The sequence below is a fragment of the Carettochelys insculpta genome, chromosome 4, assembly GCF_033958435.1.
Source record: "Carettochelys insculpta isolate YL-2023 chromosome 4, ASM3395843v1, whole genome shotgun sequence".
NCBI lineage: Eukaryota > Metazoa > Chordata > Testudines > Carettochelyidae > Carettochelys > Carettochelys insculpta.
In genome coordinates this window covers 51669610-51741698 of record NC_134140.1, presented here as the reverse complement: position 1 = coordinate 51741698, position 72089 = coordinate 51669610, and the positions used below count along the sequence as shown (strand labels likewise).

At 42.5% G+C, this 72089-nt stretch overlaps 1 protein-coding gene across 1 annotated transcript; it reads left to right on the top strand.

The window, feature by feature from the left end:
• The first annotated feature begins 35165 nt into the window (after positions 1–35165).
• On the top strand, positions 35166–70083 carry LONRF1 (LON peptidase N-terminal domain and ring finger 1). The gene is made up of 12 exons (XM_074992826.1): positions 35166–36069; positions 43399–43517; positions 51679–51801; positions 53890–54036; positions 54536–54776; positions 54873–54969; positions 58387–58501; positions 59586–59707; positions 62308–62466; positions 62596–62758; positions 63473–63625; positions 68675–70083. The coding sequence occupies exons 1-12, from the start codon at positions 35478–35480 to the stop codon at positions 68831–68833; spliced, it is 2190 nt and encodes a 729-aa protein (XP_074848927.1). The 5' UTR covers positions 35166–35477; the 3' UTR covers positions 68834–70083.
• The last annotated feature ends 2006 nt before the right edge of the window (positions 70084–72089 follow it).

Genomic DNA, 72089 nt, shown 5'->3' with positions numbered 1-72089 from the left:
GGGTCCAGTGAGGGTAACTAACACGGCTACCTCCCTGTTCCTGTCTGTGGTTGACTATGATGGGAAGGGAGTGACTGATTTTAGTATTGGAACTAATATGAATGTATATGTGAAGATATGCAAATAACCCTATTTAGCATTATGGCAAATTATTTTTCAGATAAAATTGAGACAAAAGCCTAAATCTCCGCAAGAGATACAGTCAGCAATATTTGTATGATTTAATGGCAAAAATTCCCACAATTGTCTTTCAACTGAAGTGAAGGGACTTGGAAAGTTATTGAAGAACTTGTCAATTAGTGTGTAAGCCACAGTCTTAAACTACTGAGTAACATTGCTGATAAATAGCTGCTATGTTCTACCCCAAAATGGATAACATAGCTCCAGTGCCAACATAAGAAATGTACTTACATACGTTTTGGAAGTGTAAGATAAATATATACCCTGAGTGATAGAACAGTAACAAAAGCATCTTTTAGTATTAACTGTTGTTGTTGCATCCAAACCAGGGATTAACAACCTTTCCAATGCTAGTCTGAAGAAGTGGGTCTTTCCCATGAAGCTCACCACCTAATAAATTATTTTGTTAGTCTTTAAAATGCTACTGGACTGCTTTTTTCTTTCCAATGCAGAGTGCCGAATTTTGACCTTTTGACCTCTGTATATGGTCCAGATCCTGGTGATACTTTTTAAAGTCCCTAATAGTCCTACTTTAAACAGCTTCATTAATAAACAAATTAACATGCAGAGCTTTGCCATTTAGGTGATGGTTGGTAGCATTAGCTGGTCTTTTGTTAATCCACAGGTTGCATGGCTTTGAGTAGGCTCCCAACTGCATGGAGGGGTGGCGGTGGGGCTGAAATCCTGCCTCGTGTGCCAATGAAAATTGGCTCATGTGCCACTCTTGGCACCTGCACCAGGGGTTGCTGACCTCTGATCTAAACCATCATCTCAGCCATCTCTTTGCAGAGTGAACTCTTAGTGATTGTGCCAGGAAGTTCTTTTGGGCAATACCTAAGTTACATAACTGATTATTTTCAAAATACCACAATATAGATATATATTAATTATATATATACACTCATACACACAGATACGAGCAGGTGTACCCAGCGCTGCTCAGCTCTTTAACTGGAGTCGTTTTTGGAAAATAAATGACAAATGTATGGGCTGTTATCAGCGATATTATTTTTCAAAAATGAAGAAAAATGAAGAGAGAGGGTTTGGGTGTAAGAAGGAGTAGGGGTGGGTGGTTTGGGGCACAGACTTGGTGGAAGGGTGTCTTTGTATGGGCTAGTGGCTGTCCCATCCTACAACCTGTTTGGTGGGGTGCTCCAAGGGCTGGCCCCCACTCCCAATGCCCCTTGCAGCCTACAGGCTGTCTTTGGGTGGGGACCAGGCTCTGGGCGCTGCCCTTTCCTCCTGCTGACAGCCCCCCATGGTCTGTAGGCTATTGAATGGGGGCAAGACTCTGGGCACTGCCCCCAGGCTCCAGTGGTCCCAATTTGGCCTCTGTGTGGGAAAGGCTTTTGAAGCTGCCCCCAGCCTTTCATGGACTCCCCCTTCCCTGCAACCTGCAGGCTGTCTGGAGGAAAACCAGGCTCCATGGAGCTGTGGCCCTCCAGCAGCCTCCTGAGGTGTGCAGGCTGTCTGAGGTGGTCTAGGCTCTGGGAGCAGGGCCTGTGGTCTGGAGGCTGTCTTGGAAGGACCAGACTCTGGGGACTGTCCCCACTCCACCAGTCCCTCCCTCCAGCAGCCCCCTCTCCCTGAAGCCTTCTGAGTGGGGCAAGGTTCCAGGGGCTGCCCCCTGGCCTGCAATATCCCCTCCCATGGCTTGTAAGCCATCTGGAGGCTGACCCCCCTCAGCAGCCCCCTCTATGGCCTGTCAACTCTCCAGAAAGGGCAGGCTCTGGATTTGGGGCAGGGGATTTACTTACCCGGTGTCTGCTGCTCTCTCTTGGTGCTGCAGCTGCCCCAGTGGCCATTCTCAGTATCACGTTCCTCCTATCTGTGCCCCTCAGTTTTTCCTCCCTCCTGCTACTGCCCCCTTCCCTTTCCATTTTTTGAGGCATCCTGACATTTCAGGCATTTCACACTTTCAAGGCACAACCAAACTCTGGCCTTGGTTTAAGTTAGAATAAGAGATATTTTGTGTTCATAGCTGTTATAGTTTGAGACGAGTTCTTGGAACAAACATACCACAGACAGACACATTATAAAATACATAAGACAGTGTAACCCTTCTGCCGGAAGGAGTTGGCAGCAACTGGGGCCGGGTTCAACGTCCGGGGGTTCCTTTTCATCCATCTCACGTAGAATAGGCTCAAGCCCCGACCCAGTAGCCTGAGAAATTCACACACCCCTGGACACCTCGGGGAGGCAATGCTTCAGCACTCGCAAGCACAGAGTCTGAGTGCAGAAAAGAAACTTTTAATGAAAGAGGCAGAGAAGTCATATGGCATAAGCTTGGGAAAATACCACACCCAGAGTTCATAACCAACCCTCAAGTAACTATCCCAGCTCAAATGGCTTGAGCAGTGTCCTTTGCCTCTCAGTCTCACCTGTTCAATACTGTAAGGATCTCATCCACACACCCAAACTTTCTCCATACCCTGCTTCAAATGCCCCATTTACAACTCTGTCCAATCCGTGCAGGTCCTGACACATCACCATAAGAGCTACGAACACAAAATTTCTCTTATTCCCTCACTGAGCCTGAGGCAATGTCATCTTTGTGCTGGTTCGGGTTTCCGTTTGCCCCTGCCAGCTGCCCCATCGCTGCTTGCCGGTCACTCCTGCCAGCCACCCTGCTGGCCACCCACTGCTTCTCCTACCAGCCGTCCACTGGTCGCTCCTGCCAGCCGCTTGCTGCTTCTCTCACCAGATGCCTGCCGCTCACTCCTGCCAACCGCCTGTCTGCTGTGCTCTGCCGGCCATTTGCCTGCTGTCTTGTGGGTCTTGCTGTTAGCCAAACCCTGTGATTCCAACTCTCTGCGGCTTCACCTACCAGTGATTTCAGCTCATAGTGGCATTCAGCTCTGGGCCTAGCCACAGCATCTCAGTATCCACCAAGGTGAACTCTCACAAAATAACTATAGACCCAGCTTTAGATTTATCTGGGGCAGTGGGGGAAAAACTAATCAAACCAGTCTTACAGCTAAATGGCCAAAAGGGTCCCAGCCAGCTGGTTCAACCACTATCCCTCCTACCTTCAAACTCATAATGCTTAGATGGAGGGAGCCCTGTATGATCCATATCTTACACAGCAGCGATGACTGCCATGTATCCCCACAACAATTTCAAGCACTGGTGAGACTCCACAATTTTACACTGGGTGATAACATAAATTGTGACTTTACAACAACATGTTGTTTCCAACAGACGAAAGCTTGTTGTTTCACCTGCTACCCATCAGGCTTTGTTTACCAGGTATTACATATGCACATATTTGCATTTTCATGCAAATGATCTCTAAAGGACACACTCCCCGAATCCTTCAGCAGTATTGAGCTCCTGCTGGCACATTCCTTACAATAGACAGATAGATATTAGTATCATGCATCTATTTCACTAATAAAGTTTTGAAACCAGAGTATGCCCAACAGTCTTTATATCAAATCCTATTTGTATTCCTTTCCTGCCAATAACTGCTGGCTTAGACAATGAATTAAAATTAGACATAACATTTGCGGGAAGAAGGGGGCCTCTGGAAGAAGGACTTCCTTCCGGAAGACCCACTGGGGGCCACGCTCCTAAACGCTATTTTGGAGTCTGGAAGACCATCTTCCGGACTCCAGATCATGTGACCATATGCTAATGAGCTGTCAGGAATTTACATATGTGACTAATCAGCATAGTTTGGGCTGTCAAAAGTGGCATGTGTAGAAACAGCCTACATGTGTCTAGAGTATCATGGCAGTAGTAAGGGCCTTACAGGGCTGTTTCCAGATTCTTTGCAAGATTATACTAATATCTGTATGTATTTACATCAACCCATCTTTCTATCTGAGCTGTGGACAAGTAAGGCTCCTGCCTTCCTACCCAAAAGATGAAAGGTGTTTTATCTTAAGTATATATGTGGTTTTTGTGACAAGGCTGACAAGCTAAAGATGCATGAGCAACTTCTGGAATCAAAACAGAAAGCACATTTATAAAATGTACTTAAACCTAATAAAATAAAAGCTCGATATTACCTTTAATTTATTCTTCTGCAGGATGCATGGTTTCTTGAAATAACTAGAGCTATAGACCCAAATATACACTCTTCCCTAAGATCTGTGGATTGAGGATTCTCTCAGATTCTCTCCACCATGACTCTGCTGCAGCATCAGCCTTCTGAAGATTGGATCCCATGGAAGACTGCTGGTGGATCCACAGATCAGAGGGAGAGGCGGACTGTGAGTGGACAGTCCAAGCAATGAATGGGAGAACTGAAATGAATGTACATTATCTCCCCTGTGTCGGGATGAGCACGTCAACCCTGAAAAAATAAAAGAAGCTGAGACAGGCCCATTTAGTCTGATAAGCCATACAAGAGGCTGAGGCTGCAGAAACAACTCCAAATTGGAAGATGAAGCTCAGCTGAGCTGGTGTGGGGGTGGACTAGTAAGAAGCCAGGAAGCAGGCAACGAAGACGGTGGCAGGGAGGAAGTCAGCAGCCACCTTCTGTGCATTAGAGAGGAAAGGGGAGAATCCAGGGAGCTGGACCCTCAGGGAAAGGCATAACCCAGAAAAAGAAAGAAGAGAGCCTGTGGAAAACAGAGCAGGAAGCATCCCAAGGGGAGAGCAGCAAGGTTGGGGATTGTGCAGGCTTTGGCTGCATTTTGTAAGGTCCCTGATCTGGAATGCAGACTCGTGGATGGGCCCATGTGTGCAGCAGCCCTTAAAGCTGCACAGACCCAGAAATCCTGTTTCAGGCCCATGTTCCCCTACCAGTCATTGGTAGAGTGGCTTTGTCCCAAGAGTAGGTCCAGGCTGACTCTGTCTTAGAAGGGGAAACCACACAGTGAGGACAGCAGGGCAACCACGCCACTGGCAATGGCCAAAAGCAGCCCAAGCTGTTGCAGCTGGTCAACGTTGCTTCATCTGCACTGGCGTCTGCTGGGCTCATGGCAGCTCCACAGGCCTCATGCTGTGCAGGGTGAGGCAGTTGGGGAGTGGTCCTTTAAGGGGGTGACTGGCTGCAACACTGGAAGAGCTTGTCCACCATGCAACCCCTTCTGCAGTGTTTCCTGGCCCTTTCTTTTGAAAAGGCTCTCGAGACAGTGTAGACACTGTCTTTCAAAAGAACGGGCCACCCTTTTGAAATGGCGGATCACAAGCGCCAGTCTCTGCTTGTATGTGGACACTGTATTTCCAAAGGGCATCTTTCGAGTCATCATTTTTGAAAGGGAAGCTTTCGAAATCATGCTCTCGTGTAGACATAGCTTCAGTGGGGCCAGTGGACAATCAAGATGCTAAAGGAGCAGTCAAGGACGACAAGGCCATTGCAGGAAAACTAAAGGAATTCTTTGCATCAGTCATTATGGTTGAGGATATGATGAAGATTCCCAAACTGGAATCATTCTTTTCACTGACAAATTTGAGGAATTGTAACATATTGAGATGTCTTTAGAGGAGCTTTTAAAATGATAAACTAAACACTAATAAGTCACCAGTACCAGGTGGCATTCACCCAAGAATTCTGGAGGAACTCAAGTGCAAAACTGCAAAATTACTAACTGTGGTTTGTAACCTACCCTTTAAATCATATTCTCTACCATAGGAGAAGAGTTAATGTGATGCCAATTTTTAAAAAGGGCTTCAGAGGTGATTGTTATAATTACAGGCTGGTAAGTCTAACTTTAGCACCAGGCAGACCGATTGAAAGTATAGTAAAGAATGAAATTGTCAAACACATAGATGAACATAATTTGTTGGAGAAGTGTCAACGTGGCTTTTGTAAAGGAAAATCATGGCTCACTAATCCACTAGAATTCTTTGAGGGGGATTAACAATAATGTAGACATGGGGGACCCTGTAGATATAGTGTACTTGGATTTCCACAAAGTCTGTGACGTGGTCCCCAAAGGCTCTTAAGTAAGATGTCATGGGATAAGAGGGAAGGTCCTCATGTGGCCTCGCAACTTGTTAAAGGATAGGAAACAAAGAGTAAGATAAAACGATCAATTTTCAGAATAGAGAGAGGTAATTAGTGGTATCTCCCACAGGTCTGTACTGGCACCAATCTGATTCAACATATTTGTAAATGATCTGGAGAAAGCGATAGTGAGGTGGAAAGATTGTAGATATATAAAATTGTACATGATAGTTAAGTCCATAGCAGACCATGAAGAGCTTCAAAAGGGTCTCAAAAATTGGGTAAGTGGACAACAAAAAGGCAGATGAAATTCAGTGTTGATAAATGCGAAGTAATGCATATGGAAAACATAATCTCAATTATATATACAAAATGAAATCTAAATTAGTTGTTACCACTCAAGAGAAAGATCTTCTAGTCAGCCGGGATAGTTCTCTGAAAACATTCTCTTGATATACAGGGACAGTCAAAAAAGCAAACAGAATGGTGAGATCGTTCAGACAGAGACATGTAAGATCGAAAGTATCTCATTGCCTCTGTATAGATACATAACATATCCAAATCTTGAATATTGTGTGAAGACGTGGTTGCCTCATTGCAAAACGAAAAAAAAAATGGGGATTGAAAAGGTTCAGAAAAGAGCAACAACTGATTAGGGGTATTGAATGGCTGCCTTATGAGGAGAGATTAATAAGACTGGGAATTTTCAGCTTGGAAAAGAGATGAATAAGGAGGAATCTGACAAAGGTCTATGAAGTCATGACTGGTGTAGCAAAAGTAAAGATGGAAGTGCTATATACTCCATGTCATAACACAGGAACTAGGGGGTCACACCATGAACTCAATAGGCAGGAGACTGAAAACAAACACAAGGAAATATTTCTTCACACAATGCATAGTCAACCTGTGGAACTCCCTACCAGAGGATATTGTGAAGATCAAGTCTAGAAGAAGATTAAAAAAAACACCTCGCTAAATTCATGGATAGGCCAATCAATGGCTTTTAGCCAGGATCAGCACAGACTGTCCCTAGCTGTTATTTGTCAGGGCTGGGAATGGGCGACAGGGAATGGGTTATTTGATGACTACCTATTCTTTTCTTCCCAGGGCACCTGGCACTGTCCACTGTCAGAAGATAGGACACTGAGCTAGATGTACCTTTGTTATAACCTGGTATAGCCATTCTTCTGTTCCTATGTGAGCATCAAATAAACATAATACACTTTCCCTTATAACACCCGGTGAGGTGGGCATTATCCCAAGTTTACATATGTAAAACTGAAGAACAAAGATTAAGCGATCTTCTCTAGGACATATGGGAAGTCTGTGACAAAGGCAGGAATAAAACTCAGAGCTCTCAAGTCCCTGTCCAGAAATTGTCTTGAGAATAAGACTAACAAAATGATTTATTCGGTGATGAGCTCTTGTCGGACACACCCACTTCAACAGATCAATCTCATTTCCACTACAGACTGACATTTGTAAGAACAGAGGACCAAAAAAAAATTGCAATAAAAACTGACAAATGAAGTACATAGGACTGAAGTAGATAGCAGAGGGATGGGGGATGTTAAGTGTCCTGCCCGAGATAATTAGGAGCATCAAAGGAAGGGAAGCAGTCCTTGTAACATGTGAGGTAATTGGTGTCTCTGTTCATACCACGTGTTAATATGGTGCAACCTGTGATTGCACCACACTAACACTAATCCTGGAACTTTTCCTTGCAACAAACCTTGCTGCCAACTTTCTTCACATATTTATTCTGGGGATACCATCACTGGACCTAACCGTGTTAGTTACAACATCAAGGGCACATTCTTGTGCACTTCGAGCAATATTATATATGCCAGTATGTGCCAACAATGCCCTGACACTATGTACATTGGACAGACTGGGCAAAACGTTCACCAAAGAATAAATGGACAGAGAATGGACATCAGGAATCTCAATACACATAAGCCGGTCGGTGAACACTTCAATGGAGTGGGCCATTCTGTTAAAGACCTGAGAATTTGTGTCCTAGAACAAAGAGAATTTAAAAACAGATTGCAACTACGGATTTGTGAATTGGAATTCATATTCAAATTCAACACATTAACATGTAGTATGAACAGACACACCAATTACCTCATACATTACAAGGACTGCCTCCCTTCCTTTGATGCTAGTAATTATCTCAGGCAGGACACTTAACATCCCCCATGCCTCTGCCACCTACTTCCGTCCTATGTACTTGATTTGTCAGTTTTTATTGCAATTTTTTTTGGTCTTCTGTACTTATAAATGTCAGTCTGTATTGGAAATGAGATTGATCTGATGAAATGGGTCTGTCCCACAAAAGCTCATCACTGAATAAATCATTTAGTTAGTCTTTAAAGTACTACATTTCTGCTCTTTTGTTTTGTTCAAGTACAGACTAAGATGGCTACCTCTCTGTTACTATTGAATGTAAGAGGCATTTTAAAAAAGTTAAAATAATAGGAAGAAATTCTGCTCTCTGATTTCACTAAAGTTTCTCCAGATTTATGCTGGCTTAGTTGAGAGAAGAATTTGTCCCATAATTCTAGAAATAATTGGCTACACCCCAAAAACAATACTTATATAACACTGCATAATCACCTGGCACTTTGTAGCTGATTTTCCAAGAATGCTAATCCACTTTTCCTGAAACTATCCCTTTACTGAGCAAAAATCTGCAGGCTGTTTTGTGTGTGTTTCAGAGCTAGCCAAATATGCTGTCATGGAGTAGACAAGACAATAGTATTTTATACCCTTAAACGTCAAAGATTAGGACAGAATTCTTAAAGAAAAACAGACTGACTTGTCATATAAAAGAGATACTTAGCATCACCATTTCTTGCTTGACAGCCTAGTCATACTGTAATAAAGGTGCTTCTATTTGTTAGAAAAAAATTTCAATAAGAACAGTGAGGGTTAATTCTTCTATTCTTTCCCACCAACTCATCATTTTAGAAAGAAATGTTTGGGGATGATGCAAAGCAATTATTTGGCTGTCCTGAGGAAAAGCAGAGCACAGCTCAATACCAGGTTGAAGCTAGAAATAACTTGAACTTCTTATTCCCTGTAATTTTATGTTTTGGGATTCTTTTGCTGTCGACTATTGATAAAAAGTTTTTTATTGCATGTAAAAATATATATTCAGTAGCAGTTCCAAGATGTACTGTATATGAATGGATCCATTCTCATCCCATTGGAGTCAGTGCCATAGGCATCAGTGGGACCAGAATTTGGCCCAGCATTATGCTAACTATTTATCACTTAGGGCTGCAATATTGGGGTTAATTTTTATTAAGGATTTTGTGCTTGTGATTTATTTTTGTCTTTTGTAATCCTTAAGGGTCCTGCTCACATTGCATTGTCCCTAAAATAATAATGAAATCAAAAGGCACTACTGGGCACAAGAGGAGGCATAGGGTACAAGGAGCCATTGTCTATTTGCTTGATACAATGGCAGTCCCCATTCTTTCACCTTGAGTAGACTACTGCAGGTCTCTTGATAGGGCCATTGCCAGCAGCTCTATCATGCTAGCCAGAGGTGCTTGTTCTACACCAACATTCTCAGGGAAGTCTCCCACTGTTGTTTTGTCATAGAATCATAGGGCTAGAAGGGACCTCTGGAGGTCATCTAGTCCAGCCCCCTGCTTCAAGCAGGATCAACCCCCATGCAATTCCACTTGTGCTATCAATAACAAGTGCCTTAGGTAAAGTGACCAACCATCCTGTATTAGGCGGGACGGTCCTGTATTTGGGATACCAAAAAGGTGTCCCTACTTATTTTTCAAAGGGGACAAATTTAGGCCCTCGGGAGGCTGGGGCTGGGGGTGGGAGCCCCCATGGCTGCCACTTTCCAAGGGCTCCAGGCAGGGAGCACCTGCAGCAGCTGCTTTCCCAGGGCTCTGGGCCAGGAGTGCCCACAGCTGCCGTTTTCCCAGGGTTCCAGGCAGGGAGAACCTGCAGCTGCCACTTCCCCAGGGCTCTGGGCTGGGAGCACCCATAGCTGCCACCTTCCTGGGGCTGGGCAGGGGAAGCCAGCTCCCCAGGACTTGGTGCAGCTGGGAGGAGCCTCCCCCAATATCTCTCTGTCCCATATTTGGGACAGGAAGATATGGTCGCCCCAATCTTAGTCTTCCAGAGCAGATATAGACACGGAGGTGGTAAAACCACCAGTGACCATACACAGCATACTTTGCTGTTTGGACCGGTGGTGTCGCTATGCTTGACGCTGAATATGCAGCTGCAGAGAGCACCACTGCTGTGCCCCAAATTTAGTGGTGCCCTGTACTGCGTATAGTGCCGGCTGTGGCCAGTGCTGTTTCTAGCAGCCCCAATCTCTCAGCCCCAGCTCTGCCCCTGGCCCCAGAGGCTCCAATCACTTCACCCCTGTTCTGCCTCCTGGCACCCATGGCCCCAAAACCCTGGTCACCTGCTTTACCTACGAGCACCTGTGACCCCCGCCCCTCCTGCAGATATTCCCAAAAAACTGTAACTTCCATTGTGTAACCTTCTGCAGTAGGTTCTCTTTTGGCTGTCTCTTCCTGTATAATTCCTCACTGGTGACCTTCTGCATCCATTCTAGTCTCAGGATCTTTCTATAACAACTCCTCTCAAATGCCAATATCCTTCCCTTTGAATCTTTCGTTATCACCCACGTCTCACATCCATACAACATGGTGCTGAATACACGTTTTCAAGACGCTAAGCTTTGTTCCTAAGCTAATCACTTTGCTTTTCCAGATTTTATCCCTTGCCTTCAAACTTGCTCTTGCTTTCGCTATTCTAGTCACTATTTCCTTCTTATGTTCTATATATGTCATGTTGCTCCCCAGCTATGTGAACTTCTCGAATTTGTCTATTTTGATCCTGTCTACACTGATCTTCCTTATTATTTCCTCATCTCTATAAACCATTGTTTTTGTTTTATTGATGTTCATAATCAGTCCATATGGCTTCCCGTCCTCATTTTGCTCTGCACCATTTTTGCTAGCTTCTCTTCATCTTCCTCAAGGATCATTATACCATCTGCGAACCTCAAGTTTTTAATTCCCATCCCATGCACCAATATCTCTTCTACCTCTTCTTTGATCTTGTCCATTGCTCTGTCTAGGTGCATGATGAAGGTACTTGGTGATACTGGATCTCCTTGTCTTGTACCTCTACTTGTTCTAAACCAATTAACTCACAATTATAGAATAATGCCCTGACACTTCCACTTACTCAACTAATTATATAAATCCTAACTTTACAGCTGAAAACTAAATCAAAGTCTAATCAGTAAAACATTTAGGGCATTTATTAAAGCTGTGCAGGCACAGCTGATCTGATAATTTGACCTAATTATTTGAAAGACTGAAAGCATATTTAATTTTTGACCCATCCTCCAGAAAGCACAGATATTTAGATTTGCATGTTCTCTGATTCTTTGATGACAGATCCTTGAAGGAAAGCAAGCAGCAAACTGCTTAAAATTTTGGCTACCACCTGATAAAGGCCAGGGTTAGCCCATCAACTGCCTAGATCCATGCATGCAGTAGAGCTGAACAGGAATCTTCTGTCATAAGGCTATTCTAACAGAGAATCCAGTTTCAGCAAAATTAGAACTTTCCATGGGGAAAATCTTGGGTTCTATCAACAAAATTCAATTTTCCATCAGGAAAATTAAATAAAATATTTTGTTTTGGGTAGTTCAGAACAAATCAGAGTATTTCTTTTAGTTCAATTGACCCAACACATTTTATTCCTAATAAGTTCAATAAAATAGTAAACTGTATTTCCCTACAGGTACATTGCCTTATGGGAGCTGTATATTGAGGCCCCTTTTCCCTTCTATGGGACAGCTTCCCTGGGGGACTATAACTCCCATAATACCCAACAGATTTCCCCAGGACCAAGCCATGTGGAGGCTCATGGGAATTATATCACTCTAGGTCAGTGGTGTGAAACCTACAAGTGGTCCATCAAGATAATCTGATTGTGGGTCACAAGAAATTTTGCTGACCTTGGCCATCTGCATCTACAGCCTCCTACAGCTCCCAGGGGCCATGGTTCTCTGTTCCCAGCCAATGGGAACTGTGAGAAGCAGCATTTGCAAGTGAAGAGGCCACATGGATGTGCGGAAGTATTAACATGAAATATGTCAGTAATATTAGTATTGAAATTTTACTTAGAATGGAGAGCTAATGAATGCATTGCATGGGCTGTATGTAGCCATCTTAATTGAGTGATGATTCATAAATCATTGCTCCTGTGAAAGAGGATTATGCAGTCCATAATGCAGCTCAAGCATTTATCACACATCTTCACCAGATCTTTCTAGGAGCGTGAATGATGAAGTTAAATGTTTGACAGCTATTATTAATTCTTTTTCTTTCCACTTTTATATCGTACTTGCTCCTAAAAGCCTAATTAGTTTAAGAAAATGAAGCGTAATTACTATCTTTGATTAATTTGGGAACAAGATACTTGATGCTTTTTCAGAGGATGTTTCCTTTGCTTCAACATGAAGCAAACATTGTGTCTGAGAGCCTGAATGCTGGTCATGCAAGAAGAGATGGCAACTGCTGCTCACAGGAGTATCAAAGTAGATTGTTTAAACATATAATTTATTTAAAATAAAAACTTCAATAGGTTAAGCATAAACCTGTTTTATAGCTCATTCCTAAAGCCACATGTACACCAATATAGTTTATAATTTAGTTATATATATTTAATGAAGGATGAACAAAACAAATGCAGCAAATAATGTTCAAATATTTGTCAGAAGCAATCAATTTGAGTATACGTTTCCCCCATATGTTTTGGAATTGAGTAGAAGAGAGGGTCTGCAGCTGATGTAAAGCATGTTGGCATGGACCCGAACAAAGGCCTTTACAAAAATGAACACATCAAATTAGATTTTCAAATACTCCATAACTACAGACAAAGAAACATTGCTTTACTGTGAAAAAATGCATACTCCCAAGGACTGGATGAAAGTTATGGGATCTGCTTTGAAATGTGCATAAATGAATAAGAAAAACTCAGTGTCTGATCCAGCCAATCCTTAATCATCCACCCAAGTAGTATTTACTTGCTTATGTAGTTGAATTGACTTTACTGGGTTAGTAAAGCCTACTTTGGTTAGCTAATGTTTTCTGGACTGGACTCTAACACTTCAGAGGCAGAAAGAAGAGTAAAAGAGTTTTCTGCCTAGTTTTTCCCTTATTAAACAGAGGGTGAATATTTGGTTGGTTTTCCTGTGTTTCAAACAGATTCAGTACTAACTTGAAAGGGTCAAAAAAGAACCTTGCAGAACTGAAAAGCACTAATGTTACACCGAGTGTGGGAAGGGCAAATCACATACAAAATAGTTCTGCACAAGAGCACCTCACCCAGTAAAGGCTGGAGAGCTTGGGGCTACCCACCCTGTCAGATGTTCTCTCTTTAAAGGGCAGCAGGAAGCTATAGGGAAGAGAATGAAACTGAAAGAAATAAAAGTTTTCTCCAGGGAAGACCCTGATACCAGCAGAGTTTGGGCCCAGAGCCCAGAGGATTTCTCGGGGAGACCACAATTAGGTTTGGGCCTGGAAGCCTTAGACAGAAGGCTGCATTCCATTTAGGACTAGCTGTGACGACTAGTTATGAGAACAGTCTAGGACAGAAAATGAGCTGTGGAAAGCCGTGTCTACACGTGCACGCTACTTCGAAGTAGCAGCACTGACTTCGAAATAGCGCCCGTCACGGCTACACGTGTTGGGCGCTATTTCGATGTTAACATCGACGTTAGGCGGTGAGACGTCGAAGCCGCTAACCCCATGAGGGGATGGGAATAGCGCCCTACTTCGAAGTTGAACGTCGAAGTAGGGCACGTGTAGACGATCCGCATCCCGCAACGTCGAAATAGTGGGGTCCGCCATGGTGGCCATCAGCTGAGGGGTTGAGAGACGCTCTCTCTCCAGCCCCTGCAGGGCTCTATGGTCACCGTGTGCAGCAGCCCTTAGCCCAGGGTTTCTGGCTGCTGCTGCGGCAGCTGGGGATCCATGCTGCATGCACAGGGTCTGCAACCAGTTGTCGGCTCTGTGGATCTTGTGTTGTTTAGCGCAACTGTGTCTGGGAGGGGCCCTTTAAGGGAGCGGCTTGCTGTTGAGTCCGCCCTGTGACCCTGTCTGCAGCTGTGCCTGGCACCCTTATTTCAATGTGTGCTACTTTGGTGTATAGACGTTCCCTCGCAGCGCCTATTTCGATGTGGTGCTGCGCAACGTCGATGTTGAACGTCGACGTTGCCAGCCCTGGAGGACGTGTAGACGTTATTCATCGAAATAGCCTATTTCGATGTCGCTACATCGAAATAAGCTACTTCGATGTAGGCTTCACGTGTAGACGTAGCTGAAGTGAGTGAAGCCACTAGATCTAAGTATGAACTTTGTGTGGGGATGGATTTTATTTTGGGATCCTGAGCATTATAAACAATTTGTCATTAAACCAGCCACAGAAATAGATGGTCTTAACTGAGAAACAAGCGTCTAGTTTTCAAAGGCCATGTCTACACTAGCAAGGTTTTTGGAAAATCAGACCCTTCCTTAAAAGAATACACGGTGCGTCCATACGCAAAACGCGCTCTTTCGATCCAAAATTGAAAGAATGCAGCTCTTCTTCCAGAATCCCTCTTCCACTCCTGGATCCAGAAAAGCACCTCCTTTAGACAGTTTCCTTTGAAAAAGGCTTGTGCAGATGCTCTGTGGGCCCTTTTTTTGACAGAGCCATCCTCACGGCACCAAATTTTTTGATCCCTGGCCTGTTCTTTCAAAAGAGCAGGGGCTGTGTGGACACTATTGAAAGAGCAGCTCAATCTTTCAATCCACTTTTTTGTGTGTGGACATGCTCTTTCAAAAGAATATTTTCCAAAGGGTTTTTTGCAGTGTAGACACAGCCAAAGGGTGCTGAAATAGACGAGAAACAGAGGCTGAGTGACCTGGGGTTCCAAGGAGTTGCTCTGTAAATGGCAACCCTGTGAAAGTCCAGTTTACATTTGAGCTTTGCCAAGCTTTTTATAGTGTTGTTGCTCTTGTGGTGGAATAAATAATGCATTCTTTACATATTGCATTGCAAAAGTAAGACAAGAAGCTTATCCGCCTTATTTGGCAATTGTTGCTCAACACTGACTCAATACATACTGAGTTACATAAGCAGTAATAGGCAATGGAAATAATTTTTTTCCAGTGAAAAGAATGTATTTTCCTACGTGATAAAACAAGTTATTTTTAAAATCATATTATATACCGGTGTCATTGTAGCAAATGTTGTAGCAATGCTGCAGTTAAAATGTGGGATATTTGTTTATGTAGGCCGTTAAACAAGTGTTCCATGTTTAGGCCTAGATTTTTCCCTGCCCAGAAAAAAGCAAAATATTTTAGACTAAAGACTCTGAGGTGCACTTTGCAAGATCTACTTATAGATTAGTTTACTGTGGTCAGAATTTGTCTCTCTCTGATGTCCAGGATGTGGCTCAAGTTTGTACAGTATTCTAATCACAATAGAATTCCAATCCTGACATAACTTCTGGGTACTACCACAATATAAATATTCATGTTATTGATTCATGAGAAGTAGCAATTCTCTTTTGCAATAATATAAATACATGTTAAACCTTTCTAGTCTGGCACCTTCAGGACCTGACTGTTGTTGGACCAGAGAATTTGCTGGACCCCACAAGGTCAATGTTCTCTGGCAGCATTACCAACACTTCTAGTGCTTACTGGGTTTTTAGAAGACATTTAGGGGTAAATTAGAGGTAAATAGCAGCACAGAACTCAGAGCCAGGACTGGGCTGTAAAACTTTATGGGACCACGGGAAACTTGGCCACACTCATGGTAAGTGGACATCCAGCTAACTAAAATCATGCCAGACCACAGGTGTTGGTGGACAAGAGAGTGCTGGACTAGAGAGGTTCAACCTGTATATTACGTTGAGGTTCAGTTTCCTTTTGTAGGACATTAACTGCATGGACTAATAAATCTGAAGTTTTTGGATTATATCATTATAAAACTCAATCTTAGCGATGATGTACGATAATAAAAGCTGCACTGTGCTGTGACACCACCCAGAACAACCCCTGCCCTGTTAATCCATCCCACGCTTATAATGTGCCTGAACCAGAAAGCTTCTCAGGAGGGAAAGCTGCAGCACACATCCCCCTGGCAGCCCTGTAAGGCTTGGACTGGAGCCAGCAGGCCCCAGTGGTCAATGTGGACAGGAGCCACAGCAGCAGCACAGCTTGGAGCGGTGTTTCTTTAATGCTGGCAGAGAAGCAGTCAGCCATTTTCCCCATTCTTCTCCCTTCTCAAACTTTTCTGTAGACATTTACAGCATGACAAAACCAGATATGGTGACATTTACGTCACTATGAAACATCACAATATCATGATTCAAAAAGCTACATAACGTGGCAAATTCAAACCCACCAAGTTTGAGCAAGTTGGTTTTTATTGTTATACAACAGGGGTGACCAATCAGTTAGGGACAAAAAGATATGGATAGAGTGCAAAGAGCCATGTATGTTATATTTATATTCATCTATCTAGATATAGTATATATAGCTTATATATATCTAGAAAGATAAAAAATACATATATATATTTGACTCAATGTGTCACTCCCTCTCCCCCAGAGCCAGGCACCCCCATCGACTCTAACCCAATCTTCCACCCCTTCTTTAGAGCCAGGCACCCCCAATGCCCCCTCTAACCCAATCCTGTTCCCCCCGAGCCAGGCACCCCCCCAGCCCCTCCCCACTCTAACTTGATGCCAGAGACTCACCGAGTGGTAGATGACATTCCTGGCACGTGGCTCTGAGAAGCCATATTTAATAGCTTCAAGAGCCACACGTTGGCCACCCCATTACACAAGCTTCTGTTTTAGTGCTAAAAGAGACAGTCTGCCCCATTCTATCCACAATATTATATAACTGAAAACCTTGAGAGTGTCCCAGTCTTCTTAATGAAAATTACAGTTTTAAATATTTCTTACAAAACTCAACTGTGTGAAGCTCAACCAAACTACTGCAATGTACTGAGTAAACAATGCATATTTGCATATGCATATTTGCATCTGATGAAGTGAGTCTGTGCTCACGAAAGCTCATGCTCAAAATGTTTCTGTTAGTCTATAAGGTGCCACAGGACCGTTCGTTGCTAATGCATATTTTGAACACTTTGTTATACATATTTATACAATAGCATTCATTGACTCCAAAGTGGCTCCTGCAATTTATCAGCCCCCAGAAAATGCAGGTTGCATATTCTTGGTCTGGCATGGTTGGCACCTGATTGGTCTCGAATGAGAGAATTTGCTGGATCAGGGGAATGCCCCTGCCACTGGCCCCCAAGCTGCCACCCAGTTTCCCTGCCCCACTGCACTGCTTGTCTGCCCATCTGCCACTGGGCAGGCACCCTGGCCTGCACTTCTGCTGGGTCTCCTGCCCATACTGCCCCACTTGGGGCTGCCATGGATGCTGGCCCTGGCCCCAGCCCTGCGGAGCTGCGGAGCGGGGACAGACGTGGGCTGCAGATTGCCCTCCTAGCAGACGAGGAATGTTGCTGAACCAGAGAGTACTAGTTTAGCAGGTGCCACCTGTACTTCAAAATTCTCATAATACATATTTCTTCCTCTACTTCATCAGAATGAGACATTTAAAAATTACTGTCCCAAAAGGAAGTTTAAGATGTGGCACAAAACAAGAAAAACAAAATGGGACAAAGTTAACACTGACACCCCATACACTTCTGAATTCATCCCTCTACTTTGTTCTCATGAGTCTGTTATAGCAACATACCTGTATATCAAGCAGTACTTCCTTGCTTTCATCTCTTTGCATAACACTCTTAGCCTGACTTTTCTATAATTTGTATGAGTTATTATATTTAGGGTGTAAATATGCTTACATAAGGGAATTAGAATCAAACCAGTCACTCCATGTCTGTGCTAGCTGATAATAAATACCCATGATTGCGTTATGCAACACACTGCCTCCCAGGAAAACAATTCACGTTACATAAGTCAGTGAAAACTTTCAGTAAAACAAGTTTCTGTTTAATATTTCTCTAGCTTTATTATCATGATGGTGTGTCATTTAATACAGAGTGAATAGATCACAGAAGTTGTGGGCATTATGCAGATGTTCAGAAATAGAGTAGGGATGTTTTGAAATACCTACTGATGTACAGTATGTTCAAATGTGCTAATATTTGCTATTTTACCACAAAGATGTTGCAAATATTTACCCATATACAAGAACTAAGATGTTTAATGAATTATTCTTTCTATCTTAGCACCTATGAGTAGTGAACCCTCTATTTTTTCCATTCATGTGTGGAATAAATTTTGTTATGTGCACTGAGACATGTGCAGTTGTGTACCACCAATAGAAACACATGTTGGCGGATGAGAGTGTGGTGGGCTCTCTGCTAATCAGCTGGGCAGCATCTGAAACTCTCTTAGGTGATCACCCAAGCTCACATCTTACAGGGAACACTGCCTATGAGTGACCATCACAAAGCAAAAGGTCATTGCTAGGTGCTATACAAGCACAGAACAAATATAGCTGCTGTCCCAAAAAGTTTCCAATCTGCCTATAAGCCATGAGACAACAGCCAGAGACAGACTGACAAAGGAGTACAAGAAAACAATAACGATCAACATTATCCACTGTGGTTTCCACATATTAGCAGTCTAACTTGTCAAGTTTTTAGTAGTCATCACAACAATAACAATCAACAATAACAAAACTCACTGCACGTCCACACGCAAATGAATTTTGCCAACAGTGTGTTGACAAAACCTGGTATTTCCACCAACAGCCTTCTGCCTCTCCCAGATGAGGAAGAGTACCTTTGTTGACAGATTCTGTCAACAAAAAAGCTATGTGGATGCTCTGGGGGGGGGGCTTCTGTGGATAGACAGGGCTTACAGGACACTGGGTAGCCCTGTCTGTTGTGCTTCTGGATGGCTGTTTTGTCGAGAGAGGGCCGAACAATCCAGCCATTCTGTTGACAAAGCAGATTGCTCTTTCAATCCATTTTAGTATATGGTTGCACTCTGCCGACAGATGTTTTGTCAGAAAATCTCTTCCAACAGAAACATCTGTTAACAGATGCTTCTATAGTAGCTGTAACCGACAACCAGTGAGAACCACAGGAATCAACCAAACCTTGTGTGATATCCTAAGTGAGTACAGACACTGTATAACCCCAAAATCAGGAAAGCCGGGCTGTTTCAGATCTGGAGCAAACTTATTCTAGAGATAAAGGCCCCTCTGGAAAAAAACAGACCGTCTCTTTTAAAATGGAGAGGAGTCAACTTGATTGCCTTTGCTGATGGAAATTTGACAGTACAGCATGAAGAAAGAGCTGATAAAACATCACCCTACATTTAAGAGATTTCATCATTTTCTGGTTAGAGAGGCTCTTAAATTTATCATGCTCTCAGGAGAAATAGCTTAGATTCATGCCTCCTGGCTTTCTTTCCCTTGGAAAGCTGTGAAGCAAGAGAAACTTAACAGGAACTGCTACTTGTATACACAGAGAAAATGGTAACAATCCTTGGGCATCGCTCTTTCTTTCTCACTGCAACATTCTAACAAGATGTGATTAAGGACTCAGAAATGTTGGAAATCACAGTAATGTTTGCAGGTATTCATTGCTGTCCCAGGCAGCAACCATCCTGAAGGGACAGATGAGCAGTCACCTTCATAATGAAGACTTAAACTGCCAACTTGTGTCTACACTTTCATTCCTCTTGTGAAAGAGGCATGCAAATGAGGGAAATCGAAAATGCAAATGAGGTACAGATTTACATATCTGGCACCTCATTTGCATATTCTTCTTTTGAAAGAGCTTCTTTCAAAAGAAGAAAAGCAGTGTAGACGTGGCTCTTTCTAAAGTAACCCAATCTTCAAAAGAACCCTTTTTCACATAAAAAAGGGAAGAAGGGTTCTTTCAAAAATGGGGTTTACTTTCGAAAGAGCTGCATCTACACTGCTTTTCTTCTTTCCAAAGAAGCTCTTTTGAAAAAAAGAATATGCAAATGAGGTGCCAGATATGTAAATCTACACCTCATTTGTATTTTCGATTTCCCTCATTTGCATGCCTCTTTCAAAAGAGGAATGCAAGTGTAGACACAGCCCTAGAGACTAGAAGAGTTTACTTGGACCACCCTTGTTTGGGAGCCTTTACCAATTCTAAAAGTTACCATAACTAGATAGGCCTCCTGAAGTGGCTTTACCACACTTGGGGACTTTTTCTTTATGGTCCTGACCTCCTACTATAGGATTTTATTCTTCTGGATTGCTATTGACACAGGTAGGTTTGTACCATGCATTATTACACTATTCTGTAATGCACTGTCCTGCGGAGAATTACTAACATGCACAACAGGATTGCATCTGGGCTAGATCTCTTGGGCAGACATTATGGAGCAGCCTGGACGATGAGAAATTCAGGATTGCTTTTTCCTGAACATTCAAACTAGTTGGATGGTCTGTCAGCTCATATGGGCAGATAGCAGACTCCTGAGGAAAGGCATGAAAACTGTGCTTATGGCTAACAGGGCTAGGCCATGCTGGGACTGAGGAGTATAAACTAAACTCACACAAAGTTGAGGATGCCTTCAAAAGAAAACCCCAATTCATCTAAATTTTCCAGAATTCAGAGAGAGAAATTTCTTACTGTAAAGTTCTTGCCGAATGCCAATGAACTTATAGTTGTTTTCTCAAAAGGAGAGACAAGGTAGCTGAGGTAATATCGCCTACTGGACCAACTTTTATTGATGAGAAAAATAACCTTTAAAGTTCAAAAAGAGATTTTCTTCAGATGGAACAGAGTAAACTAAGGGTCAAATTGCTGTTCCTGCTAAGAGACCCTTCATTCAGAGGAAGAGAGATGTTGGGCAGTGTTCCCCATAAGCTGTAGCCACCCAGGAGAGATTCAGGTGATGCCCAGCTGATGAGTAGAGTGTTCACAATGGTGCAGAGCCACCGGGGGTGCTTCTTGTGTACATCTGCACATGCCTTGGTGCACATAACAAAATGTATGCCACCCACTGATGGAAAAATATGCAAGTGTGAGGTTGAGAGAAGTCTTGAACATAGTGGAATACTCATATTTTACCTGAGCAACGTCTAGATCCATGGGTACTCTTATATGAGAATTATTTTTAGGTAATGTGTTTCAGTTTTTCTCCTTTGCTGAACCCTTTACAAATTTGGCTTTACAAGGAGAGGGATACAAAGAATTAATTAAAAAGCTTTCTCTAAATCATTCATAAAATAGTTTGTAACATATGGCATATGCAGAATAAAGATGAGATATAAAGATTAACAGCATTAATTCAGCATGCCTGGTGTAATTCATCGAGCCAGGCATGAGTAATATTCCAGCCCTAAACTGGTGCTGATAAAACCCCTGTACATGTGTGCATATACGTATGTACTTAAACACAGGTGGTAGAGTCCACTTTTATTGTTTTTCTCCTCATAAGAATGGTATCTAACCTGGAAAACAGACATGTCTCTGTCCTTGCACATTACCTAATCCCATCCAACAGGCAGCAAAGACCAGAAATTCATTCATTGTTTAAATATATTGCAGGAGAAGAAAGATGTAAACAATGCAGAATAGAAAGCCAAGTGGCTCTTATCCAGTCATGCTCAAAGTATAAACTCCTGTTTGGGTCAACCTGTTGTTGATTTGGAGTCCACAGGCTTTATTATGCCATCTGCTATATTATGTACAAGTGACAGAAGGTTCAAGTAGATCTGTGTATGAAGTGGAGAAATAAAGACTATGCAATCTGTATTGTATAGACAGACCTGGGAGTTATGCAGGTCCAGCCTAAAGAGCAGCTTATGCAACATAGTGCTAGTAACATTCAAGAATCACAGTAGTAATACTAAACAATAATGAGGTGGCAAAAAAGAGGATGCATCACTAGACACCAAGCCCTGTATATTCCTTGTTAATCAGGATATCAGAAGGAACCAACTAAAGCTGTTCCAAGATGCCAAAAATACATACATCTTCCTCTGCTGTGGGCAGCTGGACAGGGAGGAAACAGCACTGTATTGAATCATTCATTTCTGTGTAATATTTCTGATATGCTTGTTGCCATAGTAGGTGGGTGCAGTATACAAGTTGGGACAGAAGTCCTGCCACTAACATTGTCAATTAAGCCACTTTATTCTGTTCAGAAAGCTTCCCTCTTACCTAGACTAAGTTTTTAAAAAGCCACTTTTAATTCCATTTTCCTTCTCACAATAGCACATTTGGCAAATTGCACTGTCAATATCCTCTTAGAAATATTAGAGTTGCGTGTGCTCACTAATGGCAGAGCAACCTATCACATCTCCCAGTCTCCTGCAAAGTTAGTAAATAATCTACCAGTAAATAAAAGAGCATGTCCTATTGGATTCTTTGAGAGGACTTTGGGATGAGGATCAGGCTACTTAATTGGTGACTTGCTTGAAATAATACATCTAATGGCATTCACAGCAAGGTCCAGTTTCAGGTTATAGCAATGAAATTTCCCATTATCATGAGCAACAATATTTCCATGTCCTATGCATATCTTAAATGCAGTAACCTGTAATACATAGCGTTCTGAGTACCCTTTTCACTAAACAAGGTGGCGTTGTTGTAGAGAGGGACTTGCAAAGGTATTCTGTGAATTTTGGAGGCATTGGTTATGATAAAACTGAGTGTTGTCCGAAGTTCTGAAATTAATGAGAAACTGCAGTGCTTTTTATTGCTACCGCAGGAAGTTTGGTCTTTTTTGTTAAGATACATACTCATAAAGTAACAAGCTTTTCTCAATTTATTCTCAGTTTTCATTCTAGAAGTAGACTTTGTAATTTCATGAGCTACAGTGCACTCTTTTCACTCAATTGTATAAGAATGAAGTTTGATTGGAAGAGTTTCCCTTCCTGTTCAAGACATGTAGGTTGGTGGCTAAATGTAACTCATAAGTGTCAGAGAGTGAACATCGACAGATGCTAAATACAGTCAACCTGATAGCAAGAAATACATTTGCTAACATACCACAGTAAAGTGCACGTGTATCAGCTCAAAATGGCAGATTACAATGCAGAGCTGTCTGTGTCTCTTTTCTCCCCATCCCCAGCTTAGAGTTTTGGTCTACTCTTCTCTGGAAGAAATAATGAAAAGTGGTTGGAGCAGCAAGACTGGACCCAGCATCCACCACCTCCCACTTGGGCACCTTAAGTACTGGACAACAGAGTCATTTGCCACAGGACCAAAGAGACAGCTAGACTGAAAAATGACTCTCCAGTCCAGTTCTCAAAGCCTTGGGAGGTCCCTTACTCCCAACATATTTTCACATTTACACGTGATGTAGAAGCTTCCTCGGGAGAGACTGAAGGAGCCCTACACCAGAATATCCCATAGCTCAGTGGATGGAGAACACTCCTGAGAGTGAGGCAGACCCCTCTCCAAATCCTTTCTGCTCCTCCCTCAGAGAGGAGGAATTGAACCTGAGGCTCCCATTGCTCAGTCAAGTGTACCAACCATTAGGTTAAAAGGTATGTTGTAAGCAATGACCATTCATTGTCCTTCAGCCATTTTGTGTGGAACGAGGCATGTGCCTAACATTGCATCAAGAAATGGCTTAGGTACCTAAGCTTGCTGACTCCTGCCAACTGGTTGCCACTCAGAGATTGTGAACTAGAGCTAGGCGTATCTCTCGGAGAGGAGATGGAGTTTAACTGGAACCTCTTTATTAGATCATCAGCCCTACCTGCTCTAAACACCCAACTGCAGACTCTCTCCTTCCTTACCTTTTGATGACTTTTGCATTTCAGTGTTATTGCTTGGGAGTTCTATGAAGCGCATCAGTTTTACTTAACAGAGTCCTTACTGACACATTACTTGGGATGGCAGGGAGCCTGTGGCATGTAGAGAGGGATGCCAAGTTGCCAATAGTATGCAAGTATTAATTTTTACCCTACTGGTTGTTATAACGTAGCTCCCCCTTTTTTAAACCATTCCAGGGTTTATTATGCCAAGTACTGGACCATGGTCAGTGTAGAGTTATTATTTATATAACTATAATACCTAGGAGTGCTATTCACGAACCAGGATCCTGTTGTGCCAAGTGCTGTACAAACACAGGGGAAAAAAAGAGAATGCCTCTAACCCAAGCGACACAGAATATGTTACAGGGAAAGTGACAGAAGATGGTTACAGAAAAATGGGGAGTACAAAGAGCTAGCATGATAGGCAGTGGTGTTGGCACAACTACTGAGCTTACCTACACCATCAATCTATGTCAGCAATGCAAATAGTACAGCTGAAATCAACATACCTACAGCAGTACCTTGCATGCTGTAAGGTTGATGGGGGCTGCTCTCCACTTGACCCTGGCTAGTCTTCTCAACTACAGTAGGAAAAAAGTTACCTAATCATATAACTTAAGCTGTAAAAATCATACTTTTTCTCTTATTGCCACCAGTGAAGAGATGTGACTTTGAAGATTGATATTTTCAATTGGAGAGTGACATGGCTTTTGTAAACCACAGTCAAATACCTGAGAGGAAGGCTCAAAAGCACCACCTGCCTTTTTTCAGAATTGCTAAGAATTACCCTTTTATAGAGCATAACTGTGACTTGTTGTGGCCATTCATCTGACCTCCATACAGAAAATTACCATTTTTGTGCTTGTGTGAGGACTTTAGTAACTATGAAATATATATGTATCCCTTCTCTCTTAGATAGTGATCCCGTCACGTAACACACAGAAAGACTGGAAAATCATGCCTCTTTCTTTAGAATAAAGGCATGAAAATGTAGACTGGAAGGCCAGCCACATAGTCATTCATATTGCAAAGCTGTCTAAAGTTCATAGGATTTCATCAGCTCTTTGGTCCAGCACCGATACATATTAGCAATATGAGAAAAAAAATAAAATATCCCTGTTGAACACAATGGAACGTTTCAGTCTTTCTGCAACTCCATGGACTAAACGTAGAGAGAAGTTTTGTTTTGTTCTTCTTTTTAAAAAGAAAACATAGATGAAAGTGACTTTTTGGTTGTGTTTTTTAAGCACTGAACTTCAGAGAGGAGCCCAGGGAATGATCAAAGGGCTGACAGCCAGAGGCCCATAGCACAAGGGGTTGGCAGCTCAAGCCCCACAGACCAGGGCTGAGAGCCAGAACTGCCAGTGTAGACCAAGCCTAAGATTTCTGCTATAACAAACAACCACCTTCTAAAGTCCCTGGTGTTCTTGTGTCAATTCTTTTCCACAACCACTACACAGGCAGCTGCACAAAATATGAAAGGGGTCTTTGAAACAATGATAGTCCAAGACAAGAGCAGTGACTAGAGCATTTTTCAGCCCTGAAAATGCTACACCACACTCTTCTGACCACTAAAGTGGTTTCACTTTCTCACTCATCTGTGCAATATTTTTGTAGTATCAGCAAACCCACAAATGCACCTTATGTCATAGAAGTAGAGCCCTGCAGGACTTTGCACATCTAGGGTGTTGATATGCTCTGTACAGCCTCAGTTTTCTTGTTTTCAGTCAAAACTCCCTCCTCACTAATTGTATTCCTAAAACACATTCTCTTATTTTTTTGAACAATTCACATTTCTTTGGGTTCAGTTTCAAATCCGCCACCTTCAGCTTATCACAGATCACTTACAAAATTTTAAGTTCCTGCTTAAATGGTTTAGCATGCACCAGAATGAATGCACGATACCCTCACCATTAGCCTGTCACTGTGTCTACAGCTTGAACCTCTTTAGTCTGGTGCTGTCTTGTCTGGCAAGATTTCAATTAGCAAGATGACCACTTCGCATGGGTGTGGCTAAGTTTCCCCATGGTCCCATAAAGTTGTTTACAGCCACCAATCCTGGCCCTCAGTGTTCTGTGCTTTTATTTAGCTGCAATTTAACCCTAAATGTCTTCTGAGAGCCCAGTAAGCAGTGGAAGTGTTGATAATGTGTTACATAACATTGACCTCCCAGGGTCTGGCAAATTCTCTGGTTCAGCACCCGTCAGATCCAGAGGATGCCGGACTAGAGAGGTTCAACCTGTTTTGCACTGCACCAATACAGTACAACCTTTAAGCTTTATTAGATCTGGAAGATTTTTCCTGATTCTTAACCAGAAAGTATCAGACTGTTTTGCTTTTCTCCATTTAAGCCTACAACATTGCACTGGAACAGGGCCAATAGGAGCTCTGCACATTCACCTTCCCCATTATAGTTTACTTCATCAGCTTTTACCGAACCCAACGGCCCACATTTTGCAATTGCAGTTCCCTTTTTCATTATTTGTTGTTTCTCAGAAACATTCAGCAAACGAAGACAGATCAGTTCTTGTTTTAGATCCTGAGAACTTTGGTGGATAAGATTCCCTCAAGAGCCTGGGTCTCAAAATAGATTACAGCCATTCCCTGTTTTTCCCTTTGCTGGAGAGCTACCACAGCCTATAGCTGTTATAATGATTCCTGCCCCTGGGAGCAGCACAACGTGCTCATTGCAAACCAATTGCCTACAAATCAGTTGTCTGATCTGGGCCTTTGTGATGGTCAGCGCTAAAAAGGTTGCCATTTTTACAAGATTATGGTAAATGTTGTACAAAATACGTCTTCTGAGATATTATTTTTGAACTCAATTTGCTGAACTTTGTGTCCTGGTAAAATGTGTGCATCAACACTGTAGGAGAAATTATTAGATAAACAAGAAAATTACACCTCATTTCACAGACCATTCAGCCCTCACATGAGAAGAGACAGTCTACACTCCAATACTGGGGCCTCCACCTCACCTCTTCTTCTCTCATAACTCTGCTCAGAACATCAACAAACATCTGTAAAACTCCAAACTGGGGAAGAGGCGGGTCCCTGGCTGAAAGGAAACCCAGTCCATGAACTATTACAATTTGTGGTCAGGGAAAGATACTTGCTTGAAAACCTTATCTTGTTAAAATTTAGGAACTATCTTGTATTATATTTTTATTTGCTTTGAGACCAGTCCTGACTTTTATGTATTATCACTTGAAATCATTTAAAATTTGTGGTTAATAAACATATCATTATTTTATCTTAATTAGTGTGTGTTTTGGTAAAAGAATATAGGAAACTCCTTTGGGACACCATCATTTCTTTTGTTGAAATGACTTTGAGCTTGTACCTTTCATGAGCGTACTGTGCATTACAATATGCATATTTCTGGTGTCAAGACTAGTGCTATTGCCCTGTACGGAATGTCTTCTACACTGCGCAGCTTTTAGTGACAGGACTGTGTCAATACAGCATCAGTGTGTGTGAACACTTTTTGTTGGCATGTTTATTGACAAAGTACTTCCACCCCACCAATGAGGAGGGTTTGCTTTGCTGGCAGCAGAGTGCTCCTGCTGACAAAGCAGCGTTCACACTTTCACCTACCATGGGAAAACTTTGATCTTCATGGAGGTTTTCTTAAGCACCCATGTGTCAGGATTTTTAACACCTAAGGACATAATCGTCCCCGTGGGCCAGGGAAAACATGCCTTTGGCTGTGTAACATCAGTGCAGACACATGAAATTCTAGTGTCACAGGCTGCCATTTAGCAGCATTACCAATGGTCATTTTTTGTCAGTTAGCTCCCCTGGCAACCTGAACTCATGAATTATTAATGAGCAGGTGTTTAAAATCATGGCCTCTGACTGGGCGGAGCTCCAGGTTTCTGGAACCTTCCAAGCCCAGGAGGACCTGGTTGAAAACCATGACAGTATGCTAATAGAATCATACATATGTAAACGGAACTTTGAATTATTCATGAGGCACCTGCATAAAAGCAGGAGTCTCCGCCAGTTGGCGGCCCCTGGGATCCCAGAACATTCTGTGTCCCTGCACAGGGAGGTATGGCTGCATAAGCAGCGTCCACCAGTCCCTCAGGCCAGCCTTAGAGGCGAAGATCCATCAGAGCTGATCTCACCTGAGCTGAGTTGAATCACACAGCGCCGCCTTGTCACCGCGGCGCCAGCACCCCCAGCAACACCCTCTCAGCGCTCTCTAACCGCCACCACCCAGCGCCACAAGCAGCCTCAAAGGGGAAGTGACCGGGTGGCAAACTGGCCCACCTCACGGTGGGTACTGCGTACCCAGTCACTGAACCCTGAGGCCACCATCTTATCTGCACCATCGCTATTTTGACAATCTACCTGACTTGACTACCACCGGACTTGACTACTTACCTGAATTGCGTCATATCTACTGGACACGTAAATTACCTTTTGAACCCCCACATTTCTATACCACCAACTTGGGGCGACGGGACCCCATTGGGGGAGTAGGGGTCGCACCCCTGCTGTGTGCCTCCCCAATGGGGGAGGCACAGTACCTGAGGGCTTGACCCTCAGGGCCGGGCCTTAAAGCCCTGGGTCGGACTTTAGGAAGAACACTTAAATTAAGACAATTTCTACAAGTTTACTAGTTTAATGTTATAACTGTTAAGAATAGAGCTTTCTGTTATAATAAGATTTCAGTTGTTTTAAAACATATTAATTATATTAATTATTACATATTAGGGTGAAGGCAAGGCCTCCCTTACCCTTTCTTTACCCTTTATCTCCTTAATAATATAGTAAGGCAGGGACACAAATAGTCCTGCTTTACCTCCCCAGCTTCCCCGGCCTGGTAAAAGGCAAACACCTCCAGGACTGGATTTTACAGCTGAGCCTACGGAAGGTCGCGGCGGCCTCAAAGAAAAGGTATAGCCTAAGGGCCTCCGAGGCTCCAGCACCTTTTGGGTCAGGTTAGCACCCCAGCCCCGGGAAAAGGTGCAGAGTAGCACCCTCACCCTTCCCCCTAAGGAAGCCTCACAGGGATTTTAAACCTTCCCTTTAAACTTACTTTCATATAACTCACACTCTTGCCTTCCGGTCTCATAAAAACTTCGAGATGAGACACCACATGGATACAAGGTTAATTGTAAGTCTTTAAATACTGTCAAAGTGTGTAATAATACTTGTTGTTTAAATCTGATTTGTTCCTGTCAATAAAGTTAATTGTTAATTTGTTTCAACCAGCAATCCTTGTTCTAGTCTCACTATCCCGGCCAGCCACTTCCCTACAGGTGGCTTAGCGGGGTCCAAAGCGTACCGGGGTGACACTCTTCCATAGCGGGGGTTGTAGCAGGGTTTGAGTTCAGGTCCTGGGATCTGTGGATCAGGAGGTTCACATCCTCCTCGTGAGGGTCTCATTTAAATATCATTAGTATCCTGTTCACGAGAGACCCTGACACCATGAACAACAAAAGTTTTGTCGATTCAGTGCAAGTGTTCCTCATGTAATTTATAGTAACAGAGAGGTAGCTGTGTTAGTCTGTTTTCTAACAAAACAAAACAGCAGAAATGTAGCACTTTAAAGACTAACAAAATGATTACAATCGACTAGCTAGTAGCCCTCAATATTGTGTGGCTGGGAGTAAGCTACATACGAGACCGTGCAAGCAGAACCTGGAGAGGTGGTTGTTCACTAGCAAAGCAGTGTAAGAGTTATCCCAGACCAGAGAAGTTAGGAGGCATAGCTGTTCAAGACTCCTAATTGAACCCTGGGGAATGTCACAACCATGTTTGTAAAGGGACAGACTAAGTTTGTATGACATATTTCCTAGACCTGATCACACAGTTAATAGCCATAATGAAATCCAAGACAATTATTAGCCCATGCACTCTTTCAACAACACAATTTTTTGCTCAAATTTTAGAGGTCCAATCTTCTGAAACAATTTTCCCAGTTTTTGAAACGGTACCATGGCCCCAGTCAATTTCCACTTGAGATAACTTAACATGTTGAATAGTAACAGAGAGGTAGCCATATTAGTCTGTACTCCAACAAAACAAAACAGCAGAAATGTAATGCTAATCCTGGAACTTTTCCTTGCAACAAACCACTGCAACACATCATTAGAAACCTACGACCTATTCTAGATCATGATACTACACTCCAGAAGGCCCTAGGTGACAGGCTTGTCCTTTCCTATAGACAACCTCCTAACCTAAGAAAGCTTCTCACCAGCAACCACAGGCTACACCACAGTAATACTAATCCTGGAACTTTTTCTTGCAACAACCCTGCTGCCAACTTTGTTCACGTATTTATTCTGGGGATCCCATCACTGGACCTAACCACGTTAGTTACAAGATCAAAGGCCCATTCTCATGCACTTCCAGCAACATTATATATGCTATTATGTGCCAACAATGCTCTGACACTATGTACATTGGACAGACTGGGCAAAACCTTCACCAAAGAATAAATGAACACAGAGAAGACATCAAAAAACTCAACACACATAAGCTTGTCAATGAACACTTCAATGGAGTGGAAGATTCTGTTAAAGACCCGAGAATTTGTGTCCTAGAGCACAGAGAATTTAAAAACAGATTACAGCAAGAAATTTGTGAATTGGAATTCATATTCAAATTTGATACATTAACATGTGGTATGAAAAGAGACAACAATGACCTCACGCATTACAAGGACTGATTCCTTTCCTTTGATGCTTGTAATTATCTCCGGCAGGACACTTAACATCCCCGCTCCTCTCAATTCCCTCCTTCAGTCCTATGTACTTGGTTTGTCAGTTTTTATTGCAATTTTTTTTGGCCATCTATACTTACAAATGTCATCCTGTATTGGAAATGAGATTGAACTGATGAAGGAGGTCTGTCCCATGAAAGCTCATTACTGAATAAATTATTTTGTTAGTATTTAAAGTGCTACATTTCTGCTGCTTTGTTTGTTGAGAAAACCTAGGCATCCCAATTTTGGGTCTCCTATTCAATAGCCTTTTTAGCAAGTCTGGTCTAATAACTTATGTTTGAGTCTGTGTCAACTATCCCCATACACATCACATATCCTATTACATAAACAACAGCCACACTCTGATTATTGTTATTTAACTGCCCAGACCTAAACATTGGGTCTGCTCCTTGTATCTCCATCAAAGCTTTGCCCCATCACCATGGCAATCTCCATTTTCCTGAATTGGGACAGAAACTTTTGCTAGACATCTTGAACTCTGTTGGTCTGCCTTAAATTTATGACAATCTGTCTTTGTGGCCACTCTTCTCATAGTACCAGAATGCAACTGAAGTGTTCGGCAATAATGCAAAAATGCCAATTTCCCCTTTTTAAAAAAAAAACAAATATATCTTTTTTCAATTGTTCAGTAAGATTATGAATCAGATCAGAACTCACTCTTAATCATACATATTAGACACAGAATTGTACTTCTAGGGTTAATGCTGACCAGCTTCCATCCTTCACCATACTGGTGGCTTCCTCTTCTGGCAAAAATTCAAGTTCTGTGGCAAATCCTTGTTGCTGGTCTCCTTTCACTGATCTTGATCTGCAAGTCCAACTTCAGTTGTGTGTACAGTCCATTGCCAAATGCCTAAGCTGTTAGCTGTGCTAAGCTAGGTCAAAATTGCATGTCAAGGACTTGTTCCAGGCCTGAAAAGCAGTCTCTTTTCTGGAAGTAAGGTCTGAAAGATGGAAATAACTGGTCCTCTAAAGTAGCTGCTAGAAACCTACCTTTCTGCCCCACTTATTACCCATTCATTTTAGTAATAACGTTGACTTGAGTGAATAAGCCTCCCAGGGATTTTTTCCCTTGTAGATATGGAGCTTTTGCATCATTTAAACAAGGATTCTTCCAGATGCTGCTTTTGTTTTCTAATTTATTATTATTATTGTTGTTGTTGTTATTATTATTATTGGGAATGAAACTTCTGGTGTTAACTTAATTTTACATCCTTTTGCTCATTTTTGATTCCTGCAAGCACCTCCATTATTTGTTGCAGTCTAACTCAACAGCTCACAATCTCTCTTCTTCAAAACTAGATTACACGTCTAACACAACTGTTGCCCATCTTTGATCTGAGCAGCAACTCAAAGTTGAGAATCCCAATGATGCTTCATTTGGAAACAGACATTGATGGAGTCTAGCATTTTTTTGATTCACTTGGATTTATTTACAAAGAATGTACAGAAACTTGCTTTCCCCAGTGCAAGAGGAACAAATGGAACAATTCTTTAGCTTATAGACCCAAGCCTCTTTAGTTAACAGACTTAAACACACTCACTTTAGCTTTTTCTACGGTCATATCATGCTCTTATAGCCTCACCAAAGGCTCTTAAGTAAAGTAAACTGTCATGGATTGGTAACTGGTTAAAAGATAGGAAACAAAAGGTCAGTTTTTAGACTGGAGAGAGGTAACTAGTGGTGTCTGCAAACTATCTGTATTGGGACCAATCCTGTTCATCATATTCACTGATGATCTGAAGAATGGGAAAATCAGTGAGGTGGAAAAATCTGAGATGATGAAAATTTGCACAAGATCGTTATGTCCACAGCAGACTGCAAAGAATTTAAAAAAGATCTCACAAAATTGGGTGAGCTGGCAACAAAATGGCAGATGAAGTTCAATATTATTACATACAATGAATATTGAAAACAATCACAACTGTACATATAAAATTATGAAGTCTGAATTAGCTGTTACCACTCAAGAGAAAGATCTGCTAGTAATTAGGAATAGTTCTCTGAAAACGTCCACTTGATGTGCAGTGGCAGACAAAAAAAAGCAAACAATGTTGGGAATCATAAACAAAGGGACAGGTAAGACAGAAAATATCTTATTGTCTCTTTAGAAAACCACGGTGTGCCCGCTTCTTGAAGACTGTGTGCAGATGTGGTCACCTCATCTCAAAAAAGTTATATTGGAATTGGAAAAGTTCAGAAAAGGGGAACAAAAATGCTTAGGGATATGGGAGAGGTGCCTTAAGAGGAGAGATTAATTAGCCTGGGACTTTTCAGTTTGGAAGAAAAGAATAACTGAGATAGCATAGGTCTATAAAAGCATGACTGATGTGGAGAAAGTAAATAAGTAAACATTACTTAATCCCTCCTATAACACAAGAATTAGGAATCACCAAATAAAAATTAATAAGCAGTACGTTTTAAACAAACAAAAGTAAGTATTGCTCATATTACTCAAAATATTTAAGTCTAAAGCTAACTGCAAAGAGTTACAAAGCGATCTCACAAAATTGTATGATTCGGCAACACAAGGGCAGATGGAATTCAGTGTTGATAAATACAAAGTAATGCACATGGAAAAATATAATCCCCTTACTATACAAACAAAGATGATGGGGTCTAAAATAGCTGTTACCACTCAAGAAAAAGATCTTGGAATCATTGTGGATAGTTCTCTGAAAGCAACTGCTCAGTGTGCACTGGCAACCTAAAAAACTAACAGAATATTGGGAATATTTAAGAAAGGAAAAGATAATGAAACAGGAAACATCATATTTCTTCTACATAAAGTCATGGCATGCCCACATTATGAAAACTGGTGCATATCTGGTTGCCTCATCTAAAAAAGGCATATTGGATTTGGAAAAGGCACAGAACAGGCAACAGAAATGATCGGGGTAAGAAACAGCTCCCATATGAGGAGAGATACAGAAGAATTGGATTTTTCTACTTGGAAAGAAAATGAATGAAGGATGGGGGATATATTAGAGATCTAGAAAATCATGAGTGGTGTGGAAAAATTGAATAAAGGAATGTCATTTACTTCAGTACTAACTTAATACCAAAAACTCTACCCAATGAAATTTATGGGCAGCAGTTTTAAAACAAACAAAAACTGCTTTGCTATGTTCAACCTGTGGAATTCTTTGCTAGGAGATGGTGAAAAGACACAAACTGTAACAGGGGTCCAGTTAAGAACAAAATCAGTTCAAGGAGGATAGGTCTTTCAATGGCTACTAGTCAGAATGGGCAATGATAATGTCCTTAGCTTGTGTTTCCCAAAAGCTGAGAATGGGCAACAGCGCACAGATTATTTAATGTTTGCCTCTTCTGTTCATACTTTCTGAAGCACCCGGCATTAGCCAGTGTTGGAAGAGAGGATATTGGGCTAGATGGACCCTTGAGCCAATGACTCAATGACGGACCAAAAATGGACCAATGATCCATTATGGTCATTCTGATCTTCTTACATAGACCCCAATTGTCTGTGCCTACTGCTGTAACCCACTAGACCCTACTTCCCTTTAAGGGCTGAGCTAAAGCCCAGGAGTCTTGTCAGTCTCGCTCTCCACAGTGTTAGTAACAAAGAATACAAATTTAAATGTTAGGACTAACGAGCGTCTCTTAAGTGACTTGCCACAAGATGTCAGAATATATTATAATTAAAGCTCAGTGGGTCTAATATTTGTTTTCCTTTCTTTTATATAGGAATTAAATACAGTGCTACTGTCAGCTAATTGCTAAGATATCTGCCAAATATAAAAGAGTTTAGTGCCTTCTGAAAAGAAGTGAGCTATGTGGGGAGAGTGGGTGGGATTGGTTCACGTCCCAACCAGTGTTCCCTGTAAGCTGAGTGCTTAGGCAGCCCAGCAGGACTTTCAAGTGCCACCCAGCTCATTAGCAGGGCGTCCAACGCCACCCACAGTGGCAACATGTATTTCTATTGGTGGTGCACATCCACACCTGCCTTCATGCATACAACAAAATTTATTCCACACATCCATGGAAAAAATGAAAAGGCACACTGCCCCCTCCCCCACCAGTATGCTGCTTGTACGGAGCAGGCTGAAGCCACGACCCTCGGTCCTCCCTCGCTCCTGAACAAGTCACCCCCTCTGAAAAGGTGCCCTGGCTGCCGAGCAGGCGGTGCAGGCTCAGAGACCCATCGCGCTGTCCTCAGAGCCAGAGACCGGCGCCACTTAAAGCGATTGGAGAACAGGGCCCGTGTTTGGCGTGGAGGGAGGGGCGACAGGCTCTGTCCTAACGCGGCAGCGAGCGCCCGCAGAGAAGAGGCGCTACCCGCTGCCCACCGGCCGGCTAACACACGTCGCCCCGCTCAGCCCCGCCGGCACACCGGGAACCCGACCCCGACCCCGCCTCCACCCCCACCACGCGGCAGGCTCCTCCCTCGGCTCGCGCACGCCTCCAGGCCCCGCCCCTTCCTCGCGGAGCTGCGGCACGCGGGGAGCAGCGAGCTGTGTTTTGTAATCTCCGCCGCCCCCCTCCCCCGCGCGGCCCGTCTCCGCCAATGGCGAGTGCGCGTGGCGGTCAGGTGACGCAGCTTTTTATGTAAGCCAACGGCGGAGCGTCAGCCGCGGGTCCGTGGCGGGGTTTGAACGTGGGGAAGGGGGCTAACGGGCGCGCCGCGAGGCTGGCGGTCTAGGCCGGGCCCATCTACCGGGCGGGAGCTCCCGCGCCGCCGCCTTCCCCCCTCCTCCCCGCCGCGCGCAGCGCAGCGCAGCGCAACGCCCGAGCTCCGGGGAGTGCCACACCCCCCTCGGGGAGCCGCGCGGCAGGATGGCGTCGTCGGTGGCTGTGAGCTCGCAGGGGCCCCGGGAGCCCGAGGGGGAGCAGGAGCGGCTGCTGCGGCGCGGGGAGCGGCTGGCCCTGGGGAACCGTCTGAAGGAAGCGCTGGAGATGTACTCGGCGGCGCTGCGGCTCGGGCCGCCCGAGGGTCCCCGCCGCCTCGAGACCCTGGTGGACTGTCTGGTGGTGAACTACCGCCTGCGCCAGGGGCTGGCCGGGAGCCGCGGCCAGGGCGCCCCGGAGGAAGGAGGCGGCGGCTCGGCCGAGGGGCCGCTGACCTGCTGCGGCTGCCGGGGCTTCCTGGGCGAGCCTGTGACCGCCCGGTGCGGGCACAGCTACTGCCGCCGCTGCCTGCGCAGGGAGCTGCGCGCCCGCTGCCGCGTCTGCGGGGACCTGTTGCTGCCGGGCGGGGGCGGCACCGGGGCCGCCCCCCTGCGCACCACCGTCGTGCTGAGCCACTTGGCGGAGAAGTGGTTCCCGGCCGAGTGCGAGAGGGCGAGGACCGGCAACCGGCTGGGGGAGCTGCTGAGCCAGGGACGCTTCCGGGAGAGCCTGAGCGCCGCTAGCCAGGCCCTGCGAGCAGGTAACGGACGGCGGGCTTGGCCTGTCTCCACGGCCCCCACCTGCACTCGGGCCGGCTGGGGTGCGCGTGGGTTTGGTGCTAGCTGGCGCCCCAGACAGAGACTTGGCTCCCCGGCTGTGTCGCAGAGCTGAGTGTATTTGTCACTCTTCTAGTACTTCGTCTGTATCCTGCCCTCCACCTCTGGTCCAGCCGGCCGTGGAGTAGGCTGGCGGCGATAGGCCTTTTCGAAACCAGTCAAAAGTTGCAGAACTCCAGAAGATGACTTTTCTAACGCTGCTCAGTGACTGCGGGAATAGGCAGCGAGAGAGCGTCGATTGTGGGGCTGGGCTGAAACCGAGGGCTGCATGAGGGCTGGTGGGGGAGCGTAAACACGGGAGGGCTGGTTGTGGAGTGGGGGACACTGCTGCCTTCTCACCTCTTACCTTTTCCCAGGACAGCTTTGTCCGTGCCTCTGACATAAGCATTGTTGGTTTGCGATAGGGGCTCTTAGGTTCAGGCCTGTTGTATTTGCCTTACTTCCAAGGAAAGACCTGTTTCCTGAGCCTCTGAAGTGTGTCAGGGAGACAATTCCCAGCAGGCCAGGCCTAGTTGCATAAGCAGACGGGGCATGGAGGGGGACAGGTTGTGTAATGCTAGTGACATCACAGATGGGTGTGGCAGGAGTTTTATAATTCACTGTGAGAGCAGGGTGGGAGGTGAAAGGGTGTACTTGGGTTATGATTTATTAAGCAGTGATAACATGCTTTGTTCTCCACTGTATCTAGCCAGTGGTTCAGTGAGGTTAGTTAGGTCATCCAGGCATTTTGACAGTATAGTGATGTACAAGATATAAATATCTAGCAAGACAGAAGCAAGATGCTTCTTAATGGTGCCTTCTATTATGGAAAGAAGAATTTGTTTTTGAGCTGAAGTCTTTACTTTCATTCTGATCAGAAATTCAGTATGGCATGCTTAGAAACGATATTTAACATTTGGCTTTTAATACTTGGGCACTGCATGCATGGAATTGCCAGCTGCAAGGGGGAAAAGTTTTTTTTAGATATAAAGCTAAACGGATTCGTTTGATAAGAGTCTTTGTCATGGCTCCTTCCCCACTCTGGCAAGATAAATGCAGAAGTGGGGGCCAGCAAAAGTACCTCCAAAACCTTATCTACCAGGTTTTGGTATAAACTTTCCCTGAAAAATCCTAAAAGCCTTAGATTTGAGGGATAAAATTTGCTGCCACCACCCAAGTAATAATAAGGAAACCAGGGAGAGACTACTTGGGAAATCTCAGCCCCAAAAGTAAAAACCAGGACATACACACTAACCAATACCAAGTTAATAAAAAGAGAGAACTCTTATTATTACAACAATATTTGTGTTGCAAGCCTCATGACTAGATGGAAGAGTCACAAAGTAAAACACATGGGGAATCTCCACCATGGGCCTAGAACTTAGTTACAAGGAGAGGAAAAGAACATTTCTAAAAAGTGCACAGACATCAGGTCCCACTGCCTAAACCATCAAACAATAAAGCCTAACAGACTTATGTAAACTTTACCCTACTTACAGAAGATTGGAGGGCCTGTTTTTGGAAGGAGATATTCTGCATCTCTCTCTCATGGCTGGAAAGAAGAAGACTGACCAGAGGACAGAAAAAGGGAGGAGCCAAAAAATTCAATTCTTACCTAAATTCCTATAGGCCAACCCCACCTGGCTAAGGAGGTTAACCCTTTTACTCCCAGGCTTCTGGCTAACCCTTATGATCATGACAGACTTATATTAGGGGGAAATTTTAGATGCAGTTTCAGAATAAACTTGTCAGAAATAAATCTTAAACAGGAGTGTTGAATATCTGTTCTTTTTGGAAGCATTCTATGCATGGATGTAAACTGTCCTAAATAACAGTAAACTCTTTGATATCTGGGACCAGGTAGTTGCCAGATAATCAAATGTTCTGGGTAAGAGAGAGTTCAGTACTCATGTTGTGTAGGAGTGCAGAGGAACCTGTCAGCTGCACTCCCAGGACAGTGCTAAGTGGGATGCGCCGCCCCCCCCCCCCCCTCATGGGAGGGACAGTACACAAGCCTCAGTCTCCTGCGCTCTTTACTTTTCTGCCTGGCTCTGTGCTGTGTTGTAGGACAGCCATAGGCCTGGGCAGGAGGAGGCAGGTTTGTAGCTGCCATCTCCCAACTCGGGGCTCTGCAAAGCCCTCCAAGGTGGAGCCCCACAGAAGGTGGGAAAGTGGGTGGCACAGCGAGGGGGTGCTGCAGCTAGCTCTGGAACGAGCTGTGTGTCTTCCTCACCCCCAGCTTTCCCCTGAAGAGCAGGCAGCTCTCTGGGGAGTTTGCACTGGCTTGGGCTCAGAGGAGGGAGATGGTGCTTGTTACCTAGTTAAATAAATAGCTAACTACGTGGTTAATGGAGCTAGATTAAGCATGTCTTTTTAGTTTCTTTAGGGAACAGGCTGCTGAGACATGAGGTTTGTCAGTTACCATCTAAATGTCCCTCTTGGAGAGCTGCTTCCAACTAAACCAATGCAATTTTATTTCTGCCAGTTTATTACAATGTATCTTGTAGCAGCTGCCAGGGGACAGGGAGTTGTGCCCCTTATTCAAGTACCGGTTAAACAAGAGTTTACCCTAGTTCTTTAGCACAGTTGTAGCATCCTGTGTCAGTGGGGCCATAGAAGCATGGAATGTTGAGTGATTTAGTTTAAGAACTGTAACTTAAGAATTAAAATAGTTTGATACATTCAAGTTATTTAAAACATTGTGGTGCACACAGAAGGGAATAAACCAAAAGAAGTGAAATCTAAATGGCTTCTTGGTTGCAAATGGGTCTCTGTGATGATAAACATTTATATGAAAGACCACACCGCTTTGTGGTGTAGGATTTTTGATTTAGATAGAAAATGTTTTTCGGCTAGACCATAAATGAAGGCCACCTCTGCCCCCCTTCTTGGTAAGTTGATAGCACTGCTTTTGGGTCTGACATAATACTATGAATGAAGAGGGTTTTTCTTCCTCATTACATTGTTTGTTTTACTAAGTTTTAGGTTGGGTTTAACCAATGGCTGGTAAAACATGAAAATATAACTTTAAATCTTAATAGTCAGCTGTAGTTTTTAATGAAGATTATTCAAGCAAATATTATGTTGCAGAGCTTGTCAGACTATGATCCTTTGTACATTGGTGCTCTCTTCCTTTTTGTCATCCTAAAACCATTGGTGTTCCAAGTACTGACTGTAATAAAAGTTGTTACTCCATATCGTAGTTCTAATGTCCTACAAGCATTTAAGACAGCTGAATAAATCTGTAAAGCAGGGTTTCCCAAACTTTATGTAGTTGGAACCTGGGGTTTTTTTTCAGTACCTGTTTTTGGCCAGCAAAAATTTTTGGGCTGTCCAAAAACAGGTGCTGGGGGGAGAAAAGAAAAATTCCGACCATATAAAGTTTGGGAAACCCTGCTTTACAGATTTATTCAGCTGTCCTTAATGCTTGTAGGGCATTAGAACTACCATATGGAGTAACAACTTTTATTATATAAACATATGAAAAATGAATACATTTTACTGTTTTGTTATTTAGTCACAATAATACATAATATAAATCTTGATATAAAATACTTAAGTGCCTTATTGTGTGGAAAAAGTGAAAAGTACCAAATTAATAGGATTGTGTGTGATAATCTGTATTTTCTAAGGGCCAGTATACTTTTTCCAAGGACCAGTACTGGGCCATGGACCACACTTTGGGAAACACTGCTGTACAGGATGTCATACATCTTTAGGGATCTTTATATTCATTGATCTGACTGTGTACTTACAAGACATCCCTGTAAAAACAGACAGCTACATGATCATTAGCATATATTGTGAACTATTGGCTTGGTATACTTTTTTGTTACTCAGTAAAGTAGAGAAATTCTTATGATTCAGAGAGGGAAAAGATTATCAGCTTACCTTTTTTTAAAAATTCCTTTAATTTAGATATGTATTAAAGAAGCTTCTCTCTTGTTGGCCTCTTAGTTCTGCTTTACCCAGACACGGTTCACAATCTGCTTGACATAAATTTGTTGCCCTGAAATTGAATTTAGTGACACACACTCTCTCAAGTTTAGTTAGGTTAAAAGATAAAAGTTGTAAAGGAACAAACCCTTATTTAGGTAAGAGGAAGTTTATTAAAAGTGGTTTATTTGGGAGCTGAATTATAATGCTGGAGACTTCCACATTTATAAAAGTAACTCTTCACAAATGGGAGGATGGATGGTCCTTCCACTCAAGGTGAAATAAAGTAGAAATTGTTAAAGGGATGCTGTCAGGTCAAAGTCAGAGGCTGTGTCTACAGGGGCACAAATCTTCGAAATAGCCATGCTAATGACCATTTCAAAGATTACTAATGAGGCACTGAATTGAATATTCAGCGCCTCGTTAGCATTAGGACACTACTAGCTGTGGCTCTTCGAAAGCCCCGCTCACAAAAACGCGCGGCTACACGGGGGGTCCTTTTCGAAAGGACCCCACCCCTTTTGAAGTCCCCTTATCCCGATTGCTGATCGGAATAAGGTGACTTTGAAAGCGGCAGGTTCTTCTGAAAAGGTCACCTGTGTAGCTGTGCACTTTTGAAAGTGGGGCTTTCGAAGCGCTGCAGCTAGTAGTGTCCTAATGCTAATGAGGCGCTGAATATTCAATTCAGCGCCTCATTAGTAATCTTCGAAATATGGCTATTTTGAAGATTTGTGCCTGTGTAGACATAGCCAGATTGAAGGCTTTTTAAGTCTTTTTATCTTCGCATCTAACTCTTGCTATACCCACAACTGTTGGTGCATTTCCACAATTTATTAAACTATACCATAATCAAAAACAGTTTGATTTGAATTTTCTAGCTTTATTTTTCCTTGTGTAATTTCATGAATCTTCATGATATTTTAGGTACGTTAAAAATAGCTATTCCCTGAATAACACTTTTGGTTTCACCAAATTAAAGTTTGAGTACAAGTATATATATTTTTACACTTGTATTCTCATTTCCACAGTTTGTAATAGAACAGTGGTTGGATGTTTGTAATCCAGGTGTTGTAGGGGTATAGTTTTAACTTTTATGAAAGCATATACTTAACCTGAACTTGGGGCCAAAGCTCACTCACACTCTTTTAAAGTATTGCAGTGCTGGAATATATGCATTTAAAAACAACCTACAGTTCAAGTACAGTCTCTCCCATTTGCAGATATAAACCTTATGTGAAAAACCATACTAGGTAGGTAGTGGCTGATGCCACATTAACGGTCCCTTGAAATACCTGCTTACTTTTGCTAACTCTGTTTTTGTCTGTAGCTGTGACATTGTTTCCCAAAACTGAAGGCTCTGTAAGCATGAATTCTATCACCAGTAGAAGTTGGACCAATAGAATACATATATTATCCACCTTGTCTTTTTAATATCCAGGGCCCAACACGGCTCGGACAACTTTGCTAGTTGCCTAGGTAACTAGGTAACATAGCTTAAAAATTGCATATGCAAAATACCCTGGAAAAGAGGGTCTAGCCTGCAAAAGCTCATCACCTAATCAATTATTAGTCTTTAAAGTGCTACAGGACTCTTTTTTAAGTAATTTCAGGTCCAATATTTCATGCCAAGTACCCAGTCAGAGCTCTTCCCACCCCCCAGTCTTAAAGGGGTAGCTGAGTCGGTCTGTATCTTCACAAATAGGAAGTCTAGTGGCACCTCATAGACTAACAGATATTTTGGAGGCACAAACTTTCGTGGGCAAAGACCCGCTTTGTCAGACTCGTGCATCTGACAAAATGGGTCTTTGCCCATGAAAACTTATGCTCCAAAATATCTGTTAGTCTATAACAGCGGTTCCCAAACTTTTCGGTATCATGTCCCGCTTTTGAGATACGCTTATGCCTCCTACCTCTTCTTTACCATCATCCATCCTCCTTTTAACAAAAAAAATCAGTTCATAACTTAATATAAACACAAACTTGATATAAAAATGTTGTTTTAAAAAAAAAGTACAAATAGTTTTTCTTGGCCCCTTGCAGGTGCCTAATGCAGCCCCAGCTGCCTGGACCCCATGCCAGCTGCATGCCCCCCTGAGCCCTGCACTGCCAGAGCTGCCCAACTGAGACCCATGCGGCTAGAGCCAGCCACCTGCCCAACAGTCCCCAGGACCCCACGCTGCTGGGTCAGCCACCCACCCACTTGAGCCCCACGCTGCTCTGGCCAGCCACCCGCATGCCAGCCTGAGCTGCCCAAGCCCCACGCTGCTCTGGCCAGCCACCCGCATGCCAGCCTGAGCTGCCCAAGCCCCATGCTGCTGGGGCCAGCTGCCCAACCGCCAACCTGAGCTACTCAAGCCCCGTGATGCCTGGGCCAGCTACCATAGCCCCATGAGCCCACCACCCAAGCTTCTTCCCTCCCCCAAAGCCAGGCACCACCAGCCCCCCACTCTCCTCCCCCTCCCTAACCCACTCTTACTCACCTTTGTAGGAGGCAGCTAGCTCCATGTGTCTTCACTGTCTGCCTGTTTTTTATAGTGGCTGTGCTGCGTTGCCCATGTAAAATATTGGGAGGTGAGAGCTGGAAGCAAATGCCACCTTTTTTCTTTTGTGGGGGGAGTGATGGAGGTGGAGGGAGGCTGGGTTATCTTTTTCTGATTTGTCCTCCTTGCTTTAAATAGGGAGTCTGTTCTGGTCTGGCTATGGTCTGAAGAAGTGGCTCTGTCCCATGAAAGCTCACCTAATAAACTATTTTGCTAGTCTTTAAAGTGCTACTTGACTGCTTTTTGTTTTTCTAGTCTTATGTTCCTTGAGACCTTTTTGCTGTTAATACTTGGAATCCTAATACACAGTAGTGCTTGACAATTGCAGTGAAGATGACCAGTCTAACTTTGTGGCCTAGGCAGAGTGAAATGGTAACTAATGTTTAAAGCTGAAAATAAATTAGACTTTTTATAGCAATGCTTTGTACTAAGATTTCACTTTCTGTGTAGTTTTTCTCTGTAAAGGTGAGATTAAAACAAGTATAAACAAAATAATGTACATATGAGTGCAAAACTGAATTGTGACTTCTTTGACTGTCGATTTTATATTCCAAAATGTATTTGGGATTCCTGAGTAGGTTTCATGTTTTACTTTTAGGTTCAAATTTATATTAATAAGGAGTTGTATCTGGTTATCTTAAAACCTAAGATTGCATAAGTACATCGGACTGTGCTATTTTTAGGATTTAAGGGGTGCCAAATATTTTGCAAAGCATTTTGATAGCTTTTTAAAACTGTCCAGTTTTAGAGAAGCAGTCAAAATATATGTATTGTTAACTAAAGATGTCTTGTCTTTAGATCCTGGTGACTTAATGTTAAGAATTTACAGAGCTGAATCATATGCTGGTCTCCAAGAGTTTAAAACAGCCATAGAAGATCTAAATTTTATCATCTCTAAAATGCCAAATTGGCCAGAGGTAAGTTGGCTTACAGGCTGTGCTGCCTTTTTTTTTAATCTGCGTTTGTGTCCGATATAACTAATGGTGAATTGTTGTTCAGATGACATCAAAATAATTTGGCTGACCCAGTTACTTTCAGGCAAACTTTTAAATCATTGTTTACATGCTTGATGGGAGAGGTAGGGAAGGATCAAAAAACTGTTAAATTTGGGAGTCAGTGAGATAAGAGAGACTGCTTTTCTGCATTCGTGTTTGTACACTCAGATGTCCATCTTGATGTTGGTACTCTGGGAACATCCATAGGTTGTACTCCTGCATGGCTGCAATGCCACAATAATAGAAACAAATGTTTAAGTACAGCTTAACAAATAAATATGCATATGTGTGTGTACATACTATACTGTATCACAAATTTAAACTAAACATGAAGAATGGCAGAACACTACTGTACAATTAATGAGCTTCTGCCTCATTGCTTATATATAATAACTAGCAGATGTACATGGTGTTACTTAGGTCTTTAACTGAAGTAATATTTTGAAAATAAATGAAAAATGTACATGTGTTTTTCACTGATAGTATTTTTTGAAAATGAAGGTTGGAGAGAGGGTTTGGGGTAAGGAAGGACAAGGGGTGGTTGACTTAGGGCAGAGGGTTGTAAGGTGGGGGTGGGGTGCAGAAATCAAGGCAGGTTGGAGCGCAGAAGTTAGGGCGGGGGAGATACCGGGGCCATCTGTGGTGGCAAGGGTAGTGCTGCTGGGACACAACATTCCCTGCCCAGTAGCTCCTCTTGGGAGTGGGGTATTTGGGGCTATGTGCTTGTTGGATGGGGGCTTGAGCTCTGTGGGCTGGGGGCAGCACTTGGCCTGATGCTGCTCCCCCCCTTTCCCCCGCAGTTGCTCCAGAGGGACTTTGTTTGGGGGCACTGGTCTTCCTGTCCTACAGCCTGTTGAGGGCAGAGGAGTGGCACCCTGTGGGCTGACCCTGGCCAGCAACAGCTGCCTGCAGCCTGTCTGGAGGGGGTGCAGGCGGTCTCCAGCACTCGGCTTTAGTTTCCTAGTGGCCACCAGGTTGTCTGGGGATGGGGAGCCAGGCTGTGGGGGGCTGTCCCCTCTACAGCTGCTCCCTGCTATCTGCATCCTTTTTTGGGAGGGGGACAGAGCCAGGTTCTGGGTGGCTGCCCCCTCTATTTGGCTCCTATGGCCTGCAGGCTTCTAGGGTCTGCCCTGGCCTAAAGCTTCACTTCTTGTGGCTTACAGGTTGTCTGGGGTTGGCTCCTGTCCAGCAGTGGCCTGGAGGCCATGGGGGAAGGTAGCAGGTTCTGAGTTTGGAGTAGGGGAGCTACTTACCAGGCCTTTGTGAGAGGCAAGATGCAGCGCTGCCGGGCCCTCTCTTGGTGCTGCAGATGCCCCCAGTGGCCATTCTCCATATTGCCTGTCTGTGCCCCTCCTTTTTACCTCCCTGCTTCTTCCATTCCTAGCAGTTCCCATTTTCCCAGGCACAACAAAACCCTGACCTTGGCTTAAGTCTGGATAAGAAGTAGTTGGGTAACAAATTTGGTGGTCCTAGCTGTTGCAGTTTAGGAGAAATCTTGAACAAATGGACTTACAGAAGCATAGACAGACAAATATATGCACTCTAAAATGCGTGCACGCGCATGCACACACAGAGAGGCAAAAGTTTGAATATACTGCATTAAAGATTTGACATGTACAGTACTATATAGTGGTTTGTATATACAAAAGCTTTAGTAATAGACTTTGTTCAACTGTCATTTGTGGTGAACATCTGTAGTCTGAAAACTTCCATAATTTGGCATGGCCTGTTTCCCAATTTGCTGGATTAAAGAGATTCAAGTGTATTTTTATCAATTTTTGGTTTTAAATTGTTCAGGATACATGTACTTTTGTCTGTGACGTGTCTTGATGCTACACAAATGTTAAAGAATGTTTTGCTCTTGTATGACACAGGCCAGTCTTGCCCCCAACTTCCCAAAAAGCTCATCCCAATCCACCAGTGGCTCTCAGGAAGGTTCTGCATATGTTACCATATCATGAGCTATTTTAACTGATCACTAAGACCTGGCCTAGGCAAACCTAAGTTTTTTGTCTGTCTTGGAGTGAAGGAGAGGTGTCTGTGGAGCAGGATGGTGTTGGAAGACCATCTCACTGACCCAACAATGGTAGCTTCCCAGCCCTCAGGGTTGGGCCTGGCTCCTTACTTGAGTATTGTGTCCTGATGCATGGCATCTCAGTGGCACTTAAGCTTACCCTAGCCACTCTTCTGTCTGTACAGGGATGAACAGGCGAAATCTTAATGGTGCTGCAAAATCAGTCGCTCAGAGTTGGCCCAGCTGTTTTGTGGTGGACATGAGCTAGCGCAATTGTTGAGATGAGTTCCCAGCTCTCTGCCACTCTGGGAGCCAGGAAACTGACCAGTTTTGCTGGGCTGGTCAGTTTCCCAGCTCCTGCAACCCCGGGGAACCTGGGAACCAGACTACAATTTGGTTCCCATCTCCCCTCAACTTTCATGGAAGTTTGAGTTACGTGGGGGTTGCAGAAACACAACCCCTGCGTAACTTGGGGGTTTACTGTGTTAAATTGACAACATGATTTTATTAGTTCAGGTTGAGCCTCTTTAATCCAGAACTCTCATCTGGTGACATCCACATGATTTTTAGTTAGCAGGATGACCACTTATCATGGGTGTGGCCAAGCTTCCTGTTGTCCCATAGTTTGTTTAAAACCACCAGTCCTGGCTCTGAGTTCTGTCCTATTTATTTGTAATTTACCCCAAATGTCTTCTAAGAACCCAGTAAGCAATAAAAGTGTTAGCAACATGCTAGATAATAGTCCTCCCATAGTGTAGCAAATTCTCTCATCCAGCACCATCAGATCCCCCCACCTCTCCATGTGGGAAGGGAGGGTAGTAAAGAGGCTTTGCATGCTGCTGCCACCTCCAGCTTAATTATTTCAGCTCCCATTGGCTGGTTTCAGGCCACCCCCACCCGCCCCCTAGAGGTACATGTTGCAGAGAGGCACATGAAGGAAAGCCCCCTTTTGAGCAGCCTGGGTTGCAGCAGGCAGGGAGCTTGCTTTGGGGTCCTGCTGGGCTGCTGGCCAGAAGAGGCCTGGGTAAGTGCCATCTGGCCACAGCCTGCTTCTGGCACCCCCGCCTCTCCCATCCTCCAGCTCCGTACCCCAGGTCACCACTTGCTGCTGCCCAAGATCAGCAGTTGAACAGTTAGCTTCCCCTGTTTTCCTTCCGTCCCAGTAACAACTCCCAGACTCTGAACCCCTTCCTACCCTCCTCCCCAAGGCCAGAATCCTCTCCTGCACCTATACTTCCTCCTCAACCCTACCCCGGATTACAACCCCCTCCTTCACCCAGACTGCCTCTGGCCTCATGCCCTCTCCTGCACTCCAGTCCTCTATGCTGAGCTCCTTTTTGCACCCAATCTCAGTACCAGACCCAACCTCTTCACAGAAAAGCTTGACCACTTACCAAAGTCTTGTAGTGGCCCACATCAATAATAGTTCCCCTGCTCTGTAGCTTTTTCCAGCAAAGTCTGACCACCTTTTGAGTCTCCATTCTTAAAAATGTGGACATTCAAGAGGAAAGCCATATTACTTATCTGCTCCAAGAAATCTGCCCCAGATGAGTAGAGGTAGACATTTCCTTAGGAGGAAACTTTCATCATACTTTCATTGAACAGCTGTCATGGGGAAACTCAGCCATTTGTTACGGACTTATGGCTGTCACTTCACAGGTAAAGCTGCCCTGAATTTCCTTTTTATAAACTTGGGTTTCGCTTGTTGATCTCAAGTCATTGTAAAAGTCATCTTGGACTTAATATTAGCAAAACTTGTGAATTAGATGACGTGTTTCAGAACTGATCACCCAAAACAAGGTACATCAGGATTCAAAAAGTTCTATATATTCATCTTTTTGCAGGAAGGAAAAAAAATCTCTCCTGTCAAGTTTTATCTTGCTGAATCATAGCCGAGATCTAGCTGTCCTAATGCTCAGGGACAAAATTAGCTGATTAAAGTCAAATGTGAAAGTTGTTAATTTTAGTATTTTTGGAGAATACATGATTACTGGAGACATGAGTTTTCATTTTTAAAAAAAATGGCAATTTTTTCTCAGCAGAGAGCTTTGTCAGGGGAAGAATTGTCAATGGAAAGGATTGCTGATATGGGAAGATTAGGGACCATTTTTTAATTTAAAGCCTAGCCCATGCCATGCAGAGTCCCTCTTTACTCTGTTCGAGTATCGCCACCCTCTCTATCCTATATTGGTAACTTTGTCTGTGTGTGGGTGTGTTGCTGTTTTTGGATCAGGGCTGAGTGTTTTCTTCATACAAGAGCCAAATTGGCCAAGGCTTTGTAGTGCATTTGACTAGGAGTAGGACTGAGTCACTAATGAAAGTTACTTGACAAGGAAATCAGTTTGTCACAGGTTGGCAGTTAGTTTTCACCGGGTAAAAGGAATGGTCCACAGGATTGAAAGACCTGGGATTTTATTGATAGGCCTTGTGACTGTGGGGTAAAGGGAGAACTTCATAGGCTGAAGTTTCCCCTTGAATACTTGGTGTCTGCTTTGGGTGAGGGATTGGGGTCATAGGACTCAGAAGAGCTGAGTTCTAACGATCTACAGAGGCTGGCACAGGTCAAGCTGCAATGGCCAATACAGAGACAACCAAACGGCCGATGAGGCTGCCTAAGACTTTCCACCAGCCACCAAGCACCAGCCCAGGTTTTACCCTGCTACCTGGATCGAAGTCAACAGTGTCTGATCCAAGGGGGTTTTCAGGGTGTGTGACAGAGCCTATTTGTTCCCCAGAAAAGATGACAGACGAGGGGTCAACTGTCCACAAACTAACTTTCTCTTATTTTAATAAGAGCTGGGTTATTACAATGGAACACTTTTTCTTTCCTATTTATTTATCACCTATTTATATTTTATCTTACTATGTATCTTTTAAATGCTTCTAGAAACTACAACTATGTATCTCTCCCTGTTCCCTGAGTCTCAGCACAGGATTTGGGACTAACTAACTAATAGCCATTAGTTGTATTTTGTTATAGATACAGTGTCTAGGCTAAACCCTTTTTTAACTTACTGGTGACTCCGCGGAGATACACAACTCGGTGCTCTTCCTTGCGTGTACTGTAAGGGAAAAGAAACAAACCAGAACCGATAATGATAATATTTCTATATTAATGTGTAACTATTTAGGTATATGTGTTTATATTATATGTTAATATGTATGTGTTTATATAATTATGCCAGGTTATTTTATCTGGTAACGGGCTTCCAGAATGTATACCTATATTATTATTATTATTGTGCCTGGGTGTTTACCCTGGTAACAGGCTTCCAGCTAATGGGTTGATTTGGGCCTAAAAGGACTATAGTACGAGGCCTCCCAGGAACTGCCTATGTCGAACCCTCTGGTAAGAGAGCCCCTTTACTGCCTTGTCCTGGGAGGAACTAAACAATACTATTTTCCTCTTACTCGGGGCACCCGCCCCCTTCAGAGCACTTTTCTCACTTATGAGAATGGCCGGTGATGTTCTACCCTAGGTCCCCCAGCAACCCAGAGGAACAGATGGATTTATTAAGTGCCTAAGTGAGGTTACCCCTGCTGGCCAGGCAGATGGGACCTCCAGAAGTAGCTCGTAGGCTACTACCTTAGGACTTTTAAGGTAAATGTATACGATTAATAAGTATAGGTACAGACTCCTCAGACTTTAATAGGATACTTGCCTCCTAAGGCCGCCTCAGGACTTATTGACAACGCCTGAGGTGTTATGTAACCCTGCAGGGATTTAAATGATAGGGTTTTCCCTTTAATGGGTTGTCCCTTTAAATTATTATATTGTTATATGTAGAATCCTAGTTGGGGTTTTCCCTTTAATGGGTTATCCCCCTGTGCATCAACCCCCGCTTGGGTGAGCTCTACCCAGCGGAGGGAGCAATCAGTTCTGGATCCCTTTAAAATAGAACCTCTATCTAATCTTCTGTTTTGTATGCAAAAGTAAAGCGGCTAGGTCAGTAGACCGCCTCCTGTGCTTTACAAATAAAAACCCTGGGAACAAGGTTACACAATTTAAGGCGCTTTAAACAATATTACTCTCTGATCTACCTTGTGTGTAATAACAGCAACAAGGGATCAGTACCACTAATGCTACCACTAGCAATATTACTGACAGAATAAAAAAATATAAACCCTAACTCCATTTAGATTAATTAGCTAATAACCCTAATGTTTGTGGGGATCAGATGGTAAATACCTATCCTCCCGATCTGTCTATCCGGTCGCCGGGCCTGAGGGTCTCCACAGCAACCTAGGAAGGAAGGCCTTCACGGCGCGCTTTTTACTGGCAGCTGCGGCAGGCAGACAGGACAGATAGGAGAGAAAAGAGGAGGCCAGGGGAAAAGGCCAGTGTGGTTAACAAAAAACCCCTGGCTAAAAAGTGGCAGCGGCTCCGCCACCAGCCAGCAGAGGCCGCCGCTTATGCAGCTCCCCAGGCAGGGCACCTGCCGGCGCGGTCTGCCTGGCGAGCCTGCCTCAGGTAAAAACTGAGGACTTTAGTGAGTTCAGTTCAGTTCTTCTTGTCGTCTTAGCCGGAGCTCTTCGAAAAGGCTTCTTAGCCGGAGCTCTTCGAAAAGGCTTCTGCGTCCCGCGGTGGCTGGGGTGCGTAGATTGACGCGCAGGTCTGCTTCAGCGCTCTTCGTCGAATCTTCAGCTAAGGCTGAGTCCAGCTCTAAACTCCGTCCCTTTTTGCTCTTCAGTCCGCTGTCCTCTCTTCTGCTGCTCCCTGACAGACTGAGAAAGCCGGGGCTGGGCTCCAGAATTTATAGAGCCAGGGCGGACCTGGTTGAACACTTGCAGGTGTCAGGTCTGCACCTGCGTTGCCCCAGCAACCAGGATGCACATTCCGTTTACATATTCATGAGCATCATAAATGGTCCAATCCGTGCATCTGAATTCAAACCGATGCTCATGAATAGGCAGTTAGCTTATGAATATGCATAGGCAACGGGCAACCCTAACGGTCACTCCCTATACCTTGCATTTACCTGTATTATGTAGTCACTTAAACGCTGTTTTTTATAATAAAGCCTTTTACATTTTAATTTTATTCCTATGTGGATTAGTGGGGAGCACTGTTAAATCAATAAAAATCCAAGTTTTAATTTAAAAATGCTTGACATCTCGAGGCTGTCTGGTAAAGGGTAGTGGAAGGCACACAGAAACCTCACAGCCCATGGCCAGGGACATGTTCTCTAAAGAGGAATTTACAACAAGTTCCTTGAATAGTCTGCTCCAAGTTGTGTTGTATAGTAGGACCACTGTAGTGCCCAGGCTGGATCCAATTAAAATGCCTAGTATGTATCAGTTTAGGTGACAGGGCGGGTAGTGCCTCTCTATTTTTAAGCTATAGCTTTATTAAGTGATCACTTAATCCACCTCTGTGTTTGTGGTGTATTGCTCCCATATGCAGATAAGGAATTTTCCGACTTGTAGCATGGCCAGGAGGATACATGGAAACCTGTGCATCAAGGATTAGTATAGGATTTTTACCCTTTCTCACAGTGCAGATGTGCAAGAGTGTTCCTCACAATGCCGCCATCTCACCCAATCTCTCAGTTACAAACTGACCGGTCAGCCACACACCACACCCAAAAGCAGGCAGTCAGGTAGCATCAAAGACCAAAAAACTATTAAGACTATAGAGGGAACTTTTTAAAAAAATTTGACAAGATAAAGAAACTCTGCATGTTCCATTTAAATTAAGATGGTTAATACTAGTATTTTTTTCTTCTAAAGTAAAATTTCAAAGGTATATTAAGTCAGTGTTCAATTGTAAACTTTGGAAATAACTACTGCTTTGTTCAAAGTTTATGAACACTTCAGCATAATGGACAAGCTATTTTCCTAAGCTCTAATTCTGAGATTCTATTGTAGCTTTGGGGAAGAAGGAGACTAGAGAGAATGGTATGTCCTGCCTTTCTGTGGACCCTCTAAGCTTTGTAGAAGAGTCATACTGCCTTCTCTCATCTAAATTCTCACCTGCATGTGAGAGAGAAAACACATGTAACGTTCTAGTGTGTCCAAATACTGATATTTCTTTAATGAAAATACAAAATGTTACTTCTATATTTTCAGATTTACTTCAGGAAAGCAAAAGTGCTGCATGATGCTGGATTTGTAGATGATGCCTTACAACTGTTCCTACAGTGCTTGTCCCTTGATGAAGATTTTGTTCCAGCAAAGCTAGAAGTGGAAAAGGTAACTTGATACTGATAAATTGTACTGCTCTTTCTCTTAGGTGGCCCACTTACATTAGACTCCCATCTTTCATGTATTTATGCTCATAACCTCTGTAATTATAAGATGTTTAGATGTCTTTATAGTCACACTTTTCTGTGCAGAGTAGAGACACAGGGTACTTGGATGATAAGAGTTTGAGTGCCAATGTGTTTTCTGAAGCCAGGGTTCCCTTTTCCCCAGCTGCCCCTTTGCCCTTACCCCTGTAAATAAAAAATGTATTTGTGAAAACCACAATGTCATTTATTGGTTTACATGGGGTGGGATGAAGTTGGACATGGTTTCAGAAAGGTAAAGCCCACAACCTTGTGGAAGTTGGGGTGGTGTCATAATAGTTAAATACAGCAGATTCACGTGGCTGTCTGCTAATTCATAAAGCTGTTTTTCAAAGCCTCCCTGATTGCTGCTGTTTCTTCATGTGCATTGTTGAATGCCCTGTGTTCAGCTTTCCATAAACCCTGCTTATGGCATCTGCCTCTGCTACCAAGTCTGGCATGAAATTTTCCCACCTTTGAATCGCAAATGTAGCAGAGAATACAACACTGTGCAACTGCGGTGGGGATGTTTGTTTGGGAAAGGTCCAAACAGGTCAAAAGGCACCTGAACCTGGCATTTAAATGGCCAAATACACATTCCATCACCATTCTTCATGTGCTCACTCTGTAGTTAAAGCACTCATGGGTGCAGTCTTGGGTGCCTGTGTATGGCTTCATGAGCCAAGGGAGCAGATAGTGACCAGAGTTGCCTGGTATCACTCTAGGCATTTCCACATTGCCAATCCTGATTATCTGCCCAGGGAAGAAAGTCCCATCCTGGAGTTTTCTGTACAGAGGAGAATTATTAAAGATGCATATGTTGTACACCTTTCCCAACCATCCTGCATAGATAGTGGATCACAAAGATCGTTTCACTGACAATGCCTGCAACATCGTGGAGGAATACGCCTTGCTGTTTATGTGCATTCCATCTTTTGCTCTCTTCCCTCCTCCTCTTTCTCCAGTTTCCCTACAGTTAGGAAACCCCATGGCATCAAAGTCACCCCCTATGTGCTGAACATTTCCCCAAGTCATGGTCTTATGTATCAGATGGTTACCGGTTATGTGTTGGCTACCTGGATCGCTGCAGCTCCGACTGAAGATCTGCCAACCCTGAATTAATTTCCCACTGACCGGTAGTTGACTCATTTTGATATTGCTACAGTACACGGTGGAGGGACAACAAATCACAAAGTACTATGAAAGTGGCCTTTCGCATGCAGGTGTTCTCTAATCACTTCTGGTTGTCCCAGACCTCCGAAACGATGTGGTCCTACCAGCATGTGCTGGTTTCATGTCTCCAGAACTGGCACTTCACTGTGAGCAATGCGTCTAGAGCAGCTTTGCATTCCTCTTATCCCGTTCAGTATCATCCTCCAAATCATCTGCGTACATCTCATCCTACCACTGGCTTTCTCTAATATAATACTGCATGATGCTTTAGGAAGTGGCCATGACACGCTGCAACAGTATAAGCTGTGCAGGATCCGTGTTTGCGCTGTGCAGCTGCATGAGCCAGGGCAGGCTTTTGGTGAACAGGCCAAAAAATGGTGTGAAATTCATTGTTCTAGACCTTTGTTTTCCAGCGCGGGACACACACACATTACACTCTGGGATGGTATCGGACAACCACAAGCACTTCTGGCATGCTTTTTTCCTATAACACACTGGCATGAGAACCCAGAATGCAATGGGGCTGCAGGTATTATGGAGATAGGTACATACAATGCATTGCTGATGCAGTCAAACCTAGCTAAAGCAATGGAGACAAACTTCAGTTTTTGGACATTTATGGACACTCATTTCCAACTTTATAAAATCTAGGGTAAAAAGTGGACTTCAGTATGTTCAACTTTATTTCGTAGTGTAGACATAACCTAAGTGGAAGGATATATATAAAATAAGAATTTTAGATATAAAGTAATCTGTTTTATGATGGTTAGGTAGTTACATTAACTAAAGTCCTATATAAAACTTTCCTCCTAATCTTAATGTTAAGATGTTTATCTTATAGACATTATGTGATTTGCTGTCACCAGAAAATGTGAGAGAGAGGCTGAAGGAATCTGCTTGGACCTCACCTCATATTCGAAATAAATCTTTTACACTTAGTTCTGAAATGGAAGAGTCCGACTGTAATCTACAGCTTCATCTAGAGCAGGTAAGTAATAAAAACCTATACTTACACGTGTTTTGCCTTTGGTTGGTATCTGTCCAGACATCAGAACTTAATCTTTATTTCAAACTTTTAAGTTTCTTTCCTATTAAACATGTATACTGCTACACCTGACTTTCTGTTAGTTTCAGTTTTTTCTATTAAATTTCACGTGCCAGCTGGGAAATACTTTATTAAAAAAAAAAAAAAAAAAAAAAAAATTGAGAAGTCATAAGACACAACCTAATGAACTTTTTATTTAAGATTTAACACTAATAATGCTAAAAGTTCATCCCTGAAGCAAACAGAGGTTTTAACCCCCCCTTTTTTAATATCAGCAGGGGTTTTCTTGACTACCAGATTGCATACATTAACTCTTGGGTCTGGCTGTGCAGTGAAGTTTATTGATGTCTAAATTTGGCTTCTACTTATTCATGTTCATCTCTTACATTATTAGTTAACAATAGTTATACACTTTCATATTTTATTCATTTTATTTCTGTAGAATTTTGGAATGCCAGAGCTAACACTGGAGTCTGTCAGAGGAAGCCTGAATAGTGTACAATCTGCTCATGCTCTTAACTCAACAGAAAAGGTTACTAAAGGAGATGGATTAAAAAGGGTTTCTTCTGAACCTCTGCTTTCTGGCCAGGAAAAAGGTGCTCTCCTAAAAAGAAAGCTTTCCCTTTCAGAACAGGATGCAATGGTGTTCAACGATGGGGGAAGCAAACACAAAAAACAAGGAGGTAAATAGCCAATTACTGTCAAGATTAGACATACTTATTTCAATTTGTTCTATCTTCAAGCAGTATCTTTTTTCTTGTTTTTTGTTTTTCTCTTAGAAACAACAAAAAGGGACACGGCATGTTCACTGGTTTGTAGAACAGTTCCACAGCACTTAATTGATGTGGCAGATTTTGAGTGCTCTCTGTGTATGAGGTAATATTTTGTATCTGTATGGTATCTTCCATATGTTGGCTACATTTATAGATTTGGGTATATATCTTTTATGTGTAAACTGAGGCAAAGAGGCTATGACTTTCTTTAGAGATCTATTTTATTTGAGAATAGTGGCCTGCAGTGGGCATGAAGTTATTCTAGAAGAGCATGGTGATCCCTTCTGGACTTCTAGTCTCAGTATGAGGGTATTTTCTACAGTGCAATGTAAGCCTGGAGGAGTTAGAATTTGAGCGAGCAGACCCTGTGTTTAACCTAGAGCTTGTGTGTCTACACACTTGTTAGCCCCAGGTTAGGAATTGTTAAACCCAGAGTCCCAAAGTGGGGCTTCCGCATCTTCACTGTATTATGTGTGTCTGAGTCCAACCATAACCTGATTTCCTAGAACTGTCCTAGAATATGGTCACCTTAATTCTGATACTCATAGGCTTATGAATCACAAGTGGCTCTTTAATGTGTCTTCTGTGGCTCTTTGCAGCACATAATATAAACACTGATTTTAACTAATGAGGATAGTTTTTACCAAGTTAACTGATTATAATTGATAAAATACTTAGTCACTTTGCTGTGATACATTAAACTAAATATTTTCTTTGTCAGATGTTTCATTTATTATAGTACTTGATGTATGTACATACATAAACAACAAGGTCACACTGACTCTTGGGAAATTTTGATTGCTTATTTGGCTTATCAGCCATTGAGAGAATTGCTATTTTGTTCGTGGCATATGGTAGAAAAACTTGACTGTTTAGTGAACTGGACTTTCCAGAGGCCAAAGAAAACTGGCCCTTGGTATTGCGAAATACTTTTGGCAGATTTCCATAGCACAAGTTCAGTGGGGCAGTGTCTATATTTCAGAGCTATAGGGCTCAAAGTAGGGGTCTCAGTTTGACTTTGGCTTGGATCCTTCCTCTCTGTGCAGTCCTGGGATGTGGGTCTGAGCTATGACTTGGTGTGATCGGCATGTAGGTAGGTGAAGGGTGATTAGACTTGAGCCTTTGCTTGAAGCTTTCATTGCAGTGTAGACACACAGATTTCCTGTTGCCCTTAGAATTGCAGACTAGTGGCTGTACCTACATGGGTTTGAGTCCCACCTTTACACTGCTAACACCCATTGTGTCCGCACACCATTTTGCTAAACTACAAGTTGAACCTAGGGTCCCAGGACTCTGTGGAGCTGAAGAGTCCAAGCCCTTTAATTTTTTTTATTTTTTCCCAATCTTCATGTGCTGAATGAATTTTGCAATATGTGCACTGATATGGAGGTCATGCATGACCAAATTCTGTCTGCACATGGATGGAGTGTGTCAGGGTGGGAGTGAGGGCAAAGGGAGTGGGTTTAAGGCGGGTGAGTTCTGACTGGAGGTGTGGGCTCTGGGATGAGGGGTTCAGGGTGTGGAAGGAAGCTCAGGTCTGGGGCATAGTGTTTGAGTGGGGGCAGCAGGAGAGATGGGGTTTGAGGTGCAGCAGGCTGTTCGGGGGGCTGTGGTGGGGAGAGAAGACATTTCCCCCAATTCTCTCTCACTGCAGCAGCTTGGGACCAGGGTGCCTGTCTACTGTTGCCTCAGCTCTGGTAGAACTGGGCCAGGGGAGGGCATCACATTATGGCTGAAGTAAATCTGGCTGGGGGAGGGGTGCTGTGGCAGGTGTAGGGCTTAGTTAGCGGCATCTCTCCCCACTGCAGTTCCAAGCACCTGCGCGGTGCTTAATAGGCAGCTATGCAACCACACATCTTCGAGGAAACTTAGGGCTCAGACTCCGTATCCCAGCTTGTTGCTTTCTGTGTGCACGTGTTCCTGGATTGACTCAGATCATGGCGGTCTTGTGAATGTATCCAAGGTTCCTTGGGGCGGATTTCCTTAGTCCTCTGACTGTCCTGTGGTGCTATTTATTGGTCTCTATTGCACATGGAAGCCACGCCTCCCTTCCAGGGGACCATAGTTCTGGTTGCTGTTAACCCATTGTCTGCTGAGCACCATTGTGCAAGCATGCTTTCATAGAACTAGAGTTCTTAATGGAGGGTGCTCAGAAGAAGCTGTTTGCAAAGAGCTGCTTCCTGACCACAAAATCAGAGCTAAATTTTGGTGCACGCTGCCTTTCCTTGTATGCACCTCCCAGATGGTCCTAGGAGCAAGAGCCAGAACACGGAGCAAGGACTAAGCAGCTGCCCTGTTGGAAGAAGGAGCTGCAGAACTCCTGGTTCTACATGGCTAGGAAATGACAACCAGCACCCCAGCTGCTCTGTCCCTGCTTTGTTTTTTATGTACCCACCTTTTCCTCCATTGCCTTTATTGGAGCTGCATGTCCAGGGGTGTTAGGCATTGCAAGCTGTTGGGATCATGAGAGGGAGCTAGCCCCAAAATATCCCTGAAGTTTCTTGTGGTAGCAGCTTCAGCTCCTCCTTGCTGCTGTGAACAGCTTGCCCAGGCAGGAGTCTTCCTTCCACTAGCTCTACTAATCCAGGAGCTGTGCAACTCCCAGTTGTGAGAGGGGTAGGCACTTAATCCTGTTCTGCTCTCTGATCCTTGCTCCTGGCTGCCTTCTCCATCTCCTGCCTTGGGGTTAGATGTGTAGAAGTGTCTTGGGAAAAGTGCACTGTGAGAGCATTTACTGGGATCCCTTCTTGCTCAGCGTGTTTGTGGGTGCAAGGATAGGGTTTCCTGAGAATGATGGAGCAAACAGCACCTTAAGCCCTGGGGATTCTCTTCATCTCTTTGCAGCTGGGCTGGGTGTTTTTTCCCCTCAGCAACCTATATTTAATTAAACTTCAAAACAGAGAAATACCAAACAAACACATTCATTGAGTTATCCCACTTCAAAAATTAAGAATTGCAAAGTTTCATTTTAATACTCTGCCAGCTATTTCCTAATTATCTTGGGAACAGATGCATGTTGGCATATTCCTGCCAGTGTGGTGCTGCTTGGAGGTAGAGAATCCAGGTGTTAGTTTTGGATGGTAGATCAGCATAAATTTTGCTCAGTCCTGCAGTCATTTCTACAGAGGCAGCCACCAAAGGAGCCAATTTATTTAGTTTATGTATTTGTGTGCCCCTTATTGGCATGTGAAGATTAAATCATATAGCCATTATAATATCACATAAATTAATGCTTTAAGAAAGCACTGTTGGCTTTTGTGTTACTTATATAAACACAGCGTTAGACATTGAATGTTTGAACTGAGAAGTGTGACCGAGTTGGCTATGAAGGAGAGAATACATTGTTGGAAAAAATGGGAAATGTTCAATTCTAGGATAAATCCTTGTATTTCTGACTCTCTTTCATTTAACTTGTATGTTTTTTTCTTAGTGCATAGCTAAACTTCTTGAAATTTGATTTAAAATTTTAGAATCAGTTTATCAACTGCTAACACAATTTTCTTTTTAAAAAAAATTTCAGGTTATTTTTTGAGCCAGTGACAACCCCTTGTGGGCATACCTTCTGCAAGAATTGTTTAGAGCGCTGTTTAGACCACGCACCTCAGTGTCCCCTATGTAAAGAGAGCTTAAAAGAGGTAAATTTTCAGAATACCTGTTGAACTATAGTGGAAGGAATGTTCTACATCATCACACACAAACCAGATTATTTGAGTCTATTAAAATCTTAAATACATTCTGAATCCAGAAAAACAATTAGGTATTGACAGTGCCTCAGATTTTCCATGTTTTGGTGGCCACATAAGCTGGAGAATTAAAGCTTTACAAACTTCAACGCATAGTCAGTAACAGTTCCCTTGCCTACTCGTGTAATCTTTACTATCACCTTTTCTGCCTACTAGTTCTCTCTCATGGGGTGAAAAAGCTGGCAAATAACACTGAGTGGACAAGGGGTCAGCAACCTTTCTTAATTGGAGTGCTGAAATTTGACCTTCTTAACCTCTGTGTACAGTCCCAGTGCTGGGAATACTTTTTAGTCACTAATAGTCCTACTTAGAAAGGAGCTTAATTAATAAGATGCAGCATTTTAGCTGGTGGTCTGTTAATCCACAAGCAGAAGGGCTTTGAGCAAGCTCCTAGCTGCATGGGGGGTTTTGGGGCGGGGCTGAGCTCCTGCCTTGTGTGCTGGTGAAAATTGGTTCACATGCTGCTCTTGGGTTGTGTGCTGGGTGGGTTGCTGACCCGTGGACTAGACACAGATCTTATCAAATGTACCAAAGAAGTTGTTATAGTAATTTTAGAGGCTACAACTAATAGTAGCTAAGATTGCAGGAACATCCGTTTACTGTCTCTTTTAATACTGTTGTGTTAAGACAGATTTTGTAGACCCCTGTCCAGTTACAAAAATTTTAACTGAAAATAGTTCTGAATTTTTGCAAAAAAAAAAAAATGGGGGGGAGGGGTGGTGGGAGGGCAGTCCTATGGCACTTTAAAGACTAACAGATTTAGGTAATGAGCTTTTGTGATAACACCCACTTCATTAGGTCATTACCTAATAAGTAAATGTTTGTCTTTAATGTGCTACAGGGTTGCTTGTTTTGTGAACCTACAGGCTAACATGGCTACCCCAGTGAATTTTTGGTTAATGTTATATAAGGATATTGCCAGGTATTTGGAAGAGAGATGTTTTGTGGTAAATACTTATGGTAATTTTTTTAAAAGTATTTGGCTATTAGGAAATACAGTATCACAGTACTACTGGAAGAATTAGTGATGAAATATCTGGCTGATGAATTATCTGAGAGGAAGAGAATTCATGATGAAGAAACTGCTGAACTCTCGGAGTAAGTCTACCATGTTTTTTTTTTAAACCCAAGGAAATATTGAAAGCAAGATTCTTTTTGCAAAGTAGCATTGTCAAGCACAGTCCCTCTGGGTGCTGAACTTGAGGTTTGCTTGTGCTATGATCAGAGATTCTTGTTGGCAGCAGTGCTTATTTAATCTGCACAGGTGCCCCTGTTAGTCTTGTGCTCTTTAATGAGGATAAATAGGTCTGCAACAGGTTGTCCAATTGTGGCTTCTTTTAGACTTGCTGTCTCAGGCAGAGTCACACACTTGTTTTCTCATATACGAGCTACAAATAAAACCTAATTTTTAGAACTTAATTTTTAAATTGTTAGTTTATATTCTTTGTATTGAGCGTATACCTTATTAGTTTTTTCAGGGTCCTTTTTCTGCTCTTTGGTCATGCCTTTCTCTCATTCCCATTCTTTGAATTGTATATAGAGCTCCTTCTCTAAAGGAGCACTTTTTTCTTCAAGCACGTGTAAGTCCTGAGGCATCAGTCTTTGTTTCGCTTGCCAGGCATCCTTCCCAGTTAGTGACGGCTATTCATATGTGTATTAAAGGGCAAGATTTGCAAGAGCTTTGAGTCACTCCAGAAAAACAGTCCAAGTACAGGTGGACTGTCCAAGAGTCCATCTTACACATCACCATTCTGAAACTCAAACATGTAAATTTTGTTGTTGCCGGCACTTTCTTTGTATGGTTTAACATCTGTCTGAGTGGTGTGTGTGCACTGCTGTCTGAGGAAGGTTAGCTAACCCACTGCAGCCACCAGCTGCTGCCCTAGGCTAGCCTACCTGCTGTCTTCCAGGAGGTTTTTCTATTGTTGACACAACTAACGGAGTGCCAGTGTCCATGCAGAGACTTTGTAAGTTTGCCTTTGACTGCATTTTCTCTTTCTATACAGCTCATGATAGGCCTAGCTGCCAGGTATCAGTCTGCGTCTTTGTTCTGTTGATGGATGGAGATTTGCGAGATTGCTTTGGGATCTTTTGATCCTGTACCATTTGTACCATACTTGATACTTCCTGAGTTGGTGCTGTTGATTGCGCTGAAATTTAAATATTCGTGTTAGATTGAGGTCCAAATCTCCTGTCTCCTTCAGAGGATACTGCCTGGAAGCCACTTCAAATGGAATATCTATAGGATCACATCTCAAATTGTTGAAGTGGATTTAAGGGGATAGGTTCTCCCCTGCCTCTGTTGTTGCTTCACTACTCTCTCGCCTTCCACTTTGCTTCAAAGCCTCATCTCCTTAGGTTTTGCAGTGAGGAAGGAATCAAAAGTGGTCTCCCGAAGAGAATAGGTAGGGAATATGTGGGAAGAATGAGCACTGCTACCATAATCTGAGTGTAGGAGCACCTCAAGAGAAGCTCCCACTGGGAGGTATACAGTACAAAGTAGACATGTTCGCATCCTTAGTTAATTCTAATGATGGCATTTCTTAATTTGGTAACGGAACATATTAAATATCGGGAACACTGAACTTAGTATTTGAATTTACTAACTTCAGAAAATTAATAAATATCTACTAGTATGGCATGAAGTTAAAGAAGAAAAACATTTTTATAAGGCTCTCTGAGCTGAAGAGTTAAAGATAGTATGACTTAATGTGATCAGGCCCACCTCTCTGTTTATATGCCATCTGTTCAGTTTCAGCTTTGCTGTTATAAGTAAATGCCTTCTGGCAGACCCTGGGGAAATGCGTATTTCTGCATTTCCCTCAGAGTTGTTGTGTGATACTGGAAAAAAATGAAGTCGTGGAATTGAGTACTTCTCTAATATTTTGGTTTGTAATCTGAAGAGTTATTTTTGTTAACAGGACAAAACATTTGAATAAAATGACTTTCAATGAGTTCCTTTTTTAACGTTTAGTGCTATCTGTCTGGAAAATGCTCATGAAAAATTAACGCAGGCAATTTACAGTACAGAGGAAAACACAGTATACAATAGTAACTTGATTGGTTTAAGATTTTTTTTCCAAGATTTTTTTTTTTAAGCCACACACAAACAAAAAACAAACCTTATTTTTCTTGGAAGCAGGCACGAGCAGTTTGCATCAAAAGTTACCTTATACCATGCAATAAACTTCATCTTTTACCAAACTGTCATTCTCTGTTAGCTGCTTGCAGCTATATGAGCCATGTAGTTACACAGCAAATTTTGCATTGTACTGTACTCTCCTTTTTAGAGTCTACTGTTGGAAGTAATTCAGCTGATAACTTGCAGTTACTGTAACTGCAGAAACTATTCTTTTATTTTTGGTGAAACTTTCAGAGTGGTGCATCTCAGAATAAGTTTTCTTGCAGTGGTAGCTTATGTTACAAACCACTGAAAAATACTTGGTTATAAACATTTGATCGGAAAAAAACACACCAATGCTTTTTGTAACGTTCTTTTAAATATTTAAAGAGCAATGCATGTTCACCCTGGTAAGAATATTTTGACTTCTGGTATAATGAAAATCTAGGGGCGCTCAGCACTAAATTCTTTTTAAAGTCTTGTTGACAAAATAAATGTATTGCAGCGATTTTGCTATTAATTGGTCTTGTAGTTTGATCTCAGATGTGTATTTACTCTATTTTGGGTTTGTCTCTAGTTTGACCAGAAATGTTCCAATGTTTGTTTGCACTATGGCATACCCCACTGTGCCTTGCCCTCTTCATGTGTTTGAGCCAAGATATCGTCTGATGATTCGCAGAAGTATGGAAACTGGGACTAAACAATTTGGGATGTGTATCAGTGACCCTCAAAACAAGTAAGCATACATTCTGATTGTCTTATGCAGCTAAGATTTCTGCATGGTTATTCCCACAATGCCCCATTTTTTTATTGCAAAAATGTTTGAAAAAAGTGAACTTGTTGCTGACAGTACTTCTGGTTCTAGTTTTGCAGATTATGGTTGTATGCTGCAAATCCGGAATATTCATTTCCTACCTGATGGACGATCTGTTGTTGACACAGTTGGTGGAAAGAGATTCAGAGTTTTACAGAGAGGGATGAAAGATGGATATTGTACTGCAGACATTGAATATTTGGAAGATTTTAAGGTATCTAGAACTCTCTGAGCACTAACACTCCTCTTACCCAACAGTTTGTTCTACCATTTGTTCAAAAAGACTCAGCTCCAAATGTTTGGAGTCACAGAGCAATTGCTGGGATATATGGTTCTCCCATACTGAGCAAAATAGAAATAGTTAACACTTTTCTAGACACTTTGTGATGACAATTTTCTCTTAGAATTGTGCATTTTTTTTCTCCATCCAAATCAATACTATCAACTTTTTTACTTCATAAATTATATTTTAATTTTATCCATAGCCAATAACTATTTTTTTCTAATTAAATTAAGAAGTGGGTTTTTGGGACAACTACTAGCTATTCACACCATAACTCTAAAACATGTCAAAATATTGATTTCTAGGGTTTATTTGCAACAGATTTAGAAATTGATCTAAATATTCTGACTACAGTGAGAATATAATGAAAAGGTGGGGCTGTCAAATGTGCATTAAATATGCAGAATGATTGATTTAAAGCAAGACTGTGACCTACTTGAACACGTTTGTTAGACATAATTCTTGTCGTGGCTATTTTATGGGTATTTTGGTTTGAAGTGTGGATTCTGTACCACAATCTCTTTTTCTTCTTTCCTCCACCACCCCTCAAGACGTGGATGAATACTGAGGCTTGCTGATGATTGTTACTAATGGTTTAAATTGAATTCTGTGTGTATTTAAGCTTATGATAGTGTTCTGTCTTAGGTTGAAGATGAGAAAGAGCTGAAGAAACTGAGAGAACTTCATGATGTAGTATACAGTCAGGCTTGTAGCTGGTTCCAAAGTTTGAGAAACAAATTTCGCAGCCAGATCCTTCAGCACTTTGGCCCAATGCCAGAGAGAGAGGAAAATCTACAGGTGGGCTAAGATTTTCAGTGTTTCCTAACACCTAACCTAACATACTTGAAACAATTGTTACAGGGGTCTGCTATGTGGGGGAGGGCGAAATACTTTCTCCTATATTCACTATTTATTCTTCAGGAAGCAGTGAGAGGTGATTTCTGCCCCTTTTTTGTGCTACTGTTTTGCATTGTTCCTTCCTGGCCATTCCAAGTGAGGGGGCTAAGTGCTTTTTAATTTACAAGGTTAGCAAAAAAATTAAACCAAGATGATAATTGAAAATAGCTTCTTAAACTATTGGTTAATCAGATTTTTTTTTATACTGTTACCTAGCCCAGTTCATTGGTGAATTTTTAAAATTTGTCCCTACATATCAAGTGTTCCAGTCTCCTCTTTTGTGGACATGGGATGGAAGCAATCTTAGTAGCTTCATAGGTACCTCACTGGTTACAGCTCTTGTGGATACAATTTGTGCTTGCAAAAGCGATCTGCAAACAGAATTCAGACCTGAGCACAGTTGAAAGCTTTCCCTTTAAAACCAGTTTCATTTAGCTAAGTTATTAAATTGTTTCTTTTCATTGCAAGACTCCCCTAGTATTTTCCTTCTGAAGACAAGGGCACACAGTCTGCAGAAATTCTTCAAACACTGATTACTACTTCTGCATTAATACTCCTACTTCTCAGCCAAAGCTCTTTTTGCAAGACTAATTTTGACTACTGGGTATACAATAAGTTTTCAGTTAAAAGTAATACTTCACATGCTCAAGTAATATTGCAGATATTAACAGTAGTGATTTATATCATATTATTCTCCTTTTGGGAATGCCAGTGTTCTTGCTTATTAGTGATGATCTGTGTTTTCAATTGTTACTGTATTCTCCCCTGATAAATTACCAATTTTTGTATGAAAGAAGTTGTGGGTTTCACTGATTTACACCCATTTATCCAGTGTCTTGGTTTTTTGGGGGGGGGGTGTGTGGAATTAGACACTAATTCTGTACGTAATTGTTGTCCTGCATTTCTGAGATTGAAGCAGTGTTATAATGTAAAACACAAGTGTAGAGGTCAGAGAAGCACTGTTAATATGGCACTGTGATTGGCTCACAAAGAGCTGTTGCGTATTATTTTTTGCATCCATGTAGTGCAGTGTTAACTTTTACTAGGCAGTCCCTCTCAGATGGAGAACGTAAAAAAAGGCAAACATGGAGTGAAAATGAAAATCTGTGTCTTAATAGCAACAAGAAATCATTGCTTAAAAATTTTCAAGAAAGGTTAAGACTGGAATAGAGTGGATGCATTGCACATTGCTGGTTCTGCAACAGTAAAGTCAGTGCTTGTGCTAACAGAAGCATGTTGGAAGCAACCAGTACAAGAAGCTTAAAGAAGAAAGAGAGCTTTGGGATAAAACAGTCAATATCAGGAGCTTTCATCAGGGCTTTAGTGGAAGAGAAGATATGGCATGGTATGATGGTTGTGCATGCTCTTCATCGCGCAACCTCTGCTAATTTCAGAGACGCCTGTGGGTGACTGTGACAATACTGTTCAGCAGCAAAAACCTTTCCTAATGCAGACAATCTCTCTCAAATATCCACAAGAAAATTGTTTTAGAATCTAATCTGATTAAAAGAAATGGTGGAAATGTGGGTATTTTTTTTTGAGTCTCCTGATACTTTGGACTGTCCAATTCTTGACCTTTTTCTTTCCATTTGATTTTTCAAAACAAGTAAACCAGCATTGTGTTGTGATAGTCTGACACCCATTTTGTCAATGCAGTGATAACTGACCTGTGTAAGAACTCTTAATTCTGGCATGACTCAAGGTTCCATTCAAGCCCCAGTACGTTTTAATCTGTATACCACGGATATACCAGCAGTGGAGTTGAAGAAATTCATGCATATGTGTCTCTTTGCTTTGGCTGTTCATTACATAAGTCTTCATATCATCAGCTGCATCCTCATCTGAGATCTTAGCTAATTAGCTGATTATTTCCAATTTTGAAAACTTAGGTATAACCCCAAAAAAACCCATGGTGACAGCTTTCTCTCTGAAGAATAAAATGGCCAGGACCAAATTATGTACAGTTCTGCAGCGAGGGCATTAGCCATCAGACTAATCCAAAGTATCTTGGCATTACACTGGACCGGAGTTCAACCCTTCAACATTTAACCGCACATATCTGACATTATCTTGAATGTTCGTATCAGGAAGTTGGCCATAACATATGTTGGCCATACAGTGCATGGATCTTAACTGTAACAGTTACCTTTGGAATATTCTTCGGCTAAATATAGTCCACCAGTGTGGTGTCTTAGTTCTCACACCAAATTCCATGATACGCATCTTAACATCCATGCCAGGGGTGCTCTAATCAACTCCAGGTGACTGTTTTCTGCTCATATGGCATATCCAGATTCCACAGATTAAAAGAGCTGCCCAGGCATGTTGTTTTCTCACCCATGTCAGTGAAAATACAAGGATCCTAGTGCACAGTGGCCTGCAGAACCCACCGAAGACAAAACTTAAAATCTCGCAACCCTCTGTGTACCAAGACCTTATGCTCAACTTGAACCCTGAGGCTCAGTGAAGAGACACATGGAATGTCTCAAGTGCTAAAAAGAGTTTAACTGAGATGCTGAGGAACCTTTGGGATTTGATTCCAGGTAGAAAGACTGCTACGGATTGAATCACTTCAGGACACTTAATAGGAGATGTAGACAAACCTTCCTTAAATAGAAAATGAGACAAACCTCTATATGTGACTGTAGACACCAGGCAGAAATGATGGAATACATCTTGATGCCCCCTTGGTTCTTTTGCCAGGGGCCTGAAGGATAGTCACCAGCTAACTGCTGCACGAAAGTGCTGGCTATCAAATCTAGATATAAATTTGTAATCATTACTACCTACCCAATCCATGAAAAAGATGTCACAACTTAGAAATGTACTAACTTGTGGACACATCTAACCAATTCTGCTTCCTACATGGGTAGATTTGCATGGGAGTTTACACTCAATCAGAAACGAGACGCTACATATTGCCTATCCCGCTAATCTGAATTAATGCTGCACTGTCAGCAGCTACTGGTACAGAAAAAAAAAAGTATGAAATCTTGCATCATTTGGATTTGGCACCTTTTCAAGCATGTGAATAAATTGAAGACTTTTATTATCAAGGATGAGATGATTGCAGCACCAACTGTCTGTTACGTCTGTTTTTGCCATATCAGTAGACGAGTTTATACTTCAGTGCCTGTCATGTAAATAAATAATGCATAGACAATATCATCCCAAGATCATTGTGTAAAGCAGAAATTCTGAAGACTGGCAAATAATCAAAGTACCAGCAGATACTGTATATCAAGGTAGTGTTCATAGTTGAAAACTTGGGAATCATAGTATGATGTACAGAAAACACTGGAGTTTGCTCTGATTCACTGCCATTTACTGGATCGTGACAACCAAAATCTCAGCTGAAATGAACACACAAGCTGCAGGGGGGGGGGGGGGAAACGGGGGGGGGGGAGAACCTTTTTTAAAAAAATCCTTTCAACATTAGAATACAAGAACAAAAAAGGGTTCAAAACCTTCATGATGCTCAGCAAAAAGTTGGAGTACAAAGTGACCTCTAATCTGAACCTTGAAATGTTGGGTGGTAAGTGAATTTTGCTTCCTTTTACAAATTGAACCTCTAGTCTGGCTCTTTTCCAGACTATGGCAGGTCACTACTGTATAGCAGCATTATCAACACTTCATGCTTACTGGGCTCTTAGAAGACATGTAGGGGTAAATTACAGCAATAAGTACAGAATTTGGAGAGCCAGGACTGGTGGCTGTAAACAAACTTGATGGGACCATGCAAAGCTTGGCCACACCCATGGTAAGTGGCTGCCTACCTAACTAAACTCCTTGTGGATTGCAGATGTTGCCAGGTGAGTGACAGACTAGAGCTCAACCTGTACATCTTATGCCACAGCGTTTTCCACTATTTGCTGTTAAGGATGGAGTTTTAAATCTAAAATACAAGAAACATCTCTCATCCTGACAACATGAAACTGGATGTGCTGGCTTTTTGGAGCAGTCATGAAGATCTCTTCTGAAAGAACTTCGAAAAGAGTGTATCCACATACAAAAAAGTAGATAGAGTGATCCGCTCTTTTGAAAGAGCGTCCACACAGCTCCCACTCTTTCCAAAGAATGGGCCAGGGATTAAAAAATCAGGTGCCAGGAGGACTGCTTTTTCAAAAGAAGTTACTCTCCCTGAAACAGGAGGGGAAGAGCACTTCTGAAGAGTGCCACATTCTTTGGATTTACTTTAGAAAGAACGTTTTTTGTGTAGATGCTCTGTGGAATCTTTCAGAAAAGCCCCCTTCCTTCAAAAGAACTTGCTAGTGTAGACACAGCCCAAGAATCTCAATGTGAGCAAGGATACTTTGAAGAAAATTATGTAACCGTAAAAACCCCAGGGTTTCTGGAATGACTACTGAGACAAAATAACTTTTGTATATTAAATCAGGCATACTGTAGTAAAATGAAGGGAAAGTCCTGATCTCTTTTGAATTTACCAATTTTTGAAAATTAAACCAATTTAATGTGTTTGAAAATTATTGGCATTCTGTTCACAAATGAAAACTGAAAATGCAGAACACTCATTGCTTAGTATAGTGCCATAAGCATAAATGATTGTCTTTAGCAATGAGACATAGGACAATTGTTAAGATTGTGTGCAGGGATTTTATCTTATTGTTGAAGGGTGGAAAGTCTCACTGAAGTTATGCATTTTGAGGAGGACGGTGGTTGGGAGACCAAAGTATAAGTGCAGAGGGTTGAGAGCAGTTGTGCATGGGACCAAGAATGTCAAGTTATGAAGGTGAGGGTGCACATCTTGACTCAAGTGCAATATAAAACAGGAATCTAAAGAAGGGATTCAGGGAGAGAGTAATGTAGTTGAAGAATCGGAAGAGGATTATAATTTGGATCACTAGCTGCATGGTTAGTTTTTGCCTTTTGAAAAAGTTATTAATAATCTTGTATTAATTTAATAATCCAATCTATTCTCCCTAATTTTAGGCAACACCTAATGGACCAGCTTGGTGTTGGTGGCTTCTAGCTGTACTCCCTGTAGATCCCAGATATCAGCTTTCAGTTCTATCAATGATGTCTTTGAAAGAACGCCTAATCAAAATCCAGCATATACTCACATATTTTTCTAGAGACCAGTCCAAGTGACTAACTGCCTGGATCTTCCTGAAGAGTTACTCTATTCTGGTTGTAATCACAGCTGGAGTTTTTGCTGCCTTTGCACATTTAGTGTTGGTTTGAAAAGTGTGGTGAAACTGCTTCCCTCTTTCTCTGAGCTTCCTGCCAACTTCTCAAACAATCTGGTTCTTTGAATGGGCACAGCCTTCAACTAGAAGGATAGACCACTAAAGTTGCACGCACAGATTTCAATCCAGCCACAGTATGGAAAAACTACATAATTTGCACTATGTATATGAGAGTGTCATGCGAAGACTTGAGAATTTGCCACTGACTTTCTAAAGCTGTGGGAAATGCAAGACACAGCCCAAGTTTACAGCATATTAAGGGTGCATTTTTTCTTTTTGCAAATAAGAGCTTGCCTCAGATACAACTGTCCTGTTGCTATTTGCACAAACATTTGACATATAGTATTGAATGTTACTGTTGGAAGTTACTGCTCTTGATGAATTGTCTTGCCTATGGCACAGATTCTTACTTTTATCTTGCATCATAGAACAATTACATGAATTATATGATGAAATTAGAACTGATTTTTTTTTCAGGCACAAGTGCAAAAAAGATGAACATGGTACTTCTGTCAAGGATAATTAAACTGTGAATGACTTGTATACCTAATAACAGTGCATGTTTTAAAGGGAAAAATTAAAAACAACTTTTAGTACCCGTTAAAATTGTATTGGGCCTTTCAGAGCGGTGGTCCTTCTGAGCACTTAATTAGTTGATAGAGCTTATAACAAGAAGCTTTAGTATCATATACTAGGAATTGTGCTTTCAGACTTTGAAGAAACATGCTTAAAGGGTGACTTTTAAAAATGTTCATGAATTTGTTCATGCCTCTATGCCTTATTCATTAATAGTAGAGCCCACTTTTGTAATTATTGGTTTTTGCATATTTGTGAATGTCTGACACATTGGCTTTATGTAAATTGTTTGTAAAATATTTCTTACAAATCTTGCTTTTGCTAATATATTTAATTTTCAAGAGAAGTTGAGTTTGTAGTATTTTATAACTTTACTCTTTATTTTTATAAAAATTTCAAACAACGGCATTTGGTGGGTGGGTTTCATACAGAGCCAGAAGCATTGTTAGCCTAGATCTGGGTTGCAAGCACTTCATGGACATGATTGTGGTATGCACATTGATTTGTCACCATCAGTTCCTGTTCTGTTAGACCAGGAGCCAGTGAGATCTCCTCAGAATAACTTGGCTGTCTTGCTTTTTCTTTTCTGTCCCTCATATCTTAAATTGTCACTATATTTAGAGTGTTGGATATTCTTCAGAGTTGAAAAAGTTACACTTTGCACTTCTACTAAGTTGGATGTCCGTTCTATTATCCTTTTGTGGTTTTTTTCAGATATTAGAGGCACATCAAATTCCTGCAATTTGTTTTCCTACAGCCTTCTCAGCACAACTTACTGTTTAATTTTGTCTGTGGAAAATGACAATTTTGGCTAATAAGAGTGGAAAAGCACTTAATTTATTTTTGAGCTGTTTTCAACATAATGTTCAACAGCTTTAATCAGGCTAGGTTCTCCATTTATTTGCTCCTCTTATCCCCTCTTAACTCTATTTCAGGCACTAGCAACTCTGATTTTTATAGTTTCCTTGATATGAAATGGCAGATATGCTCGATGGTGTAAAATGAGTAACAATCCTATCCAAATGAGTTGCTTCTCCCAGGTGTGAAGTTCCATTTGAGGAAGTTTCACTTGCCTCGCCTATCCTCCTAGCCACAAAATAGAGATGAGAGAGAACTAGGTTTGGTTCACCTGAGTGAGTGAGTGTGTGCAGGGGTGGGGGTGTGTTGAAATTGTCTGACACCCTGCACTGGTGCTGAAGTTCGTCCCCTACCCGTACTACTTCTGTAGTGGTAACTTTCTAGTGCAGAATACAGGGTGTTACATGCTCCTTCCAACCTCAGTTCCTTTTTCGCCACTAGTGATGGTGCATCACAACAGCTCTGCTCTAAGCCTTGGCTGTTGCTTCTCCCTATCCTTAATCCTTTGTGGGCTAGTTTACCCATAATATTACTTTAGAGTAGTTGATCCCCTTAGGGACTTGGATCCCTGTCACAGCTGAGTCCCCAACCTGGCACTTTGAGTGCAGGTAATGGGGGCCAGCTAAACGAATAGAACACTGCTAGACCTTGTCTCTGCAGTTTCCAGAGATAAGTTTTCCCTGAAATCAGTCAGTAGATACTACCAAGTGAACAAAAAAGAACCTGCTTGGAATCTCTTCCCTAAGGGCAAACCCCCCTAGCCTAGTTTCCACAAGGGGTTAGAAAGAAACAAGAGCAGCCCCCAGAGAACAGTGCAGAGGTCTCTAGCAATGCTCCTGCATCTGGTAACAGTGAGCTCTCTGGTAATGCATCTATGTCTGGGACAGTGATTTTTTTTTTAAGCTCCCATAGGACATCCAGGATCAACCAGTACTTCTAATAAAGAAAAAGTACTTATTAAACAAAACTGTCTGCAAGTATATTAAATGGTTTGGTGTTTAAAAATCCACAAATTGAAGCAAAACACAGGGATTTTCCCTAAATCGATTTGCATTATAGGAGAGACTAAAAGGAACAACCTGCTCAGATGTGATTTCCAAATCCTATTGAAAACAATAAATGATGTAATACAACTACCTAAACTTTCTTACTCGCACATTGTGATGAGTCCAGGGGATCTGTTATGGAAGAGCTCATTTCTTCTCACTGTTCTGGGGCCTCTAACAAAGGAGCTGCTGTGATTGTCACATTTGAATATTAGTTCTTATTGGTTCTTTGCCATATTTTTCCGCACACTTCCTCTCTCAGAAGCAGCTAGTTTAACCAGTTTCTAGCTCTGTAGGTAAGTTTATGCTTTCCTGTGCAACTCCCATTCATAACAATCCTAATGAAGGAATGCTGCAGTCCTTGGGGCTCGAGGTTTGTGATTTGTGGAAAGTGTCTGCTGGTCACTCACCTGCATCGGAGCTGCCTGTACTGTCCCATTGTCTCATCTGTGACAGGTGTAAAATCAGAAAGTCCTTTTAAGCAGTGAGACATTTTGATGCCAAGCACTCTTCAAATTGACTAACCCTGGTGTCAGTGCACCAGTTAGTCAGCAGGGGGCACTGCACCAGTGATGATACTGAGGTCAACAAGGAAAACATTTGACACTGTCCCATTTTTAAAAGGGGGCAAGGCAATGGAGTGGAGACCTGTATCAGGCAGGTCACTCTCCAGCAAGC

Bases quoted from the DNA above. Each gene is read 5' to 3' on its own strand.
- LONRF1 (XM_074992826.1), top strand. From the start codon at position 35,478: ATGGCGTCGTCGGTGGCTGTGAGCTCGCAGGGGCCCCGGGAGCCCGAG. The intron at 43,518-51,678 runs GTAAGTTGGCTT...CTATATTTTCAG, and splicing joins AAATGCCAAATTGGCCAGAG to ATTTACTTCAGGAAAGCAAA. The intron at 59,708-62,307 runs GTAAGTCTACCA...GTTTGTCTCTAG, and splicing joins GAAACTGCTGAACTCTCGGA to TTTGACCAGAAATGTTCCAA.